This window comes from Phytophthora cinnamomi (assembly GCF_018691715.1).
Source record: "Phytophthora cinnamomi strain GKB4 chromosome Unknown Contig0, whole genome shotgun sequence".
NCBI lineage: Eukaryota > Oomycota > Peronosporomycetes > Peronosporales > Peronosporaceae > Phytophthora > Phytophthora cinnamomi.
This window is the reverse complement of record NW_027150933.1, coordinates 641,895-709,784: the sequence shown is the minus strand read 5'-3', so window position 1 is coordinate 709,784 and position 67,890 is coordinate 641,895. Positions and strand designations below refer to the sequence as shown.

Sequence of the window (67,890 nt, the reverse complement as noted above, 5' to 3'; positions counted from 1 at the left end):
GCTTCCTCATACACGTTGCGCAACGTGTAAGCTAAAGTAGTGAGTCAAGTTAGACCCACTACACCATAACTAAGCTACTTGGAGTCTTTATTTGATTTATATTATGCTTGTGCACTCAAGAATAATTAAGTCGAGTTATTACTGATACCCACGTTTCCTCATACACGTGGCGCACGTGTAATCTAAAGTAGCGAGCCAAAATAGGCCCATTACACTTTGTGAGTGATGCGGCGAATGGAGAGATGATTGCGCTTACGGAAGTGCCGAAGAAATGAATGTGCCGCCCGGTGTCCTTTTCGAAGATTTTTTTGGATCTAAGCGATATAGAAATATAAGCAAATAACGCAGTTAAATACGAAGAAAGCGATTTTTAGCATTTCGATGATTCAGCCAAGCAATCTACTATTTATTTGTACGATAATAAAAGCATACCTTTAACGCCCTATCATAAAATTACTGCTTTCCCAGGTCCAGCTTCTGGACGTACATTAACAGGATCTGCGTAGCTCTTGTTCGGGGCCTCGTTGGCTACGGCAGTGATCGTGGTGACTTGGGCTTTCCACCGATACAGTGTAGAGCGGTGTGCACGAGCGGCAGCTGCTGCAGCCACGACGATAAAGCCTGCCTGCGCATAGAGGGCATTTAGCTTCGTCCTGTTCGTGCTTTTAGGCCGCCTAGTCATGCCGCTCTGCTGGAAGCCCGGAGGCAGCTCGGGAGGGATGTCAGCTCGCAACGTGTGAGGATCGAAAATGGTGCCACACCAATATTTTTTTTACGGCGTAAAGATATTTTGGGATTTGCATTTTTACAATAGAAGATGATATTTTTTACCAGTGTCTCACTCAATCCGAATTTTATGGTAGTGTCCTCCTTTCAGCATAAACACAAATAGTATTATTCAGACTAATTACCGTAGACAGTGTACATGTGCGGTGATCCTATCAATAAATCGGGGTGATTTGTAGAACTTCTAGAAAAATGAAGAGACCATCCACAGTGTGGACGACTTGAACTTCCACACCGTTGCAAAATTAAACACAACTCCAGTTACCTTTTAAAAGTATGACGGTCTGTATTGGAATCACATCTGTATCGCTGACGAGGCAGCTGCAGCAGTGCGGCGTGGTACAGCGGCGAGGAAAGGTCAAAATCATACACGTGATGATACATCACCAATGTGAAGGACCATACGCGCTGTTCAATGTGGCGTCGCTGCTTAACATGATGTCACTGATACTCAATATACGCATAACACAATTACAGGAAATAGAATGGACGATTTCACAACGAGCTTTCAAAGCCGCGCAGCAACAATGCACAAAAGGCAAGAGACAGGACGCGGCACGACGGATGGCGTGAAACTGGATGGGCGGAAAAAAAAAACGGACGGATGGATGGAACGCTGATGACAACATCGGCGGACGGCGGTTGGATGGCGGACGGGCGGATGAGCTCTGCTGGGCGTGGGGCGGTTGGTGGCCGGAATGGTATGACGAACGGGGCGGAACTGGTGGACGGATGGAGCCGTTTGGGCCTCTGGGCGGGGAACTCGGACTGATCATGGTCGGGAACGATGGTGGATGGAACGGAGCTGGAGCTGGAACAACGGGCACTGGCTATCGGGATGAATCGGAACAAACCGGGATGAATAACAAACGAAGGAATGGAACGGGGCGGATGATGCGATGGGATGGTTCAATGAACGCCGACAAATAACCTTTCGAAACGCTAAAACAAAGAATGATGATGGCGAACTGGCAAAATGAACCGGATGTCGATCGGAATATTTGTTTTCGCGGGGATGAATGAAGGAAAATAATTACAATGGCCAATATCCCTTATAATCAATTATCAAGAACAATAATATAGGATTGAAACATTATATGACCTTCAAACAACAAAGTGTTTCTTCTCTCGTTAGTTGGTATAATCTATTATAATTAATGCCAACATTACTCTACATATTCAAAGGTAATCCTAACGGAATTAGCTATAAACCGGCTAATTTTATTTTGCGTTGGTTGTGAGGATGCTCGTAGTGTTCGTCTCCGAATACTCCTGGATCCATCTACCATTGCTAGTTCTGAACAGATTTGTTCTGCCGAGAACTCATGCTAATGCGAGTGCACAGCGCAATGTGGAAGTTCGACGAAGAATAGCGAAATACCCACGCATGGAAATATGCTAGCTTTCCTGCTTGTTTACAGTGGTTGGACTATGCATATACATTTTAGCTTACCTCGCGAGGCTTGTCGCATTCAAAATGTTCTTGTTGTTGCTGTACCGGTACAGAACAATCCAGACTGAATCCCCCGGCGAGTCTAAGCACTGAACTGTGATGTAGTGGCGAGTACGCATCGCGACTCTCCACGCCTCCTCCATCGGCTCGCGGCACTCTTGCTGCAGTGCTTCATTCTCGTGCTCGACGAAGTTCTTGCCCAGCCATAGCCGAGCCTCCGTCTCTGCGTTCTAATCCATGCTGCTGGGAAGGGGTTGCCGGAAAGATGCAGATTCACTTGTGATCGTTGAGCAAGTGAAATCTAGAAGGCGTAGTGTACAATCGAAAGTGACCTGTGAAATGTCAAGAGGCCCCACTTGTAACGGGGTTACACACACAAATGGCTTGTAGCCACTTGTGATTTTAACAGATAAAATATCTGTTAAAAGTTTAGATACTTCCTCACCTTGGTGTAAGTTACACCAATGGCTACACTTTCGGCCACGGCCTGCGAATAACTAATAGTCCTATTGGTAGAAAGCAGCATCTTTCTACCAATCAGAGACGTACATGTCAACACGGCTCTGACAGCCAGCCGCTGTCAACCCCTTTCATAGATGATAAACAGTTTTAGCAGATTTAGGAGGAAGATCAATTTACAAACAATACAGTTCTCATTTCACCATAACTAAGCTACTTGGAGTCGTTATTTGATTTATATTATGCTTGTGCACTCAAGTATAATTAAGTCGGGTTATTACTGATACCTACGCTTCCTCATACACGTGGCGCAACGCGTAAGCTAAAGTAGTGAGTCAAGTTAGACCCACTACACCTGGTAGCACTTTGTAGTCCGTCCAACGACCGACTGCCTGACGTTCGTACGAGGTGTACGAACGCGGAGCCGAGAACCACATGAGCACGGAGGTGCCCATGGAGAGCTCCAATACGCCTGCTACGCATGTTGCACGCGCGGACTGCCCCCACCTGTCTGACCCAGAGTGGGAAGCTCTTCAACGGCTGTCAACAGTCATTGGAGAAGCGGCGATAGCCACGATGCTGCGTACGCTATCGCCGACGGAACAACATGGTGTTGCTCTAGGATTCATCATGAAGGAGAAGCGTGATACTGCATCCTCAGCGATGGCGTCGTCGGGGACGACACCCCGTGCTCAATCATTAAAATTGAGCACGATCAATTACGTGGGAAGAGAGGGCGAGCCTCTCCTCCGATGGCTTGTCGAGCTCGACACAGCCATAGCGGCTCGACGCATCGTCGACCCGCTGTCGAAGGTCGCATTCGCCATGTCCTGTCTTGGCGAAAGCGCAAGGAGTTGGGCGTACGGGCGCCGACTCTCTGATCCTATGCGCTTCGGCACGTACGAAGTATTCAAAGATGAGTTCAGACAAGCTTTTGAGCCCCCGCAAAACGAGTTCCGGTCGAGGGCGGAGTTCCTCGACCTTCAGCAGGGCAAGCATGACGTTCATGCTTACGCGCAGCGCGCACGATACTTGGTCTCAAATATTGTGACCAATCCAATTGACGAGGCGACCAAGGTCGTCACGTTCATGAAGGGGCTTAGAGATGGGCCTGTGAAGACCTATCTCTTCCGAGAGTACCCGAGTACTCTCGAAGCTGCGATTACTCTCGCAATGCAAGAAGAGTTTAGCCTGCGGCAGGCTAAACTGCATGCGAGCGTGCCGAGGTCGCAACCGCGCCTGGTAGTGAGCACGGGAGGTCCGGAACCAATGGACCTCTCGAATGCAACGGCTGCTGGTCACCAGCAGCACGGAAATAATGTGCGATGCTTCCGTTGCGGAAGGATCGGTCACTTTGCACGGGAGTGCACAGCTCCCATGCCCCCTGGAGGAGGCTGTCGTGGCGATGCTAGGCATCGCCGCGAACAACAAAAACGCGAACATCCAGTAGGCGCGGGGCGCCCTACTGGTAATGCAGTCGCGCGTGCCGACATCGGGCACGCGACGCTGAGGACTGCAGCCCCCAGTGAGACCAGCTCTCACTGCAAGAAACAAGATGACAAGCCGAACCTAGTCATCTTGAAGGTTTACTCGAAGAGAGCGAGTGACTCTCTTCGAGCTTTGGTGGATTCAGGCGCGTCGAACAACTTTGTTCGACTACGAAGCCTGTCGAGACTTGACTTCGAGGAGGTAGATACACCTCGAAGTCTTCTGGAGGTACGACTGGCAACAGGTGCCATCGTGAAGACCGAGAAGCGCGTCGTGAACGTGCGCTTCTCGTACAAACAACGAGTGTTTGTCGAACACTTTATCGTCCTGGACCTGGACGATAAGTTCGACGTGGTAATGGGCATGCCGTGGCTTGCACGGCATGATCCGGTGATAGACTGGAAGAAGCGCACGCTCGTGCGCTTCGGACGCGACAGCGGAACAGAGAGCGATGGCCCTGTTACGCAGCGCGCATAACGGTGCGCGCGACTCTCGATCGAGACAGCGCTTAATGCCGCTGTCCCGGGTGCCAAAAGTGCGCGAGGCGCACAAGTGAACCCACGTCGGCAATGCCGACGTCGGGCAAAAGATGTGTTGGTTCCGGGAACCAACACCCACGTTCAAGCGTGTAAGGGACAGTCCCTGACCCGAAGCGGTCAGGTCGACAACGACGCGTCGGCTCCGGGAGCCGACGCACCCTCGGTCATGAGGGGCTCCGCCAATGAATGGCGTCGAGGTGACGAAGGCGTGTCAACTCCGGGAGTTGACGCTGCAAACAGTGCGGACGGTTGCAAACGTACCGCACTGACGCAATACATGCTGTCGTGCAGCCGGGCTGCACGACGAAGCGCCATGCGATCAAGCCGGGCTTGATATCGCGCGCCCGCAGACAGGGTCTGCCGGCGAAGGGACACGTTACCGTGGAGCCGGGCTGCACGAAGGAAAATGCGGTCAAGCCGGGCTTGATACCGCGCGCCCGCGGACAGGGTCCGCCAGCGAACAAAAGGAAGTTGGACTACGAGCTGTAAAGCTTGAAACACTTAAAGACGGCTTCGGGCCGAGATTGCAAAACCAAAAGTAAGATTGATTGAGTGAGTTTTAGCTTCTAGCCTGCCTACTATGCTCTCTTGTTGGCAAAAAGAAAAGCAAACATCTGTGGGAATCGAACCCACGACCTTCGAGTCAAAAACCCGGTACTAACCCACTAAGCAATACAGACTTGTGCAAAGTCATGGACACCCTACTCCTACATATGCAAATACTATGCACCCACCCGCGCATCCACGCAGCTTGAACATCCAGACGCGCTCCCACGCGCTCGTCCTCATGCACACACAGCCTGCGCGTCTCATCTTGAGCATTGGACGCCGCCACAAAGCCTCGCACACGCGCACACACACACGCACACACACGCACGCACACGCACGCACACGCACACGCACGCACACGCACGCACACGCACGCACACACAATGGCGCGCCAAGTGTGAAGCCACGCGCACGCATCACCCTTTAACACACGCATCACCCTTTAACACTCTCCCTTGATGCGCTGTGCCTGGCGTCTTAGTCGTCCATGCCGAGTCCAACGATAAACTGGAGGTGCTTGGGTCGTGCCAGCGCCTTGGTAAACCCGTCCGCGACCATCTCGTCTGTCGGCTTGTACTCAAGCACGATGATCTTGTCTTCCACCTTCTCGCGCAAGAAGTGATACTTCAGGTGGATGTGCTTCGTACGTGAGTGGTAAGCTGGGTTCTTGGCCAGCGCAATGCATCCTTGGTTGTCCTGGAATATTGTAGTAGCACCCACACACTCAGCCCCCACGTCCTTTAGTAGCTGACGCAGCCATACTGCCTCTTGGGTGGCATTGTATAAGGCCATATACTCTGCCTCCGTGCTCGATGTTGCCACTGTCGGTTGCCGCTTCGACTTCCACGAAATCGCACTCCCATTCAGGAAAAACACGTAGCCTGTAGTCGAGCGCCGAGTGTCCAGATCGCTGCCCAGTTCGCATCCGCGTAGTTTCAGACAACTCTCCCTTGGTCCGGCCGTTGAACACAAGCCCCAAGTCTTGAGTCGTCTTCAAATACTTTAAAATCCTTTTGCGGCCACCCAATGAGGCTTGTTGTAGTACTCGCAAAACTTGGCCACTTCACCCACGAAAGCAGGCAATGTCGGACGGGTGCAAGTTGCGAGGTGATAAAGCCCCACCAACTCGCGGTACGGGTACTTAGGCGCGAAAACTTCGTCCTCGAGGGTTTCACCAGTTTCGAGTTGCTATCCGCTGGTGTGTGCACTGCCTTGCAGTTTTCTACACCGAACTTCTCTGCGAGTCGCTGAATATACGCTCGTTGGTTCATGATAATGACCTTGCTCTCACGGTCGCGGTGGATCTCGATGCCGAGACAGTACTTTAGCTCACCGAGCTCCTTAATGCTGAACTCACGCTTCAGCGCCTCCTTGATCCCAGTAATATCTGCTTTCGTCTTGCTGAAGATCATGAGGTCGTCCACATAGACGACAATAATGCTGAACTTTGAGCCAGAACGCCGAACATTACACACACGGATCCGCCGCCGATCGACAAAAGCCTTGGCTTTCCAAGTGCTTATTCAGCTTGCTGTTCCATTGACGCGCCGCTTGCTTCGTGCCGTAAAGTGCTTGCATCAGCAAACACTTCTTAGTCGGGTTGCTTTGGTCCTCGAAACCATCTGGCTGGTCCATATAGAGTTCCTCGTCCACGTCACCGTATAGAAACGCGGTGTCAACATCCACGTTTTCAGCCTCCATGTCTTCCTCTGCAGCAATTGCCACAACCATGTTGATGGACTCCTTGCGTGCTACAGGAGCGAACGTCTCCGTGTAGTCAACTCCTGGGCGTTGTGTGAAGCCCTTTGCCACCAAACGAGCTCAGCAGACTTGATAATTTTCCCGCTCGGGTCTCGCTTGATGCGGAAAACCCACTTGCGCGATTGCCTTTTTGTCTGATGGCATATCCACCAAAGTCCAGGTGCGGTGATCCTCAAGCGACTTCATCTCGCTTTCCATGGCACGCAGCCACTCGTCCTTGTACTTGCTGCGCATAACTTCGTCGTATGAAACAGCACGCCCGCCGTCGTCGTCTTCAGTAAGTAGACAGTAGAGGGAATCGAACTCACCCTCAAAATCGTCCAAGTTGAACTCACCACGTCGGAGTCCCGGGGTACTCGTCCTGGTAGCGCACAACTCCACGCCTTTTGCGTGCCGGACGCACCATCCACTCCTCCTCGCCATCTCTCCCCGGATTATACAGAGCCACGCGTCGGCACAGAGTCAGTCGGCCCGCTGTGATTATCAGGTTCCCGGCGTGGGTGAGTTGGGGGTGTGCGGAAACCTTCCTCAACGCTGGGTTCTTCCGTGCGCTCATCTTCTTCGTCGTTGCCGATGATATCGATCACCTCCTGGCTGCCCTCCTTACGCGCCGTAGCGAGTGGGGCTTCAGCAAACGTCACACTCCTTGAAATCACGATTGATCCGTTAGTTGGATCCAGCAGTCGATATGCTTTGTGCTGTTTGGCGTAGCCGAGGAAAACGCACTTGATACCCGAGTCATCCAGCTTTTGCGTTTTTGCTTGGTCACATGGGTATAGCACTCGGTCCCAAAAACGCGCATGTGCTCCAGACGTGGCTCCCTTTTGTAAACCAGTTGGAACGGACTTGAGTGTGGGTTTGAAGTGTTAGGCAACACGTTCCGAATGTCTGCTGCAGTCATCATAGCCTCACACCAGTACGACTTATCAATCCCGCTCTCTTTCAGCATGCAGCGTGTCATTTCGACCAGAGTACGGTTCATTCGCTCTGCCATACCGTTTTTGCTGCGGGTTGTATGGTACCGTAAACTCCTGCTTGACCATCTTGTCGTCGCAAAGAGTCTCCATTGCTGCGTTGCAATACTCACCACCATTATCACTGCGTAACACCTTAACCTTGATGCCCGCGCTTGTTTCTGCCTCTTTGAGAAATTTCTTGAACGCCTCACACACTTCGCTCTTCTTGCGCAGTGGATAGATCGTCACAAAACGGCTTTTCATCAAAATAAAGCTCACAATATACTTGTAGCCCGACTTGGATGCGGGGTGACAGGCCCCAACACATCAGGAACACGGTGGTGCAAAGTGTCGTGCGTACTCTCCCTGGCTTCGAGCTCCTTCTCGGTTGAACTGAATGGCTTGCGTGCTTGTTTCGCAGTCGCGCATACACCACACACGGTTCCAGGTGCAACTTGCGCACCACTGAGTTTTCCGTCCTTAACCATGGAGTTCAACGTGCTGAAAGACACGTGACCGAGTCGCCGATGCCATAGACCAACGTCGTTTTCAGCCACATGACACTCCTCACCACCATCAGTGTTGAGGTACATCAGCTTGCCTTGCTTCCTACCCGTCGCCACAACTTGGCTGCCGCGTTTCACAACGCACCGCTCGCTGTCCATAGTCACGGTCATACCGCGTGCTGTTGCAGCCGTCAGAGAGAACAGGTTCTTGTTTAAGTCTTCAACATGCAACGTGTTTTCCAGCCGCGCGTTTATCCACGAACTTCCAGTCCAGACACGCAAAACAACTGTTCCAAAACCGAGAATCTTCAAGTTCGCACTGTTCTTTGCGCTCAATATGCTGCGCGCAGTCTTTATAGCCGAGTACTCGTGAAAGGCGTCGCGTGTCTTGCACATGTGTGCCGAAGCACCACTATCCATCACCCAGCTCTCGCTCGCAAAGCGTCGGTCGCGTTAAACGCAACGTTTGACTGGTCTTGGATACTATCATCGGGACTTGCCCTAGAACGGCAATCCCTCGCGTAATGGCCCATCTTGCCACAGTTGAAACACGTTCCGGAGAATCCCTTCTTGCGTCCCCCGCGTGTGTTCTTCTTCTTCTGTTGCTGCTTTCCATTGCCCTTACCGGCAAGAAGCGCGGTCGCCTCTTCGACGCGCGTCGAGTCCTTTTGACGCACTTCTTCCGCAATCAGCTTGCTCACGAGGTCTGCAAGCTTGAAATCGCTCACTGACATGCGAAAATGCTTGAACCAGGCTCTCGTAGCTCGATGGTAGACTCCGCAACATCGTCGCACAGACGTCTTCTTCGCTCGGTTCACACCCCGCGTTCTTCATATCCATCACGAGCTTCTCTAACTCCGTTACGTGATTGCTGACGGAGGATGCTGTAAACTTGAACGCCGAGAACTTCTCTTTGAGCCACAGTCGGTTCGCCATGTCTTGAGTCTTGTGGAACGTTTTCAATGTGTCCCACGCTTCCTTCGCAGTCTTGGACGTCACCACGTGCATCAACTACGAGTCGTTGAGGTTGAGCACAATCGCCGCGTGCGCTTGCTGCTCCTTCGCCGAGGCCACCTCGGCTTCTCCGCTGACCGCATCCCACAATCCCTTGGACATCAGGTACATCTTCATCTTGTAGCTCCACAGCGAGTAGTTCGAGCCGTCGAAAGGCTCGACTTTGAACTTGGTGTCGGTACTTGGGCTCATAACCAAAAGGAAGTTGGACTACGAGCTGTAAAGCTTGAAACACTTAAAGACGGCTTCGGGCCGAGATTGCAAAAACCAAAAGTAAGATTGATTGAGTGAGTTTTAGCTTCTAGCCTGCCTACTATGCTCTCTTGTTGGCAAAAGAAAAGCAAACATCTGTGGGAATCAGAACCCACGACCTTCGGAGTCAAAAACCCGGTACTAACCCACTAAGCAATACAGACTTGTGCAAAGTCATGGACACCCTACTCCTACATATGCAAATACTATGCACCCACCCGCGCATCCACGCAGCTTGAACATCCAGACGCGCTCCCACGCGCTCGTCCTCATGCACACACAGCCTGCGCGTCTCATCTTGAGCATTGGACGCCGCCACAAAGCCTCGCACACGCGCACACACACGCACGCACACGCACACGCACACGCACACGCACGCACACACACGCACACGCACGCACACACAATGGCGCGCCAAGTGTGAAGCCACGCGCACGCATCACCCTTTAACACACGCATCACCCTTTAACACGAACAACTGTCCACGGCCGGGCCTGGACCAGAAGAACAACTGTGCGGAGCCCGGCTCCGCACAACAAGAAGACGGCGCAAGCGGAAAACGCTGCGCAAGTCTCGGTCCGGGACCGAGACGCAACAAAAGCAGTCTGCTGGGCAGACTGCGGCGGTGACGCCGAATTTCAAGACGCTAAGCGTCTTGACGCGCACCGATACTGGATTCCAGTATCGTGACATGGAACTCGTTAGTCCTCCGACGACGGCGTCGGAGTTGACTTCGCTTCCAGCCATGAGCTGGAAGAGCTTCACGCGCGACTTGCACGATGGACGCATCGAGCAAGTCTGCGTTCTTTCGGACAGCGAAAGAACGACGAGTGAGAGTGAAGAGCTGAGGCAGCTCTTCATGGGAAGTACCACTGAGAGTGAAGACACTCTCAGTGCGAAGACGAAGCGAGAGCGCTTCGAGGAACAAGGTTGGGACTCGCTGAAGTCGAGTCCCTATTACGAATTGTTGAGGGAGTACAAAGACGTACTCCCGGAAGAGATTCCTGCGGAGCTTCCGCAGGATAAGGGCATTCAGCACGAGATTGATCTCGTGCCGGGCACGAAGTACTGTGTCACGCGGCAGTGGCCACTGCCGCGAGAGCAAGTGAAAGCGATCGACGACTTCTTTGAAAGTCGTCGTAAAACAGGACAAGTGCGGGAATCAAAGTCCCCGCACAGTGCTCCGACGTTCTGTGTCAAGAAGCCACAGGGCGGATGCCGCATCGTTCATGCCTACAACAAGCTGAACGATGCGACGGTACCGGCGCAGACGCCGATACCACGAAAAGATGTTATCATCGATTCGATGGCCGGGAGCACCGTTTACAGTGCTCTCGACTTGCGATATGGATTTATCAAATCCTAATGCGTGAGAGGGATATCCCTCTCACGGCAGTGAGCACGCCAAGCGGCATGCTTTGGGAATGGCTAGTAATGCCACAGGGGCTTAAGAATGCCCTGCGACCTTCAACAGGTGCGTGACGCACTTGTTGCGCTCGGTGCGCGACTTCGCGCCGAGCTATTTCGATGATGTATTCATCCACAGCCGGGCTGTGGACGAGAAGACCGACGTAGAGATGCACAGGGTGCATCTCCGGAAGCTACTCGAGCTTATGCGAAAGCATAAGCTCTACGCGAACCTGAAGAAGTGTATCTTCGGGGCGAGCGAGATACCCGTCCTCGGGTGTCTCGTAGGGAAGAATGGTGTTCGCCCTGGCCCGGAAAAGGTTAGAGTGATCAATGAATGGCCAACGCCTTCAAGTGTCAAGGAACTGAGGCAGTTCCTTGGCCAGCCACGTACTTGTGCAAGTACGTGGAGGACTATGCGGGCAAGATCCGCCCGCTGTCACAGCTTCTTAAGAAAGAAGCTGTGTGGAATTGGACACCCGATTGCCAAAGGCATTCGATGCAGTCAATCGGGGCTTGACTGAGGCGCCGATCTTGGCAGTGGCTGACCAAGATCGCCCATTTCACGTAGTGTGTGACGCATCCGATTTCGCGATCGGATGCGCGTTGATACAGCACGATCACGAGGGCCGTGATCGTGTCGTCTACCAATCGCGTCAGCTGAAGCCAGCTGAGCGCAACTATCCGGTGCATGACAAGGAACTCCTTGCCATGAAATATGCACTCGCAAAGTTCCGAGTGTATTTGCTTGGGAGTAGACCATTTGTGGTCTACACCGACCATGCTTCACTGCGTACCGCAGTGAAGTCGCCACATATTTCACAAAGAATGGCGAGATGGCTCTCATTCTTTGCGGAGTATAACTTCCGGGTCGAATACAAACCCGGAAGATTGAACGTGGTGGCCGACGCGTTATCACGTCGGCCGGACTATGCAGAAGCTGTTGACGTCACTGCCATTGACGCCATGCGATCGAGCAAACCCACATCATCTCTGTTGGATGATGTGAAGGCCGCGTACGCGCACGACGCGGACGCGAAGCTCTTGCTGGCCTATGGCACAGCGCCTTCTGACAAGTCCCGTCAGAAACTGCCCAAGCACCTTCGAGCGCGTGCACACCGCTTTCGTGTGCACGACGGACTACTGCTTTACAATGCAGTCGACGACAACGCGGATCGCGTTGTCGTGCCAAATGACCATGACCTGCGACTCAGGATCATGTACGAGTATCATGATGCCCCGACTGCGGGACATCTCGGACGTGAGAAGACTTACGTCCTTCTCACGCGCGACTTCTACTGGCACCACCAGTATAGTGGGTGCGCAAGTACATCCGTGCTTGCGAGGTGTACATAACGCGTAAAGCCTGCGCCGTTTGCGCAGGCTCCATTACAATCACTACCGACTCCGTCGGAGTGTTGGAAGTCCATGTCATTGGACTTCATCTTTGGTCTTCCCCCGGACAGCGGAGGGAATACCGGTGTTGTGGTCTTCGTCGACCGCTTCAGCAAGATGGTACATCTTGCTGCGGTGCCGGCAGAGGTGACCGCGAAGCAGACGGCCCGTCTGTTCGTCGACATGGTGTTCAAACACCATGGCATGCCGTCCGACATTGTGTCGGACAGAGACCCGCGCTTCACAGCGCACCTGTGGCAAGAAGTGTTTACACTTCTTGGGAGCCAGCTTTCCATGTCGACTGCGGATCATCCGCAGACAGACGGTCAAACCGAGCGCGTGAATCGCGTGCTCGTCGATATGTTGAAGAGCTACGCCCACTCGTTCCAATACTGGAGCGAGTGTTTGTCAATGGCGGAATTCGCCATCAACAACTCAGTGCATGCCTCGACCGGGCATACACCGTTTTATGTGAATGCCATGCGGCATCCCCGTCTGCCGACTTTACTCGGAGTGATGGCTCCCACTTTAAGTGGGGGAGGATCTACGACTGCAACACAGCAGTCGCAAAAAGCCGCTGACACCAGCACAGTGTCAGCCGCGATAACAAGGAACAAGACAGGAAGACCCCCAGAACAAGGAAAACGAGTCTGTGCAGAGCACAGACTCCACAAGGAACAAGGACCACGGGTCTGCGCAGGGCGCAGACACCGCGAAGAACCACGCAGAGGCCGGGCCTCTTGCGGAGAGCGAGCTGAACGAGTTCAGCTCGGATGCGATTGACTTTATCAATAAAAGACAAGCCGTAATTCGGTTTGTCCAAGACACAATAGCAGCTTCTGTTGATCAACAGAAGCTGAACGCCGATAATATTGGCAGGGGCAACACAAATGAATTCAACGTGAATTCATTGGTTTTGTTGTCTACTCAAAACCTGCCCAAACATGCAGTTTCGGATTTCGGAGCAAGCAAGCTTGCTCCGCGCTTCATCGGGCCATTCACGGTGATGGCACGCCACGGTAACGCATACACGCTAGACATACCGTCTAGCATGCGGCTCCACCCGACATTTTATGTCGGGCGGTTAAAGCCATACCTCCAGCACGAGCCAAGTGGCTCGTCTGACCCGAAGAGACAGACTCGGCAGGTGAAACCCTCCTCTCCAGCGCGTAGTCGCGCTGGAGCAGTTAATACAGTCGGGCCTACAGCCCGACCGGCACGTTCAAGGCGGTCTGGGAGACCGCCAGAGCCGGGACACGAAGGAACAGAGCGGCAACCGCCACGCTCTGAATGTACTCCACGACCGTCACTTGGTCGTGGAGCAACACGAGATGAAGGTCAACACGGCGTTGACCATCGGGGCGTGTTTCCACCACCTCCGCCACCGCTGCGAGACGCACGCGGAGAAATTCGCTGGATCGTCCAGCGAATTGTTGATCATAGGAAAACAATCCGAGGTCCGGATTGTTTTCGCATTCGTTGGAGAGGTTTCCCTCCCCAACACGACACGTGGGAACCACGGAACGTCCTGATGGAAGACGTTCCGGACATGGTGAAGGAGTACGAAACCCAACACGCACTACCAGCAAGAAGGTAGTGCGAGCGCTGTAGTAATCTACAACGCCTGACAACTCGCGTGCTAGATAATTAGCACGGAGATCATTGAAGCTCTCAGGTATACATATAGTATACCTGTTGTGGTCGCGGTTGCTAATATGCACCGCCACCTGGACGGACAGTGCGCACGGCGCACGGACACCAGCCTCCACCGCAACAGCGTGGAGTTGCTAATACTTGCCACTTCGAGAAGGACTCGAAGTGCTTTGTGCTGCTTACCCGATCACGGTAAGCAACAGAAATTCGCTTAGAGATGTCGACGCATAGACGCGGTCGACATCGAAGAATCGTACACAGACACTGTGTTGTCTGTCCCCGTGGTAGCGGCGCACCTCGCGCTACCGCGCATTGTACACAGCAACAGAGAGTTTACACTCTGTTGCAATGGTGGTCTTCAGCTTGATCGTGCTCATTGCGGATGAGCACGGAAACTAACACAAACAATTGACAAGCAGTCAATATTAATTGACGTGTCCAGACCGACACGTCTAAGCTTAACGGAGGGATGGTGTAACGGTTACACACACAAGTGACAACAGTCACTTGTGCACGATAACAGTCACAAGTGACAACTGTCACTTGTGCATGACATTGTCACTTATGGTTTAACAGATAAATATCTGTTAAAGGTTTTAGATACTTCCTCACATTGGTGTAAGACACACCAATGGATACATTGAAGTGGACCACCACAGTGAGTGGTCCACACATACCCAAAAGATCCTATTGGTAGAAAGCAGCATCTTTCTACCAATCAGAGACATGCATATTAGCGGGGCTCTGACAGCCAGCCGCTGCCAACCCTTTCATAGATGATAAACAGTTTTTAGCAGATTTTAGAGGAAGATCAATTCACAAACAATACAGTTCTCATTTTACCTTAAACTACCTACTTGGTGTTTTATTTGATTTATATTATACTTGTGGACTCAAGTATAATTAATTCAAATTATTAATAAACTCCTACGCTTCCTCATACACGTAGCGCAACGTGTAAGCTAAAGTAGTGAGCCAAAGTAGGCCCACCACACCTGGTAGCACTTTGTAGTCCGTCCAACGACCGACTACTTGACGTTCGTACGCGGTGTACGAACGCGGAGCCGAGAACCACATGAGCACGGAGGTGCCCATGGAGAGCTCCAATACGCCTGCAACTCATGTTGCACGCGCGGACTGCCCCCACCTGTCGGATCCAGAGTGGGAAGCCCTCCAACGACTGTCAACAGTCATTGGGGAGGCGGCGATAGCCACAATGTTGCGGACGCTATCGCCGACAGAGCAACATGGTGTTGCTCTGGGATTCATCGTGAAGGAGCAGCGCGATGTTGCTTCCTCAACAACGGCGTCGTCGGGGACGACACCGCGTGCTCAATCATTAAAATTGAGCGTGAGCAATTATGTAGGAAGAGAGGGCGAGCCTCTCCTCCGATGGCTTGTCGAACTCGACACAGCCATTGCGGCTCGACGTATCGTCGACCCGTTGTCAAAGGTTGCGTTCGCCATGTCATGTCTTGGCGGACGAGCGAGGAGTTGGGCGTACGGACGCCGACTCTCAGATCCTACGTGCTTCGGCACGTACGAAGTATTCAAAGAGGAGCTCAAACAAGCGTTTGAGCCCCCGCAAAATGAGTTCCGGTAGAGGGCGGAATTCCTCGACCTGCAGCAGGGTAAGCATGACGTCCATGCTTACGCGCAGCGTGCACGGTACTTGGTCTCGAACATCGTGACCAACCCGATAGACGAGGCGACTAAAGTCGTCACGTTCATGAAGGGACTGAGAGATGGGCCTGTGAAGACCTATCTCTTCCGAGAGTACCCGAGTACTCTCGAAGCTGCGATTACTCTCGCAATGCAAGAAGAGTTTAGCCTGCGGCAGGCTAAACTGCATGCGAGCGTGCCGAGGTCGCAACCGCGCCTGGTAGTGAGCACGGGAGGTCCGGAACCAATGGACCTCTCGAATGCAACGGCTGCTGGTCACCAGCAGCACGGAAATAATGTGCGATGCTTCCGTTGCGGAAGGATCGGTCACTTTGCACGGGAGTGCACAGCTCCCATGCCCCCTGGAGGAGGCTGTCGTGGCGATGCTAGGCATCGCCGCGAACAACAAAAAACGCGAACATCCAGTAGGCGCGGGGCGCCCTACTGGTAATGCAGTCGCGCGTGCCGACATCGGGCACGCGACGCTGAGGACTGCAGCCCCCAGTGAGACCAGCTCTCACTGCAAGAAACAAGATGACAGGCCAAACCTAGTCATCTTGAAGGTTTACTCGAAGAGAGCGAGTGACTCTCTTCGAGCTTTGGTGGATTCAGGCGCGTCGAACAACTTTGTTCGACTACGAAGCCTGTCGAGACTTGACTTCGAGGAGGTTACTACACCTCGAAGTCTTCTGGAGGTACGACTGGCAACAGGTGCCATCGTGAAGACCGAGAAGCGCGTCGTGAACGTGCGCTTCTCGTACAAACAACGAGTGTTTGTCGAACACTTTATCGTCCTGGACCTGGACGATAAGTTCGACGTGGTAATGGGCATGCCGTGGCTTGCACGGCATGATCCGGTGATAGACTGGAAGAAGCGCACGCTCGTGCGCTTCGGTCGCGACTGCGGAACAGAGAGCGATGGCCCTGTTACCGCAGCGCACACACCAGCAGGTGCGCGCGACTCGCCAGTCGAGACAGCGCTTAATGCCGCTGTCCCGGGGTGCCCAAGTGGTGCGCGTGGATGCGCACAAGAGAAATCCACGTCGGCAATGCTGCCGACGTCGGAAGAAAAAGATATGTTGGTTCCGGGAACCAACACCCACGTTCAAGCGTGTAAGGGACAGTCCTGACCCGAAGAGGTCAGGTCGACAGCGACGCGTCGGCTCCGGGAGCCGACGCACCCTCGGTCATGAGGGGCTCCGCCAATGAATGGCGTCGAGGTGACGAAGGCGTGTCAACTCCGGGAGTTGACGCTGCAAACAGTGCGGACGGTTGCAAACGTACCGCACTGACGCAATTTGCATGCTGTCGTGCAGCCGGGCTGCACGACGAAGCGCCATGCGATCAAGCCGGGCTTGATACCGCGCGCCCGCGGACAGGGTCCGCCAGCGAACAACTGTCCACGGCCGGGCCTGGACCAGAAGAACAACTGTGCGGAGCCCGGCTCCGCACAACAAGAAGACGGCGCAAGCGGAAAACGCTGCGCAAGTCTCGGTCCGGGACCGAGACGCAACAAAAGCAGTCTGCTGGGCAGACTGCGGCGGTGACGCCGAATTTCAAGACGCTAAGCGTCTTGACGCGCACCGATACTGGATTCCAGTATCGTGACATGGAACTCGTTAGTCCTCCGACGACGGCGTCGGAGTTGACTTCGCTTCCAGCCATGAGCTGGAAGAGCTTCACGCGCGACTTGCACGATGGACGCATCGAGCAAGTCTGCGTTCTTTCGGACAGCGAAAGAACGACGAGTGAGAGTGAAGAGCTGAGGCAGCTCTTCATGGGAAGTACCACTGAGAGTGAAGACACTCTCAGTGCGAAGACGAAGCGAGAGCGCTTCGAGGAACAAGGTTGGGACTCGCTGAAGTCGAGTCCCTATTACGAATTGTTGAGGGAGTACAAAGACGTACTCCCGGAAGAGATTCCTGCGGAGCTTCCGCAGGATAAGGGCATTCAGCACGAGATTGATCTCGTGCCGGGCACGAAGTACTGTGTCACGCGGCAGTGGCCACTGCCGCGAGAGCAAGTGAAAGCGATCGACGACTTCTTTGAAAGTCGTCGTAAAGCAGGACAAGTGCGGGAATCAAAGTCCCCGCACAGTGCTCCGACGTTCTGTGTCAAGAAGCCACAGGGCGGATGCCGCATCGTTCATGCCTACAACAAGCTGAACGATGCGACGGTACCGGCGCAGACGCCGATACCACGAAAAGATGTTATCATCGATTCGATGGCCGGGAGCACCGTTTACAGTGCTCTCGACTTGCGAGATGGGTTTTATCAAATCCTAATGCGTGAGAGCGATATCCCTCTCACGGCAGTGAGCACGCCAAGCGGCATGCTTTGGGAATGGCTAGTAATGCCACAGGGGCTTAAGAATGCCCTGCGACCTTCAACAGGTGCGTGACGCACTTGTTGCGCTCGGTGCGCGACTTCGCGCCGAGCTATTTCGATGATGTATTCATCCACAGCCGGGCTGTGGACGAGAAGACCGACGTAGAGATGCACAGGGTGCATCTCCGGAAGCTACTCGAGCTTATGCGAAAGCATAAGCTCTACGCGAACCTGAAGAAGTGTATCTTCGGGGCGAGCGAGATACCCGTCCTCGGGTGTCTCGTAGGGAAGAATGGTGTTCGCCCTGGCCCGGAAAAGGTTAGAGTGATCAATGAATGGCCAACGCCTTCAAGTGTCAAGGAACTGAGGCAGTTCCTTGGCTTGGCCACGTACTTGTGCAAGTACGTGGAGGACTATGCGGGCAAGATCCGCCCGCTGTCACAGCTTCTTAAGAAAGAAGCTGTGTGGAATTGGACACCCGATTGCCAAAAGGCATTCGATGCAGTCAATCGGGGCTTGACTGAGGCGCCGATCTTGGCAGTGGCTGACCAAGATCGCCCATTTCACGTAGTGTGTGACGCATCCGATTTCGCGATCGGATGCGCGTTGATGCAGCACGATCACGAGGGCCGTGATCGTGTCGTCTACTACCAATCGCGTCAGCTGAAGCCAGCTGAGCGCAACTATCCGGTGCATGACAAGGAACTCCTTGCCATGAAATATGCACTCGCAAAGTTCCGAGTGTATTTGCTTGGGAGTAGACCATTTGTGGTCTACACCGACCATGCTTCACTGCGTACCGCAGTGAAGTCGCCACATATTTCACAAAGAATGGCGAGATGGCTCTCATTCTTTGCGGAGTATAACTTCCGGGTCGAATACAAACCCGGAAGATTGAACGTGGTGGCCGACGCGTTATCACGTCGGCCGGACTATGCAGAAGCTGTTGACGTCACTGCCATTGACGCCATGCGATCGAGCAAACCCACATCATCTCTGTTGGATGATGTGAAGGCCGCGTACGCGCACGACGCGGACGCGAAGCTCTGCTGGCCTATGGCACAGCGCCTTCTGACAAGTCCCGTCAGAAACTGCCCAAGCACCTTCGAGCGCGTGCACACCGCTTTCGTGTGCACGACGGACTACTGCTTTACAATGCAGTCGACGACAACGCGGATCGCGTTGTCGTGCCAAATGACCATGACCTGCGACTCAGGATCATGTACGAGTATCATGATGCCCCGACTGCGGGACATCTCGGACGTGAGAAGACTTACGTCCTTCTCACGCGCGACTTCTACTGGCACCACCAGTATAAGTGGGTGCGCAAGTACATCCGTGCTTGCGAGGTGTGCCAACGCGTAAAGCCTGCGCCGTTTGCGCAGGCTCCATTAATCACTACCGACTCCGTCGAGTGTTGGAAGTCCATGTCTTTGGACTTCATCTTTGGTCTCCCCCGGACAGCGGAGGGAATACCGGTGTTGTGGTCTTCGTCGACCGCTTCAGCAAGATGGTACATCTTGCTGCGGTGCCGGCAGAGGTGACCGCGAAGCAGACGGCCCGTCTGTTCGTCGACATGGTGTTCAAACACCATGGCATGCCGTCCGACATTGTGTCGGACAGAGACCCGCGCTTCACAGCGCACCTGTGGCAAGAAGTGTTTACACTTCTTGGGAGCCAGCTTTCCATGTCGACTGCGGATCATCCGCAGACAGACGGTCAAACCGAGCGCGTGAATCGCGTGCTCGTCGATATGTTGAAGAGCTACGCCCACTCGTTCCAATACTGGAGCGAGTGTTTGTCAATGGCGGAATTCGCCATCAACAACTCAGTGCATGCCTCGACCGGGCATACACCGTTTTATGTGAATGCCATGCGGCATCCCCGTCTGCCGACTTTACTCGGAGTGATGGCTCCCACTTTAAGTGGGGAGGATCTACGACTGCAACACAGCAGTCGCATAAAAAGCCGCTGACACCAGCACAGTGTCAGCCGCGATAACAAGGAACAAGACAGGAAGACCCCCCAGAACAGGAAAACGAGTCTGTGCAGAGCACAGACTCCACAAGGAATAAGGACCACGGGTCTGCGCAGGGCGCAGACACCGCGAAACCACGCAGAGGCCGGGCCTCTTGCGGAGAGCGAGCTGAACGAGTTCAGCTCGGATGCGATTGACTTTATCAATAAAAAGACAAGCCGTGATTCGGTTTGTCCAAGACACAATAGCAGCTTCTGTTGATCAACAGAAGCTGAACGCCGATAATATTAGCATGGGCAACACAAATGAATTCAAAGTGGATTCATTGGTTTTGTTGTCTACTCAAAACCTGCCCAAACATGCAGTTTCGGATTTCGGAGCAAGCAAGCTTGCTCCGCGCTTCATCGGGCCATTCACGGTGATGGCACGCCACGGTAACGCATACACGCTAGACATACCGTCTAGCATGCGGCTCCACCCGACATTTTATGTCGGGCGGTTAAAGCTCATACCTCCAGCACGAGCCAAGTGGCTCGTCTGACCCGAAGAGACAGACTCGGCAGGTGAAGCCCTCCTCTCCAGCGCGTAGTCGCGCTGGAGCAGTATAGTCGGGCCTACAGCCCGACCGGCACGTTCAAGGCGGTCTGGGAGACCGCCAGAGCCGGGACACGAAGGAACAGAGCGGCAACCGCCACGCTCTGAATGTACTCCACGACCGTCACTTGGTCGTGGAGCAACACGAGATGAAGGTCAACACGGCGTTGACCATCGGGGCGTGTTTCCACCACCTCCGCCACCGCTGCGAGACGCACGCGGAGAAATTCGCTGGATCGTCCAGCGAATTGTTGATCATAGGAAAACAATCCGAGGTCCGGATTGTTTTCGCATTCGTTGGAGAGGTTTCCCTCCCCAACACGACACGTGGGAACCACGGAACGTCCTGATGGAAGACGTTCCGGACATGGTGAAGGAGTACGAAACCCAACACGCACTACCAGCAAGAAGGTAGTGCGAGCGCTGTAGTAATCTACTACGCCTGACAACTCGCGTGCTAGATAATTAGCACGGAGATCATTGAAGCTCTCAGGTATACATATAGTATACCTGTTGTGGTCGCGGTTGCTAATATGCACCGCCACCTGGACGGACAGTGCGCACGGCGCACGGACACCAGCCTCCACCGCAACAGCGTGGAGTTGCTAATACTTGCCACTTCGAGAAGGACTCGAAGTGCTTTGGCGCTTGCTTACCCGATCACGGTAAGCAACAGAAATTCGCTTAGAGATGTCGACGCATAGACGCGGTCGACATCGAAGAATCGTACACAGACACTGTGTTGTCTGTCCCCGTGGTAGCGGCGCACCTCGCGCTACCGCGCATTGTACACAGCAACAGAGAGTTTACACTCTGTTGCAATGGTGGTCTTCAGCTTGATCGTGCTCATTGCGGATGAGCACGGAAACCTCAGCACAAACAATTGACAAGCAGTCAATATTAATTGACGTGTCCAGACCGACACGTCTAAGCTTAACGGAGGGATGGTGTAACGGGGTTACACACACAAGTGACAACAGTCACTTACTTGTGCACGATAACGGTCACAAGTGACAACTGTCACTTGTGCATGACATTTGTCACTTATGGTTTAACAGATAAATATCTGTTAAAGGTTTTAGATACTTCCTCACATTGGTGTAAGACACACCAATGGATACATTGAAGTGGACCACCACAGTGAGTGGTCCACACATACCCAAAAGATCCTATTGGTAGAAAGCAGCATCTTTCTACCAATCAGAGACATGCATATTAGCGGGGCTCTGACAGCCAGCCGCTGCCAACCCTTTCATAGATGATAAACAGTTTTTAGCAGATTTTAGAGGAAGATCAATTCACAAACAATACAGTTCTCATTTTACCTTAAACTACCTACTTGGTGTTTTATTTGATTTATATTATACTTGTGGACTCAAGTATAATTAATTCAAATTATTAATAAACTCCTACGCTTCCTCATACACGTAGCGCAACGTGTAAGCTAAAGTAGTGAGCCAAAGTAGGCCCACCACAGTATTGCGTTACGTCAAGGCCACTCGTGACTACGGACTTGTCATGACAGCGGGGAAAGGAGATGGAGTAGGATTTATTTGCTACTCCGATGCCGACTATGCAAATGTCCCCGTGGATCGGCAGAGCATCAGTGGCTACGTTACGATGTTGGATGGCAATGTTGTATCATATGCATCTCGCAAGCAAGAGATCAATGCCCTGAGCTCGTGTGAAGCCGAGTACGTTGCTATGGCTGAGGCGACCAAGGATTTGCTCTGGCCAGCTGGTCTTTGCAACGAGCTGTCCTGGAAACCCCGTGCCGCTCTTCCTTGGCGACAATCAAGGGGCCATCACATTGACGGCCAAGCCTGGTAAGCATTCGAAGTCAAAGCATATTGACAACACGTATCACATAGTGCGACGAAATGTGGAACTACAACGACTGACTACGCAACGTATTGGCACGGACGCGATGGTTGCTGATGTGGTTACCTAGGCACTGTCGGTTGTCAAGTTTACTCGGTTCCATCAAGCGATGAAGATCTTGCCGATTGTTGCTTTTCCGGACACTGCAGAGTCTACCCGTGATCCTCCTGCTGGATCCGGTACGGCGACGACGATGACTACGCCCCTGTATCACGCACACACTTGATAATTCTGCACCATCTTGCTACTGTCACCTTACCGCGGCTAACGCTCGTGAGAGAGCGTGATCCCGACGATTTGGCACCTGCCGCCGAGATCAAATGGGAGTGCGACCTATTGAAGTCCTGCCGATCCTAGAATAGATCCTGCGCCGGCTGTAGCGCGGGGTTACAAGACCGCTTACTCAGCCACGTGTCTGCTAGTACCTTGGAGATGTATGCAAGCGGCAATTGCTGGTTGTGTGCTTCGGAGATGTAGCTACGCTGGTACTTACACGTTGTATTGACTGACTATTATACTGTATGTAATTAACTCTGCGGTACGGTGACTTGCGGGGATCTCGTGCTCTCAGCCACTTCTGCTTTCGTTGCCTTACGAACGACCGAGAGCACTGAGATCCCCACCACTGTACCTGTCGCGGTCTTAGCCCGGCACACACGTGTTTCACCTACTTCATACTGCTACGTCGTTGCCTGGTATGGCACCTACACTACGTAGTGATCGCTGGCTTAGTGACGCAGTGACGCAACCTGCGTCCTCTCACGACACGCAGACGTCCTCTTGCGGAAATCTCGATGAGTAGCATCCTGATACTCGGCTAAGGCCACAAAAAACTCCTCCCAACTGGCACAATAACGTCGCTCCATAGGCGGCGCACGCACATTAGCAGAAGCAGAAACATGAACCTCGTGGGAGCTCGCCTCAGCTGTCGCAGCGGATGCATTCTCAGCCTCCGAACCGGAAGCCGACGACGCGACGCTCGCCATACGTTCAACTTCGGGGAATCTCAAAATGAAAGGCTGGGAATCCGCGGGAAGGGGAGAGAGGGTGTTTCTCCGTTTTTCGCTGTCGCAAAAATAGGGGATTTACCTTCGACCGGAATTTTATTTTGAAAAATACAAAGCGCTCAGTGTGTGACTTTATCCACATCCATAATATTTTGAGCGACTCGTTGGCAAACAAAAAGTTACTTATCCACCATTTGGAGTCTTCGAGATAATCACGTTTTTAAACTTTAAAAAGTTGACCAACCAAAATTCGTACATAACCGGACACCAAAAATTCAAGAAACAAAAACACTCGTAGAAATTGAAAACGACTCTAATTCGATTGTATTACACGAATTTTCCGACAATATACAATATGTTAAAGTTGAAAAAATATTGAGGTCACACGCCCCAAATAAAATCCGAGATGAACACGCTGATTTCTGGAGCATATGAATTAGTCTTACCGTAGGAGTTGCCGCAAGAAGCTATTCTGGATTCACGCATTTCATTCTGCTCATCGACAACAGTACGTAGTCTAAGGCTGTAGTGTTTTGTACTCCTGTTACAATTCTGTGACGTCTCAAACCGCTCTGGGTCCAGGACTGAGGTTGTTTGTAGAGATGCGAATCGGGCGGCGACCGCATTGGTGGCTGGCCGACTGGCTAGCTCGGCTCGTTGGGAAAGAGCTTAGCCCTCGATATAGCGGGATACAACCATCGTGATGCTGTCGTACGACATGAAGATAACACCCTGGCCAGGGATAACACGACCTAGTCGCGGCACCACGCCAGCGTAAAAGGACCCCACGCCTTCGCGAAGCAACATCTGGCGAAAACAATCGAACGTGCTTCTGTACTTCTGCGCCTGCAAACCTTGCATCCGCGTCTTCACCACGTCAAACGCTGTTGTGGTGCAGAAAAAAAGAGTCAACAGTTAGTAAAGTATTCAATATTATAGCCGCATCATCGCTGGCACGTACGGTTGTTGCCGAAGACGCTAAAGATGCCTGCCGTCATGCCACCGATGAGGCTCAGCGACGCTCGCTGACTGCCCGTCATGGTTTGGGCGTCGTTGATAATTCCGTGGCGTTCGAGAAACTCGGGGCTCACTCGCTTTTGAAACTCGCTGAACCACATGAAACGCAGGCCTTGGTTGGTTGACTGCAATCAATCACAGCAATCGTCAACCTCTAGCCCTAGACATGTTACTGCCACAACGCACGCATACCTGCTTGAGGATCGTAGCCCACAGCCCCTGATAAATACCACGAATGCCCTCCTTGGCGAGGATCATCTTCGTTCCTTCCCACACTCCGGCGTTGGCACCGATAAGCTTGGTCTTCAGCGTCTCAATCTGCACAACAACAGCAACAAAACAACAGGTAAGACTCACGGCCATGATGTTTCCGTCGGGAATATAAGTGTTGCGAGTGCCATACCGGCGTCGTGGTGAATGTGGCCTCGATGGCTCCAGCCATCATGCCGGCCGCAAGGTTACGCACGGCCGACGTCTTGCCGTCCTCGTCCGCTAGCTTCCGCTTAATGAAGTCGAAGGCTCCGAATCGGATACCGGCCTTGGGGATGGAGCCTACAAGCACCGGCGCCAGTCCACGGTACAGTGATCCGACACCGTCCGTCTGGACGTGGTAACGGAACCCGCCGACCATTCCGGTGTATTGCGCACGCATGGTGCCCAATTGCAGGTTGGTTTTGATCATCTCCATGGGCCAAATGGTCAGCGTCTCGATGCCGCCGGCGATGGCGCCCGCCGTCGTGGCCACCATGGGGTTCTTGGACTTGGTCACCATCTTATACACGACACTCGGTGAGATTCAAAATGCCGTGTTGGACGTGACGCAGCTTCAGTTCTGAAGTTGCGCGTGGGATAGCCACAAGAATTCGAGCAGAAACAACGGGTGGCACATCTGGCAGGAATTGCACAAACGGTGCGGTTGAACCGAGCACTGCAACTGAGCTGAGGTGATTTCCATCGCTGGACGCTGGACGTGCGATGGTATCACTGCTGGACAATATTAATAAGAGTGCGGCCAGGATATGCGTGAGTGAAGCTGGAGCGACGTCCAATGTGCTCGCTCGATGCAGGTGCTGTTCGCTACACATGACACGTCCTTGAAGTTTTGTTCTTTACTGATGATGTCATTTGTTTCGGTGGTCTTGCTTTCTGCGCCTAGTCTACCACACGCATTATTTCAGGCCGTCGAGTGCACTCCGCAGCCGCTGGATGCCCATGCGGATCTCTTCTTCGTCGTAGTAGGCGAAGGATATGCGCGCGCAACGCGTCATGGCCTCACTGGATGGCACGCCACCGTCACCGTCACCGTAGAGAGTTCCGAGCGAGCACCGCGTGCCGGGCGTGAAGGCGACGCCGTGGTGGGCCACGGACTCCTTCAGCAGTGCGTCCGCGTTCACGCCGTCAGGCAGGTGCAGCCACACAAAGTATCCGCCACTCGGCTCTGTAAACGCAACCTCGGGGCAGTGCTCGCGTAGTGCATCGCACATGCTGTTCTTGCGGACTCGGAAGACGCTTTTCAAATGGTCGATGTGAGGTAGCAGCAAGTCTAACTCCAGCACTGCTCGTACGGACGAAAGCCACAAGCCATGACACGCAATCCCGCAAAGTTAGGGAGAAGTTGAGTATGAACAGCATTCACTAAGACACGTACCGCTATGAACGAGAGCTGCGGTGACAGGGTTTTGTCCGCCCCCGCTGCGAAGCGCTCCAATCGTAGACAGTGTCTCAATGGTCTCCTTGCTGCTCTGAGCCCAGCCTGCAATTTGAGCAACGTTGTAGACCAGTACGTTGATACATGTAATACTGTTGCTTCGTTTTTTTAGTACTTACCGAGGCGCAGTCCAGGGGCAAGAATTTTCGAGAAGCTGCTCAGTGACACCACCAGACCGGAATCATCATACGACGCGAGAGAAGGCAATGTGCCACCGTCCAGATGCAGCAGGTTGTAAGGCTCGTCCGAGATAATTCGGAACCCGTACTTCTGTGCGAGAGCAACTAGGCGCCTGCAGCGGTCGTGCGACAGAACAGCCCCCGTCGGGTTATGGAAGAACGGAATCGTGTACAGAAAGGCAGGAATATCACCTGCGGCAAGCTTATCCTCCAACACGTCAAGCTACAATCCATGCAGACCAACACTAGTTAACCAGACCATCCCACTAACAACCCCGCTGTCAGAAGAACGTACGTCAATCCCGCCCTCCCCTGCATGAATGCCTTTCAAGTCCAACCCAAGCTCACGAAATATATCATGCGCCAAGAAGTAGGTCGGCTCCTCCACGAACACGCGCTTGTTGGTCTTGGAGAACACCATCGCGGCATGTGAGATGGCTTGCGAGTTGCCCGCAGTCACCATCAGCGTCTCTGAGTCGACAGCACAAGTATCTAGTCACAGCAGTACAGCAAAGCGTTGAGCCACTCGGCTTCCCCGTCGTCTCTGTCACCATTTCGACGATCTATTTTGTTACCTGCCGTGAGCTTGGCGATCTCTTCGCGAAACCTAATAAACCCTTTTGCAGCCCCGTACTGCAGCATCGCCGGGTCTTGAGTGGCCTTAAACCGAGCGACTGCAGCCTCGCGGAAAGCGTCCAGGGGCAGCAACGACGCAGAAGGCTGGCCGAGGCCGAAGTTGATGACTCTGCTGGACGTGTGGGTCTGCGCGTAGGGCGACGATTGCACCGACTTCACGGGAGGCAAGTCCGGACTGGAGTGCAGAGTGCGAGAGGACTCTGCAGCTTGCAATGGGGCGCAGAGGCGTCGTGCCGCAAGAGCATTGCGAGCGCCCCAGCGGCGCAGCAGCGGAGGAGCCATGCTCGATTTTGTGCGGCGGATACCTTCGGACTGAACTTCAGTCTATGTACGGCTGATGTGCGGGTTGTGGTTTTGCAGTGAGGAGCTTCAACTTGGACCTTGGCGGGCGCAACTCGGGAGCTTGCAAGCACCGGTAGATCACTCCCTCGACTTAGCACAGTAGCAGCAACATCTATTTCTCGCATGGAGCTGCTAGTAAAAATATTCCGTCAAACACAGGATGGTCGATGGTAGTTTGCGGCACCATACAGTTGGCCACGACTCACGCATTTGCGCACAGTTTTCTTGGAGGCTTCCACCACAGGTCGTGCTTGGTGCTAGAGTCTCCGAGAGACCATTTGAGAGATCCTCTCTACACGAAACTACAGTACGCTCCATCGGTCTTTGCCTGCTACGCGAGTCGAACGTACGATGCTCACACACGGTGACGAGCTCCACTTCCGTCGGTTGTGCTAGCACAGCAATACGAATATTTCACAATGCCCCTAGAAACAAAACAACGCCCGCAAGCTACTTAGCATCGTAGAACTGCCCGTACTACGGTAGTGTGTGAGTGCAGCGAATGCCGCAACCAAAAGTCTGTGGGCGAGCACGCGTCAACAGTACCTCGAGGACACAACGGGGTGGTGCCTTCAGCACACTGTCGCAACTACTGGTCTCAATATCTCGCTATGCAAGTGTCGCATCAGCTTACCCCACGATATGACTAATTTACATGGTTGGGGAGAACGATATCGAGCTGGCGTGAAGGAGACACCCTCGCTAACGCAAATTTCCGGTTTCAAGTTTTGCACTAGGCACTACCCTAGCCCGTAACCGGACTCTGGACCGCGGGCCGTAACCGCGCTGGCCACTCTACCCAAGTAGTGCGTAAGTGCCGCTTAAGTAAACGCCTTTCAACCAGCCAATTCGCAGCGGCGACGGTGAAGTAACGGCAGCGCGGCGCCGCTCCCTTGTGGGCTTTGGAGCGCGGAAGCCCGTCCAGCGAGTCAATTGGCATAAATTCTCCCGAGAAGACTGAAGCAAAATGGTGATTAAGTAAGTGCGCCACCTTTCTATGGATACATGCATGGCTATGAGAGCCCCCGAGTCAGAAGGGAGCGGAGGCGCAGCAGACACAGGCAATGGCGTGGCCATGGCATGCGCCACACCACATACACAGGCAGGCAATCGCAAGGAGGCACAGATGACACAGCACACCACAGATCAGCGAGAGACCCCACTCAGCAGCGCCTCCCTCTCCGTCTGCCCTCGGGGCCAATAGCGCAGCAGCGATCAAACGAGCGATGACCCTAACGACGTGTGCGGCGTTTTGTCGTGATCAGGACCGAGACGTGCTCGTTCAGCGAGAGCCGCATCTACCCCGGCCACGGCTCGCGCTTCATCCGTCGCGATGGCTCGGCCTACGTGTTCATCAACTCGAAGAGCAAGTCGCTCTTCATGCAGCGCAAGAAGGCCACCAAGATCGTGTGGACCCTGGGTTGGCGCCGCATGAACAAGAAGCTCAAGGTCCGTAGCTGCAGCCTTTTGCAGTCCGTTTTAGGTTGACACAGCGCTTGTTGGAGCTTTCGCTCACTTGTGCGCTGCCGCTTGCTTCGTCGTAACAGGTTGAGGAGGTCGCCCGCCGTCGCGCTCGCAAGACCACCAAGATCCAGCGTGCCATCGTCGGTGTCTCGGCTGAGGACATCCGCAAGAAGCGCAACCAGAAGCCGGAGGTCCGTGCCGCCGCCCGTGCCGCCCTGAAGGAGGCCAAGGAGCGCAGCAAGGCCAAGAAGTCGGTGAACAAGGCCGAGCACGCCAACAAGGGCTCCAAGGGCGGCAACGCCCCCCGCGCCCAGAAGAAGTCGGGCAACCGCGGTGCCATTTAAGTCAGTTGACCAGATCGACTGATCGACGCCGCTACTCGGGAGTCTCGCCACCTCTTGAATGCCAATCATCGACACGGGAAGTTCCCTCTTTGCTGCTTTCGGGCAATGGGCGGGCGCTCTAGTGCCTCGTTTCCCAGTTAGTTTGGACGCAGTCTGCGCTGCCGAGTTAAGTGGAACGAACACAATAGAGGTCAGTCTTGGAGGGGGAATCTCGCTTCCTATGCCAATTTGCCATCTCTTTCTGCTATGCTGTAGTCAATGTGCTCGCGAACGTCATGCAATTATGGCTACATGTACTGTAGACGCAGGTTGATGAACACGCAGGAGACCCGCTATCTTGGTCCGCCTTGCCCACCTCTATTAGCATACGGCGCGACTGTCATTGCATGACCTGCCAGCACATGTACTCGCTCCGTCGCATGGAGCTTGCCGCTTGCAGCTTCATGCTGCATATGCCGAGGCCATGAGCTAATAGGCTCCGTGTACCAATCAAATCCCCATGCGAAGCCAGAAGCTACGCTCCACCAACTCGAGTGCTGACTTTTTGGGTATCCACATAAAGAGGCTCGGCGGCCAACCAGCCCCGTTGGTCAGGTCCGGTCAGTTGCGAATCTCGTTGCCACCATGTCGACGCCCACGCCCCCGCCCGCCCCCGCCGCCGCCCCCAAGGAGCTCACGAGCAAGGACTACTACTTCGACTCGTACTCGCACTTCGGCATCCATGAGGAGATGCTCAAGGACTCGGTGCGCACCAAGGCGTACATGAACGCCATCCTGCAGAGCAAGCACCTGTTCAAGGACAAGATTGTGCTGGACGTGGGCTGCGGCACCGGCATCCTGTCCATGTTCGCCGCCAAGGCTGGCGCCAAGCATGTGTACGGCGTCGACTGCTCGGGCATCCTGACGCAGGCGCGCGAGATCGTCAAGGCCAACGGCTTCGCCGACAAGATCACGCTCATCCAGGGCAAGATGGAGGAGCTGACGCTCCCCGTGGACAAGGTGGACATCATCATCTCCGAGTGGATGGGCTACTTCTTGCTCTACGAGTCCATGTTGGACACGGTGCTGTACGCGCGCGACAAGTACCTGGTGCCCGGCGGCCTCATGTTCCCGGACCACTCGACGCTCTACATCGGCGCCATCGAGGACGGCGAGTACAAGGCCGAGAAGCTCGACTTCTGGGAAAACGTCTACGGCTTCGACATGAGCTGCATCAAGAACATCGCCAAGATCGAGCCGCTCGTGGACACCGTGGGCAGCGACGCGCTGCTGACGGACGTGTGCCCCATCCTGGACATTGACCTGACCAAGGTGACCAAGGAGGAGCTCGCCTTCTCGTCCACGTTCAAGCTCACGGCCTTCCGCCAGGACTTCTGCCACGCGCTCGTGGCCTACTTCGACTGCACCTTCTCGGCCACGCACAAGAAGCTCAGCTTCTCCACGGGCCCCAAGGCCGAGTACACGCACTGGAAGCAGACCGTGTTCTACCTGGAGGGCGAGCTGGCCTGCAGCCCCGGCGAGGTCATTGAGGGCGAGCTCACTTGCAAGCCTAACGCGACCAACCCGCGCGACCTGGACATTGACATCAATGTGCGCTTCGACGGCGCCAGCGCCTCGTACAACCAGCTGCACGAGTTCAAGCTGCGCTAAGCTGCCAGCGAACTCTCCATACACTACCGACCTACGTTACTACCGCATGCATCTGAGTAGACTAGAAACTTAAACGCCATTTGAAAGAAAGATACTCAAACATTTTCATCCTACCCTCCTACTATCTGCAACCGCGCATTCAAATGCGCTTGCACTACTCCCGTGCTCTTCAATCATGTTTTTTTCTCTATAAATACAGTATCTTCTTCTTGCATGTCTTGCTGCCTCGATGTGCTGCTGTCAGTAGACAGCCGGCGGCGTTCTCGGACGTTGGTTTACTGCTCGATGTCCTCCATTTCCATGTCGCCATCGGCGTCCTCCTCCTCGGCCTCTTCGACAGAGTCGGCCTCGTCGTCCTCATCGTCCTCTTCCTCCAGGTCGATGTCCTCCTCCATTCCTTCAGCAGCGTTACCGTCGATGACAATGTCCGTGTAGTTGTGGTCGAGCTGCGCGGCAGCCTTGACGAGCTCCTCGTCGTCCACGAAGTCCATGTCGAGGTCGTTGCCAGCGCCAGGGGCGCCGGGAGCTCCAGGCTGCGCGGCGCCGAAGCCCGTGCCGTTGGTCGCCTGGTTGTTGCCGTCCTCCATGGCGTTGGGGTCCTGCGCGCCCGCGGGCGACCAGTCAATGGGGAAGCGCGTGACGCGCGGCTTGTCCGCCAGGATGTTGCGCTGCAGCTTGCTCACGTCCACGCGCGCGGGCGGGTTCTCCAGCAGGAACGGGTCGGCGTAGTCGTTGTTGACGTAGTAACCCACGCGCACGAACTCGCGGCCGCGGTACGAGCAGGTGACGAGCGCCACGGTCACGCCCACCTTGTCCTCGTCCGGGATCATGTCCGGGTTGGGCGGGTCCGACTGGAACACGAACTTGTTGGTGCCCACGGGCACGGGGCCCACCAGCACCTCCTCCAGCACCTGGTCGCGGCTCTCGTCCTCGGCGCTGCCCACGTACGTGATCTTCCACTCCAGGTCTGCAGCAACAGCAACAGCCGGTTAGCGGATATGCAATCTCTCTCAGTGATTGTTTGTTGTCGACGGACGTACCGGCCTCGAGGGGCTGCGCGCACTCGAAGGTGACCTCGAACTGGAAGGGGTTGGTGAAGGCCGTGGGGTTGTCCAGCACGGTGATGTTGGTGAGCGTGACGTAGGCCATGGCTAGCGGGGCGCGGGGGGCTTGAGGGGTGGCGAGAGGGGGGCAGAGTCCGCGTGGCTGGCACTTGGGGGCACTCGATGAATGAGTTGCGAGCGCGCCAAAACCAAACGCGGCGTACCGTTGAAGCCCGCTCTAAGTACGATCTTACCGCGCCAACTATTTCCCGCCAAAAAAGGGAGTTTTGATACGTAAGAGTAAGACAGTGATGCTATTTTGCGCCGGTGCATGCATGCCTTCTTCTGTTTCATTCACTACAAAGTTAACTTATCTTACCTAGTGTGCCCTCTTTTTGGTCGAGGCTCTATCTGCACAAGAAAGCAATATTCAAAAAGCTGCCAAAACGTCCTATAGCGAGCGACACAACCCAACCGCGTTCGGGTCGCGTCTTCGTACTGTTGTGTGGGGATGGAAAAGATAGCTGCCCACCTCACTTGGAACGAAAAAACCCGTCGAGCGTAAGCTGCCCGACCTTCCTCCGCTTCCGAACGAGTCGAGGTTGGAAGGCTGCCGGGAGGCTTGAAGGCCCCGACGAGAACGACGACGACACGACCGTCATCGTATCCACCGTTGTCGGCATGGATGACGGTACGCTGTTCGAGACCGAAACCTCGCCATCTCGCATGGGAATTTCCTGGACGTCGTCACTAGAATCGAAACACCCGTCCTTGAGCTCAATGACTCTATCCGACGACGCCTCACTAGCCTCACTTGCAGTGGCCGGTGTCGGTGATGCCATGAGCAAAAGCCGTCCGTTCACAGAATAGTTGGAATTGTCTAGGAACGAGCAATCTCGTTTAACCGAGCGCCGTTGTGTCCATAGCGGCTACAAGATCGCAGACAGATTGTCAGTGCTAACGAATTGGGATCGAGGAAATGATACGAGTCGCTCACCTTGGCCGCTTGCTTCGCACTCGTGTCGGCATGATTTTCCTCCACTCTTCTTAACTTACTGGCAAGGTTTGTTGAAACGTCAAATCCATCTGAATATGGAAGATCATCAAAGGATAAACGTCAGATCTCCGATATCTAGCAATTGAAATGTCCGTCCGTGCACATCCTTATAGCTAGATGTGCACGTACCGCTCAACGAATCCTCGCTGTCGTCGGAAGGAGGGCTGCAAACGGCCCTCTTTTCAGGAATAGTTTTGCGAGCAGGCAGGAATGAAGGACGTGCGATCCCGAACTCATTCTTGCCTTGTGGCCGGCAGTAAGTAGAAGCGTTGCTACCAGCAGGCACTGAAGCGGGCCGCGGGGCATAAATAACGTCTGCAGCAAAGCAAGCAGCCATGTGTGATGAGCGTATGCGTCGGCAAGATATGAGCGGATCTAACTCACTGTCAAAAACTTCGGACGCTTCTTCCTGGAACTGGTTCACTGCAACCCACACACAGAAACAAGCACGGTGCTTAGACGCCTCGCCCAGGACCGCTACCACTTTCTTCACATCAGGCGCCAAAACCCACTAAGTTTAAATAATTACCATCCGTGACGTCCTGCCAGCTACACGTCTGCATGTGCTGCGAGGCCTGTGTCACTGATTCCTGTTCCTCGTCGCCTGCAACGCCCAAACGCCGACGATACAATATACACAACACGTCAGTTTCACGAGCGTCCCGAAACCCCTGCGCATGACCAGAGTGGCCCCAACGCACCCCCGTCAAAGTCTTGGCTGGGGTTAATGTCCAAGCTGTCCATATCCGTAGCATTCTGCTCGCCACAGCACCGCCCATCAGTCCACCTATCAACCCACGCTCTCAAGAATCCGAATACGCACGTATTCCACGAAGGCCGTGAGCTGCTCCTCCATGTCGAGGCTGTCCTGCTCGCTGTCTGCCGCGTTGCACTCGCTGCCGTCGCTGTCTGTGCACAGCTTCTTGCCGTTCAGCAGGCGGCGCTGCTCGTCGCGCTTGCGCTTGCGCGCCAGCACCATGGCGGACGCGGACGGCCTTTGCGCCTTGCAGCGCTGCGAGTTTCTGCCCGTCCACTCGCTGGCTGCGAGTCTGAGCGGCTCCGCCTCGTCGCGCTGGATGTGCGAGCGCTGCTGCAGCCACGGGCTGGTCGAGCGGAAGGCGGCGGCGTCCAGCGCGGGCAGCTCGGCGTGCACGGAGGTCATCATGACGGACTCGGAGTCGAACTGGGAGGGGCAGCTCTCGCCCACCACGTCGTCCGGCGGCTCCAGGAGCATGCGGCATGCACGGGCGGAAGAGAAATCACAGCCTCCAGAGCCGCGGCTTGCTCACGCAACGGTCTATTACTTGGCTCAATTCGCGTCTGTGACGGGGAGAAACGAGGCGCGGGCAGCAGAGCCGGCGAGGAAGGGAAAGAGTGACGCATACGAGCAGCGAGTGGAAGTGGCACTCGAGCGGGGAGGCGACTGTGCATTTTCGGCTAAGTACCGGTTGCGGCGCCCACTGAATGCTCACGCTTGCACATCCAATAGAGAGCCGAGTGCGCCCCGAACAGTTCAACCACAGCGCCGTGCTTGTTCCAGAAGGTCGTGTACTTAAGCAGGGGTGTCCTCAGTACATCTTCTCGTCGCTCGGGTCGAAGCCGCTGTTGAGCGCGGCGCGGAACTCGTCGTTCGCGCGCAGCAGCTCGGCGATGCGGTCATAGCGCTCCGGGTCCTTGCGGATCAGAAAGATGAAGCACTCCGTGTCCAGCTTGCCCTTGATCGTCGCCAGCTCCATCGCCTTCTTCGTCTGTTGACAGACACCCAACGTCAATTGTAGCTCAGCGATAGAGCACAAATCGCTAGTACGTGTATAGAGTCGCTGCAGCCTTACCATTGCGTGCACGTACTCGACCACCAGGTCCTCCATGAGCTCGGCAGTTTCGTCCAGCGGCTCGGCTTCATCGCCAAAGCCAAACATCATGTGCTTGACTGCGGTTGACGTATTAAATAAAGTAATACAGTAACGAGGTATTTTAGTCGCCGTGTTCCAGCCCAGCGGCCCTCTCTGTGCTGCATTGGCGGCCACCTACTGCTCTCCACCAGCTCCCCGCGCACGAACGGCTTGAGCTGCGCCGCCTGGACCGCGTGGGTCTCGGCGCCGGAGCCGTTCGCCGCAATCGCCGCCGCGGCGTCTCCCGCCAGCCGCTTGGCCGGCGATCCGCCCGCTCTGGAGGCGGCGCCCACGTCGCTGGTCTTGCGCTTGCGCGACTTGGGCGCCGCCTTCTTCTTGGCGCCGTTGGCGTCCGCTGCAGCCTTGCTCATGGTCGGTCAGGTATAATAATAGGAAATTGGACAGTGGCACTTTAGTGTTGCAGTGCCTCGCTGCTACTGGTCGAAATACGGAGGGTACGAGTGACTTGGACAAAGTAAACGCACGCCACTGATTGGCTCACTAAAGATAACTTCAACGTCAACGTGTGACTTCATCCCTGCATGTACCATTCCCATTGCGCATTTTGCGGCGGAACACGCACGAGACAATGGGGAACAAGCCGTCCGGTCTGAGGAGCTCGTCGCGCGCGGACGAGGCAAATGCTATGCCGCGCGTGGCAGCGAGCGGTCCGTCGACAGCCACGGCCGAGTACCAGCAGCAGGGCGAGCCCAGCGGCCCCGTGGCCAAGCTACTGACGGGCAACATCGCCAGCATTCGCCCCGTGGAGCAGATGCCCCGAGCCCCCACAGCACTGGACCAGAAGTGCGTCGAGGGTTACAGATTAATCGTCTTGGACCTGGTGTAATAATGCTCTGACTTGTTGGTGAAGGATCACCAACGCGCTGAGGGAGCGGTGGGAGGCTCGAGCGCACCACGACAAGGACAAGTACGGACTGTTAGTGGCGCTAGTGGTGCACAGTGCGAGCGCTAAAAGGGGCTGCGTGTGTGTTGCAGCCAATTCACGCGGATTTTACTGAAGCTGCCGCAGGCTGCGGTGGGTTTTGAGGTTTGCAGTGGCTGTGCTTTCGTTGGGGATGCAGCTAACGCAGGCGGTGGGATATGCAGGAAGCATTTAACAGTGCGCGCTCGACATTTCGGACTTTTGATCGCGACAACAAAGGCTACATTGAGTTCGCTGACCTGTCGAGGGTCTTCGAGCAGCTTGGCGCTAACTTCTCGACGGAAGAAATTAGCATGGTTTTCCAGGAGTCCGACATGATGGAGGACGGCAAGCTCAACTTTAAGGAGTTCCTTGTGTGCCTCGCTATCGGCTTTGTCCTACATGTGCGACCCAATATTTAATTCGGTTGACGAGGGGTTGCACTTGAGTTGATTAAACTGTTGTGTGCGTATGCAGAAAATTCCCTCGCTCGAAGCAGAGCGGCTCAGCATTTTCTACGCCCCAATGTAATGGCGTTTACCCTCCCATAAGCTGGTTATTTATTCGTGCAACTAACCCATTTTTTTGCGTGTAAAGGTCTCGAACCGGTAGTAACAGCAACCCAGCTATTGCCACTCAATCCATTCTGTTTGGCGAGGTAAAAAGAAATTCCCTAGTCGCTCTTTGCCGTACTTTCGCTGCCTCGTTCTAACAAACGTGTTGTTAATTACAGGGAAATAAGCTTAGGCTCGCATTCCAGCTTGCGGTGGACGCCTTCCTGTGGTTTGATGTTGATGGCGATGGTATTATTAATCGGTACGTCCACCACTCGTGCATGATGCACAAAATATTGTATCTTGACGATAGTCTTTGTGTAGGTCGGAGATGTCAACAAAACTTCAAAACTCGATGGCTCTTCACTCTCCGACAAAAAGAATGACAGCAGATGATATGAGCAAAGGTAAGCCAATGAAGTAACCGTGATGCTGGCTTACCGTCAAACTTATACCTCTTGTGCACGTCAGACACGAGCGACGACTCGAGCAACCAAGCGATCTGGGAACAGCGTTTCATGGAAATGGATTGGAATGGCGATGGCACCATCCAGTTTAAAGAATTCCTCATGGCGTTCGAATCCTGGGTGGGTCTTGAAGATGATGACAGCATGAGTACAAACAGTTTTCGTTATGCTGGTTAAGTCTCGTCATCCCGACGTGTCTCACTGATAATGGACATTTCATTCGTATAAGAGCCTACATTAGATTGAACGCAGTATGTTGTGGAGGCGTCATTTAGCCTGCTCGTTTGCACTAAATGTCTATCCAACTTTCGGAAAAGTTGAGAAGAAAAGCGGCTCTAGCAAGAATTAGCTGTATGTGAAGCGTGTGGCCTACTTCGCGCTTAGCCATTCTTAGCTTATCATTGGGCGTGGATATTGTGGAGGACGGTAAAGGTCTCACCCGTGGCGCTTATGGACGCGTTTTCAAGGTGACTCCAGTTGGGGACGCTGTCGCTTTGGTCAAGAGAAGGAGGCTTTAGCGAAAGCGCAGGGCACCAGATTTTCGACCCGAGAGATTTCGCACAGCAAAGCAACAATAACAATCAATAGATTGAAGATCAACGAAATCAGCGATCTGTATACTAGAGTCTCAAGCCTAAAAACGCAATTCTCGTAACGGTCGTTGTTGAAGTACGATCCTGAACGGCCACAAGTGCGTATCACTAGCGCGTTCGTTTTGCACTGCCTGCAAGGACGCACTTTAAGAACACCATGGGAACCAAGCACTCGACGCACAGGCTCCACAGCCACGGGCACAAGCACTCGACGGCGTCCCACAATTCTCATGTGGATTCGTCCTACCAGTCCACTGGTGAATCGTGCGCTTCCCCGCGTGATGGCAAAACTAGCACGCACGCGTCATACGGCCCGACTGAGTCGTCGATAGAAACGACTAAGGAGCAGCTCCATCGCCAACCGACGCACGTACACAAGGACAGTCCCCTGGATCGAAAGTAAGTTGCGACTCGCAATTGGGGAAAATGGAAATGAACTCACGGGTATGGTGTCAATTTCAGGGTCACGCTGACACTCCAGAAACTGTGGCGCTCGCACGTCCTCAACGACAAGAAGGAGATGTACGTATCGTAAGGCTTGGACTTTGTTTGCGTTTTTTTCTAACTGTGGACTGAATCCTCGTTTTCGAATCTATAGCCCATTCACCCGCATCCTGTTGAAATTCCCGCAGGCAGCGGTTAGTTTTAGGGGTTTTCCGTTTGATCATAAATGCTCAACGGTAAAGAGCTAACCACCGACTGTGCTGGTATCTGTGATATCAAACTTTCAGAAAGCTTTCAGTGGCGTTCGTACGACGTTCAAGGAATACGATAAGGAGGGCCATGGATATGTTGAGTATGACGACCTCCCAGCAATTTACAAAGAACTTGGTGTCAGCTTTTCGGAAGATGAGATCAACCAAGTGTTTGACGAGTCCGACATGAAAGAGAACGGCAAGCTGAACTTTAAGGAGCTCCTTATTTCTCTTGCCATCGGCTTCTTGCTGCATGTAAGCTGAAACATCTTGCACGTATTTAAGATTGAATTGTGCTGACGGGAGTCACTCTTACAGCGAATTCCTTCACTGGAGAAGAACCGACTGAGCGTCTTCTACACGTACGCTGAAGCTTATAACTCCTGCCAGTTTGATTCATTATCCTTACTCTCTCATGTTGCCAGATCTCGAAGTGGTAGTATCGGTGGCAGTATCAGTGGAAGCGTCGGCAGGAACAACAGCATTGGAGGGAACAGTATGGGTGGATCAAGCACCTCCAGCACTGCCATGGCGATGAATGGAGATGTAAGTATCCATTCATGTTGTGTAATCCTATTTTGTTGACATTGGGTCTTGTCTGCGTTGCAGGACGTCGAGCTCCGAAGGGCTTACCAGTTGGCGATAGATGCATTCCTGTGGTTCGACACTGAAGGCAGCGGGCTTATCAATCGGTTGGTGGCACGACGCCATTATCTATTCATCCATCCATCATAACATGTTTCTCCCTGCCCATTTTTCCGGTAGCAACGACATGGCCGTACAGCTGGAAGCCTCTATGGCACGTCACTCGCCGACGAAAAAACTCAAGAGGCGCTCGGGGGGCTACAGGGGTAAGTGTAGTTGGAGTACCAACCGCACGGGCATCCCTTATGTTTTTGCTGCTAGGTTTTTTATGCAAGACCTGAACAATTTTATTTTCTGTTGGGACAGATTCGGGTGAAGACTCGAAGAACTGGTCGATCTGGGAGCGCCGCTTCGCTGAAATGGACTGGAACCACAATGGCATGATTCATTTCAACGAGTTTCTCATGGCGTTTGAGTCGTGGGTTGGTGTCGACGATGACGACGATGAAGAGGATGATGATGAAACGCGCCACGAGACCGAGAAGGAGACTTCGACTGCCATGGAATCCACCACCCAGTAGTTCGAAAATTAGCAAGGTCGCTTACGCGAGCCTGGCCTTAAGAAGCTGCAAGGCGAAGGAATGCATTCTTTAGCTTTTAAATATGTTCTTTGCTTGCGATCGAATGGGTTTACGTCGTGCCTCTGCCTCCTAGGCACGGAGGCATTTTACATAATGCCATAGGTACACAAGGCAGCGACCACGAGTGCCTATCGCTTGAAGCCGAGGCGACAAGGCGGGCGGTTTTCTGTATAGCGAATTTGCTCTATCCGAAGGACAGATTACACACACCGGAATACTCGCCGCGGCCGCTTTGGGATTTGGGCAGGGAGAGCTGGAACCAGAGCATCGCTAGGTAGCTGGGGCACATGTTCCAGCAAACCCCAGGGATCCACAGGTGCGTATTCCATTTTTTTCTTCTCAGTAGTACCTGCTTGCACTGACGTTGGCGTAGTGCGACCGACAAACACATTCGCTGCGCCGAACATGTTCATAGGTCGTGGTAGCACAGACCAAACACGCCTCTTAAGCTCGTCAGGTAGTTGCAGAGCTTCCACAAGTTCCTGCAAAGCACAGCACCAAGCGTTAGTCAATCAATCACCCAGTGCACAGCGCAATAGGTGTTCAGAGAGTACTTACAAATTGCTTATCGTGCAGCACAGATGCGTTCACGACTGGAATGAGATCCAAAATCCAGCTGAAGAGCGACAACCCTGGACCAGTTGAGACAACTGAAGTTCCTAGCAACGCGAATAAGGTTTTCACGATGCGGTCACGATAACAAATGGTCAACACAGCGTGCTTGCTGGGTCCGATCACGCCAACGAGCTGTAAGCGCACAGCCAACTTGCAACGCAGCCGTCGCTGGAAAAGGTTGTTACGCTGCCCGAGAGTAGTCGACGAGGATTGCTGCTGCTTGTCATAAAGTGTACACCCCTCGTACAGCCATTCGAGCTGAGCGGCCAGCGACATCATGTAGCGGGGTAAAAACGCATTGCCTGGCGGTGTGCACATGATGCCTCCTACAAGATGCACAACTGATGTTGTGTTCAACTGGCGAGCAAATTTGTCGGGAAGCGTGTGCTTGACATCATCTTCAAGTATTTGCAGGATCTTCGCGATTACGGATCCCATTGCACGCCTGGAGATACTACACACAGTAGCAGCATATAGAGACGCGACTGCCGAGTCTTGTGCCTCGCGTGCAGCCTCCAGCATCCGAGTTTCGCATGGAGTCAACGCACTCTGCATTGCGGCAAGAGTCATCGGTAGTGCAGGGGTCGGCGCTCTCTTCTTAAGACCATCGCTTGGACCAGGCGTGCCTCCGCGGAGCTTTCCCTCGTTTCCTTCTCCGTGGTGCACATGGTGAGGTGTACCGTATAGCTTTGGAGTAGCAAGGGGGGACGACGACGAGAGCGTGGTGATCGTTGCAGAAGTAGTTTGGGGCACTGGCACGGTTGACGACGTCGTAGAGGATGATGATAACGAAGTCGATCCTACCCCGGGAGGTGGTCGCGAGCTGCGCTTAAGGGTGCGCAGCACGATCAGGCTTGACAAAATTTCCGTGGCACTACTCGCCTCGTCGAATCCCAACTCGAGCTCAAGATCTTCATCGTCGGCCTCCTCCTCTCCATCAGAAAAGTTGTTACCCAGTAGACTGCCACCAAAAGATACATCCTTATCTTGGGTGCCGAGAGATGCCTTGCCGTCGATGAAGCCATTAACTGAGACTGGCACCATACCCTCGCCATTGTCCACAGCTGCTCGTTTGGTGGAACGGGTCGAGAGCTCTCCTGACGGTGCTTTTCGCTTGTTGGGCCCTGTTTGCTGCTGGGTCTGTGCCTGTTGGCGTTGGTGACGTGAGCGTCGTTTGGAGCGCTTGACCTTTTGCTGTTGTCTGCTCATCTGCAAGTCTAAGTAGATGGACCCGCCACGATGAAGTGTCCAAACGTTCATCTGGTCAATGATCTGGTCGACCTTAAGCAGCTGCACCTGCCCGTTGGCATCTTCAGCCGGAGACGTTGGCGGCCGAAAGAAGTGTGTCAGCAGAACGGCTGTGTGCCACTGCTTTTTGTGATAAACCGGAAGGATATGCTTTTCACGTGCCTCTTTCGTGTCATGGAATATAGTATCCCGAACGATGCCGTCCGAAGTCAAGTTGAACAGTGTGGTACTAGCCAACGTGCCACGCTCCTCACGCTTGCGCAGCAAGAAATTGTCCTCCATCTGGTACGAAATTTGGCACAGCAAGAAGCACAGCGGAAACATCAAGCACGCTGGCACTTGGGTGCGCAGGAAGCGCAGGTGGTATTTTGTCTGCATTGTTGTTGGCAAGGGCCATGAAATGTGGGTCAGAGGAATGTAATGCGGAATCGAATAGCAACGCACAGTCATGGCAACTCACCAGAGGTTCGTCGAACATAACCAACTTTTGGGGCTCAAGTAGCAAATTCTGAGGGGGTTCAGAAAAGAGCTGGAAAACAAGCGCCATAGCCAAGAGTTGCGTCGGCAGGTTTGGCGGTGGGTCACGCGAGGCGCGACGCTAGTAAAGCGAACATACAAAAATAATGTGAGCCACTACTCATAAAGGAGAGGAGAGCAAAATCACCGTACCAGTCGCGGGAAGAGCGGCACAAGCACAAGCCGTAGGACCTGAGAGAGATCCAGCACTTTATGCACAACAAGAGATACGAGGAAGCTCTTGAGGCCGTACTGTAGGCGATCCAGGCGGCCCTTCTGGTTGAGTGCGAACGCCTCTTTGCTGTTGTCGGCATTCAAAAACGGGTTACGCGAGCGCTTGGGTGTGTCACTACCAGCGAAGCCAGGCAAAACTTCCTTCTGCAACCACACAACCAGGGTGTTCGAGAATTTCTCGTTAAACTCCTCACCGTTGTCGGGGTGCTGTTCCACGACTTCACGAATAAGACGCACGCAACGGTGCACGTAATGCGGTGTTGTGATGGGCCGCTTGCAGTTCGATTTGATCCGTGCGGAAATATTGGCCATCCACTTGTCCATGACTTCGGTAAGCACAGCCCGGAAGAAAAACACGTAATTAGGCGTGCGCCGCTCCCGCGTAGCATTCGCGTTAGTAGAGCCCACGGAAGACGATGTCATACTCATGTTGATTGCGGCCACTGCGAAATCAATCGCGCTATCACGGCACTTAGCCTCTGCTGCAGGGGTAGCCTCACTGACGACCTCCTGCCAGGACAAGCTCGCATAAGTGGGTTCAAAGGCTGCCACTGATTCAGTCGATGTCGATGCATCTTGGCTCATGCTGTTAGGGCTTTGCAGCGGAGTACCACTGCCCGCGCCCGGGGTTGCTGGCGTCTGTTTTCCATCAGCACCAGGGCCATCAAAAGCACGGGCCTGCAGCGCTTTAAACGACCTCGCCAGAGCGCTCTTTAATTCTGGGGGAAGAACTTCGCGGGGAGGTGGGATGCGCACGATCGGATTCGTTGCCTCAAGTGATAGCTCCTTATTCTTTTGACCACTCCCGTTCGCGCCATTTCCATTCGCCGCGGTATTTCCGTTCACACCGCCAGCTGCAGCTGCATCTTGATTCTTCCGTGCAGTCTCCGCAATTGGCTTGAGCAGTGCAAATGGCAAGTCTAGCTTGGCGATTTCTTTTTTCTTGATGTGTGCGTAATACATCCTGCAGAAAAATTGGGCCACATTACCAGACTTGTCATCAGCATTTTTCGGAATACGATGGAAGCGGTCCACGAAGGACTGCATCAAAAACGGGATTTGATCAGTGGCGCAGAACGCTAACTCGTGGCGTTCAATCATGGCCAGCACCACATTTTTGACGAGAAAGCACGGCGAACGCCTCAGGAAGTGCACGAGAACTTCGAGCAGTGCCAGGATATCCACAATTTCTAGCACCAGGCACACCAACCGCATCACATGCTCCACACTTCCATAATCAGAAAATCGAAAGAATGTGGCCTCTTCGTATATGTTGTGCAAGAACCAGCGCGTGAACCGACCCTTGTCGTGGCCACACATGGTCTTCACAGCTGAAACTAGCTCGCCCACTTTGCCTTGGTATTCCACTTCCTTCATTACACGACTGGTTTCCCCTGTGCCAGCGCTACCAGTAGCAGGAGTTGGACCTGCAGCACCTGGTGTCCCAACCATCGGTGTGTCATTAGCCTGGCCGTGCGTGTGAAACACATAGATGCACAAGGATTGAGCGCGCTCAAGTGTCTTCGAGTAATTGAAATGCTCGCGACGCAGCTCCATAACCTCCAACCACCGTAGATAATTCAGTTCTCCATCATAACTGTCGTCTGGAAGCATGGGCACACACGTCGGCAACGGAAACGGGCTGCGGGGGAGTTGCCATAGATATAACTTCAGTCGGTCGCTCGACGAAAGAAGATGGATATCGCTTGACTTGTATCCTCGTCCAGGCGAGCACTCGATATTGTACGCTGTGTGAACAACAGGCGCCGATTCCTTCCGCTTGGTAATGCCACTATTGCCGCCAGCTCCTGCAGCCAGAGTTAGCAAAGGACTGTTGCTCATACTGGCCGCTGCTTCATTGCAACAGGACGCAAACTCAACAAAGCTTGCAACACTAAACAGTCGCCGGCGAACCAGCAGGCAGAATAATTCGATGACTTGCGTGACCTCCGTAATGACCTTGGGCTCATAGCGGTGCAAGAAATTCTGTAGCGCACTCTGAAGTACCAACTGGTGATTTTTCGGTCCACAATGAGGAAGTAATCCCTTGCTATAGAGGGCATTTTACGATACACAGCAAGCACGTCAGAAAGTCTAGTTTGCGGATCAACAGCGCTTGTTCTAAGCACGCACCTCTTGCCGTATTCCAGGAGCGTGTTGCTGTGCATCTCGATTAATGCAAGCGCAGACAAATACCGGTACTCCGCGGGTCGCTGGTTTGTCACTGCCCATTCGCACACGAGGAAGAGTGCAGCTACATCAACAGGGAGCTCTCCAAGAGACCCACTGCCACTTGGGTTTACAGTGGGAAGAGGGCTAAATACCTCGCTGTATACGCGGTGCAAATCTGAGGTCGAGTCCACACGATGAAAACGATCTAGAGTCTGCAGGATCTGCGCCTCATTGCGCATCGTTGCTGCAAGAACCTGACCTCCACCGACGGCACTCAGCGACGGGCATGCCTGCTGTAGTCGTAGAATACGACCCGCAACCTCTCTATTTTTTCGCTGGCAACGTTCGATGCATGCCTGTATTGCGGAAGTTCCATACGCGTCCCGACTGAAAAATCGGTCGGTGAACACGAATCCTGGCCATAATGGAGGTGCTTCGCGTAAGAGAAAGGAAATGATTAGTACATTAGCATGCCCTCATCAGTAAAAGTTCCATCATGCGATAACGTACCATTATCTTCAAGACGGACAAGCACATCATTCCCATTTAGCAATATGTCGCGTAGCAGCTGACACAAAGCAACTAGAATCTCTTCCTGTAGTGCGCTGCCTGTAGTTTCTGCGGGCACAGGTCGGCCAGGCGGCAGCAGGTAACGAAGATGCTGTAACACTGTTTTGACCAGCAACAGCACGGCATCCGCGGAGAGCAGTATTTCAGGCAGCAACTTTTGCATCACCGATATTAATTCCATGATGCCGTTCACCCCGAGGGCCAATACAGCCGAGCATCGGGTACCATTCGATCGCGATCGTGGGGTTAAGGACTTTTGTAGCAGAGACAACAGACCGTCGAAATAGTGCACGCGGTCCAGTAGCCCCATCTTGAACTGGTACTCCGATAACTTCAGCACGTACGACCACTTTTCATGCCACGACAGTGGTGGTGACGTATCCACCCCACCACCACCAGGAGCGGCGGGAACACTTGAGACAGCAGAGTTTGCTGCTGCCGGCGTTTCACCATGTCGTAGCCTAGGAGTCATTTGCGCGCGTTGTGAAAACCCGCCACTAGCCGCAGTCGGGGGCAACGCAGCCCTACTGTTGTTTCCAGCTGCCTGGGAACCATTTGCCACTAGTCTGGAATTTTGTAGCCCATCCTGCGACCTGTTTTCTGTTCCTGTTCCACTTTCCAGCGCCGCCTGGCGTGCAATTGAGTGCAAATAATCGATCAGCTTGTCGGTCCACCCCTGATTTCGCCGTTGGTTGCGCCGCGGGCTGAAAAACCAGTCGCCTGTCCGGAGAGCGCTGTCCCGTTCAAGCTCCCGCATTTCTGTGTATACTACATTAATTCGCACAAACCACGTCGCCTCGGCGTACCCAGGGCGATACTTCACCACAAACTCCAGCAAAGGGCATTTGGACACGCCCGGAACTGCACGCCACTGCTTGAAAGGTACTCCATACGCCTGCGTAAGCTCCGCAGCACTACGAACACCGCTCGCCAGCTCGCTCATCCAGATGTGACTCGTGCGCTCATCTATCCGTCGCACGTGGCGCATCAAATAATTCGTAAACGCGCGCTGAACAGCCGCCGCAGTTGCAGTCGCCGCGCCATCGTCAGCACCTGCAGCAGCAGGTGTAGCCGCATCCCCACCGCCATTTCTACTGTCCTCTGCGTCCTCCCGCAGCTGGAGAATCGCGCGCGTGGCCCTCGTCAGATCATCAAAAATGGCCAGCTTCTTGTCCGTGAACGCCGAGTACTGCAGGTGCCACTGTTGGTTGAAGCCGCGCGGCAACGGGCTCACGAACGCCGCGTTGCGCAGCGCGTGGAGGCGGAACTTCTCCTCTGGGAAATTGGCGTTCGTCGGGAAGACACTGGGGAACATGGCGAGCTTGTCGGTGATGTACGGGTGCTCCGGGTCCTGCAGCAAGAAGAAGAAGCGGAAGACTTGGTCAGCCACTAAAACCCTAGACCCTAGACGTCTCCAACCCCTAATAAGGGCCCATCTACCTTCATGTACTTGACGTCCATGCCCACCACGCGCGTGGCCGCGTCCGCGGGCGTCAGGTCGTTGCGGCGCGCGCCCGTGCGGTGCATCAGCAGCAGGTTCTTGCGCTCGCGCAGCCGCACGGCCGGGCTGCTGGCCGCGGCGAAGGAGCTGCGGCTGCCGCCGCTGTTGCGCCGCTCGCGCGAGCTGCCGCCAGCGTCCCTGGAGCGCGAGCGCGGGCGGCTGCGGCCGTCTCGGTCGCGCTCCCTGTCCCGCTCCCGCTCGCGCTCCCGATCCCGGTCCCTGTCCCGCTCCCGCTCGCGGTCCCGCGAGGACGTGCCGCCCACCGAGTTGGACGAGCCGCGGCGCGGCAGCCCGCGCCCCGACGAGGAGCCCGAGGACTGGTAGCTGCCGCCGCTGCGCCCGCCGTGGGACGACGACCCGCGCTCCTTGTAGGCGCCACTGCTGCTGCTGCCGCCGCCGCTGCCGGAGCGCCCGCCGGGCTTGCCGTCGCTCGCGTGGTAACTCTCCATGGCCCACGCTCGGAGCGTCTCCGCAACAGTCCAAATGTCCTCTTTTATTTATCGGCCCCCCTCCGCGCCACACCAGTGGCACATCATGTTGGCTTGCGAGCGTGTGATTGGCGGGAGTTTTGGAACGCAGAGTTTTGAGGGTGAACTTGTATTGGACCGCCATGGATTTGGACAGTATTGCAGGAGGTATGTGGAGTACTAGTACTCGTGGACGATGCTTGTAGCTCGACCGACAAGGGAAGTCGAAAAGCGCTTGATACAGTACATGTTCCAGCCAAGGGAGCAGCCCAGAGGTCTGCATGCAACACTTTACAGCACAACCGCAATATTTGCGGCGTGTTACCTTGTTCTGCCGTCGGCGACAACTCCAGGCCTTGACAATGTTTGCCAGGCAGTGCCGTCGACTTCGTACGATGCGGCCGTGCTTCCTTGGCACTGAACATTAGTGCTCGGCACATGCTGCCTCCCTCCTGTCCGTTGGCGCCATGTGCCCCGTCGTGTTTTTTGGCGAAGTTTCAGCTGCGCCCGTTCTGTCGTGCACCGAAATTTCATTGAAATATTCTGGCAGAGGCGACTCAGAGCTCATTGACAAAAAGTATCCGCGATGGCAACGGCGCGAGGCGAGCAGCAGCGGCTGCTGCCCCGCGAGGACGACGAGCTGGACGTGGAGCTGTCCGTGCGAGACGCGCGCGTCGTGGCCATGTCGACGCCCAAGCGCCGGGCCTCGCTGCGCGCCGACGTCTGGACGCTGCTGCACTACCGCACGTCGCTCAAGACGCGCTCGGGGCTGCAGCGCGCGTCCTACGTGTTCGAGGTGTGCGTGCTGGTGCTCATCACGCTCAACGTGGTGCTGGCCATGTACGTGTCGGCCTCGCCCGTTGGCGCCGCGCGTACGTTGCAGCTGCAATCGCAATGACACAAATGCCGGGAGAGTGCTGACTGGTTGTTTTGGGGGCAGCGGTGACGACGTCCGATTGGTACGAAGTGTTCCTGTACGTGTCGACGGCGCTGTTCACGGTGGAGTACCTCCTTCGGCTCTGGTCGTGCGTTGAGGATGATAGATTCCCCCATCCAATCTGCGGAAGGTGGGGTAGTCGCTGGAATGGGTTGGATACCTTGGCGAGAGAATAACGCTGTTCTTGTTGCGGTGACGATTGCCAGGTTGAAGTGGATGTTCCGACCCATGTCGGTGATCGACCTCGTGGTGCTACTCCCGTTCTACTTGGAGATATTGCTGGAGAAGCAGTACGTGGCTCATTGAGGGTGGGAAATAAGTGAATGGGTACGACGTCTAACTCACGCGATGGATATTTTGTGCAGAGTGGCCGTGTCGTCTCGTGGTGTCTTAACGCTGAGAGGGTTTCGGCTATTGCGGATCATGTCATTTCTGCATTTGGAACATTCGTACCAAGCTATGAAGAATCTGCGTGAGATTTTCGCGGCGAAGAAGGAGGAGCTCGGCGTTGTCAGCTACATGACTATTGTCATTGTGCTTACTTCCTCTACAACGATGTAAGGGGCACTCCACGTTATTTTCGTACTGCGTATGGCTGACTCCAGTTTTTGTCCGCTTAGTTTCTTCCTGGAAAACCCAGCTCAGCCTGAAGTATTTTCGAGCATCGGTACATGCTCCTGGTGGGCAATCGAGACCATTACGTCTCTAGGATACGGGGACATCGTCCCTATTACAGCGGCAGGTCGGGCTTTCTCGTCTTTGCTGGCGCTCTGGTGCGTGAACACCAAGAAAATGTGGCTCCTCGGATGCTCGCGCTAACATTGCAGTCTTTTATGTTGTGCGCTGTGCAACTGGCAGGGGGATCATTCTGTTCACGATTCCTGGTATGTGCGCTGATCTTACTTTGGCGGAGCGATAGACAACGCTTACTCGACTTGTGCTATATTGCAGGCGCCGTACTGGGGAGTGGTTTTGTCGAGGTTATGCTAAGAAAGCAGGAACTAAATAGCGAGCAAGCGATGGAGGAGTCAATCCGCATTTCGCTGACGCGGGAACTGCGATCACTCAGCTCGAGCACTATTGCCTTTACAGGTATGTTCACTAAAGTGCTTTTGTAGCCCGTGAATGCTTGCTTATACATGTGTGTGCTGTCAACGCAGGAAACCTCGACTCGCCGAAGACAGACCTGGATTCACCGTCAGCAACGCCGTCGTTCTCAATGCCGCCGTCATCCTTCTCCACTCCGCACAACTACCCGGCGTTCGCCGCCCCAGCACCTCCGATCGTACGACTTCAAGAGCAAGTCGACAGGCTCACCGCAACTCAAGTCCAGCTCCAAGCGCAGTTGAGTCGTCAAGAGACCCAATTGCAGACAATCATGACACTTCTGGAGCAGTCTCTAGCTAAAGACCGGCCGGCTGGAAAGGCCGTGCCACCTTTCAGCGCCATCGTGCCGCCCGAGTAGACAGACAGACGGTCAGCAATACCAATAATGCCGCACACATTCGAAACTGTAGCCATCTGCCGTGTTTCATCCAATGAGGTCGCTTAATTGAACCATTTCCTGGTCATTGCTGAACTCGCCTGCCAATATGCAGAGTACGCACTCGCTCGTGTGCCTTGTTGGGCCTGCTGCACGTCTAACCACCGTTTTATCGGACCCGTGTAGACCCTCACGAAGAGAAGCAGAAGGCGCTGCTGCAGCGCATCACAGGCTCCGTGGCTCGGCTGCACGAAGTGCTCAAGGAGATCAACACGCAAATCGAGGTGCGGTCGGTCGCCGTTATTATTTTCAATTCTTCCGACTGATTCGTACTTATTGGTGCGTGGCGACTGCAGAAGAGCGACTCGTTCCGGGAGGAGCTGGCGTTCACGTGCCAGGTGTGGAAGGGCTACGAGAGCCGCGTGCAGTCGCACTGCGACGCAGCCATCGCTGCGGCGACTCAGCAGCAGCAGCAACGGTAGTCAGTGCAGGAACTCCATCGGTAGTGGCTGGAAGCCCAGTGCATTGCAAAAATATTTTTTCATGTCATTTCACTGACGATGTTGGCGTACTATTAAGCAGTAGTTGTTTATTTTCGAGTGGTGGGGGCTCCATTCGCTGATTTTGTTGACGCCCCGCTTCCTGCTTCGGAGACTTTGCTTGCTGCCTCCAGGTCTCGTTGGCCGACGAGCTCGGCAGCGCGTTCTAACGCTTGCCAACGCCCACTGAAGCGATTGCGGATGCTGCTCTCTTCGATGTCCAGCTTCTTCTGTGTGTAGCTCCTGACGACTTTATCGGCGGACTAATGTGGGGGCAAAAAGTTAGTGATAGGAACGCGGATCAATACTGGCAAGTACACTATGTCAACCTTTTTGCCTGTCTGCTTGTGAAGAGTCTTCGTGGAGATGCTTTTCACCAGTGTTTTTACGACGTCGTGGCGCTCTGCAATTAGCGAGGATTGCTCCTGCTCCCACAGCTCCTCCAGCGCACTTTTAGCCTCATCGCGCCCTGGTCATTCAACATGAGCATTCCAAAGGCCACCAGTGTTTAACAACACAAAATTGTAGCAAACACGTACTCTTGGAGGAGACTGCCACGGTATAGCGCAAGTCGAGCAAAAGTTGGTCTTGGCCAGGACCGGTTGATGCTTTCTGTGACTGCTCTTTTAAGTGACACTCAGCGACATACGCCTGGCTGAATGCCGTCAAGTACGCTTGAACCAGAGGCTCTTTTGTAGCTTCTGCTTGGACCCACGCATCCAAAGACTTGTTATCCACCGGGTTAGCCTTGGGGGGGTTATCTTCCGGTACTTTAGGCGAGCTTGGGTCTGTTGCAATTAGAGAGGATACCGAGCTCGAGGACAGCTTGCGAACGGGACCTCCTGATAAAATGTTAGTTCGAGACGACGCACTACTTGGTTGACCTCGCGAAGCCTGAAGCCGGCTGGCTGCAATGTCGAATACGTCCTTATCTCCGCTGAGTATTTTCACTCTCTTCTTGCTGGCGTTTGACCAGTAACCAACTCCCAGGCTCTACACGGCATAGGATTCAGTAAGCAATGTATATGGGGCTTCTTGGACAAACCATTATGACCGCCTCGACCTTTGTGCGTGCTCTCGTTTGCAGGTCAATGATCGGTTTGAACAAATTTGCTTTGCTCGAGCACATGACCAGAAAAGCGTCTACCACGGAGGGGCAAGCGGCGTTAGCAGTAATTCGTATTTTCTGTGCCCATTCACTAACACGAACCAAGCGTTATGGCCCCACTATCGTTTGAAGTCATCGACTTCAGTTGGTTCTTCACTATACTGGGAAGATTATCCGTGTGATATAGGAGACGGAAGAGGCTTTCGCACTCCGCAGCATCAAGGGTTCCGTTGTGATCATCATCTGGTGTGAAGCACAGGAAACTTGTGGTTAATACGGCCACCTTATTTAAATCCGCGGCAAAATGAATACCGTAGAGTCGGAAGACGTGAGTGTAAATGTCTTGCGGAGACATGGTACAGAAGTTCCACAGATTTAACACGAAATCTAGAGGCAAGGATCAGTATCCAGCGGCACCAACTGACAATATACGCCTTACCATCAAATGTAACACCACGAGCTGGAGTTTGCTTCCCCAAGTTGCTAAATACAAGGTCAGAGAACGCTGTGTGCGACAGCTCGAAAAACTGATGGAACTCTTCTAAGTCGATAGATTTGCTTCCACTGGTCAATGTAGAGAGCGAAGTCAGCGGATTGACTTGGCACTGAATTCATATTTTCGTACTCTTTATCCATCGCAGCGAAAAGCTGGTAAAACTTGAGCCCCGTGATGGGTTTGTCGACTACAGCGAAATCGCAAGCTCTTGATAATCAGAACGGCAGGACACAATCAAAGTCGACGTGCTTACTTTCAAGCGCTTCTATGGCTGCGACTACAGCTGGATTCTTCATTTGATGGGCATACTGCTCTTCTTGCTGTGCCTGCGCTTGGGCACTGAGCTTGCTGTCGCTGCTTCCCATCCGCCAGCCGTATATTCCTTTGAGTGAACCCCCAAACTTCCATATCCGTCATGCTTCACTTGTGCTGCAAACCTATTTTTCGGATGAACCGTAAGCTGCCACTATATCTGGAAGTCCGCCTAGAACCGTTATATTGAGAAGCACACCGCTGTTGAACAACCCGTGTTGAGCCAGCCGCATGTGCTCAGTTCGGCTATCTTCTTGGCTTCCTCCAACATCGGAGGAGAACTCATTACAACATCAGCTTGAACATTTGAGAACACCTCGACGCTTCGAATTACTGGAAGGTGAAGCTATGTCTTCGAATTCGTTCGTGAGCAGCATCAGCCATATAGTCATCTCTTCAAAGCCCAATGCCAAGGACCCCGACGACCCGGATGCTTTCCGCTCTGTCCAACTCGGTACTAGCGAGCAGTCACAACTGTTCCCGTCGAATGCTGTCAAGACGGCTATCTACACCCCGTACAATTTTCTTCCGAAGAACTTGTTCAAACAGTTCACTCGGTTTTCCAATATCTACTTCCTCGTGATCACGGTTTTGCAGTTGCTACCCCAAGTAACGTCTTCAAATGGGGTACCTACGATGGTTGTCCCGCTCATGTTTATCATCGTAGTCAGCGGCGTAAGAGATATCATGGAGGACATTCAACGACATCAAGCGGATGCTGAGCAGAACAGAGCTCAAGTGCGAAAGTTTACCTTCTCTGTTGGGAATTTCCATCCTGCTACCTGCGAAGAGTTGAAAGTAGGGGAATTGGTTCGAGTTGGAGAGAATGAGGAGGTACCTGCTGATATTGCTTTGGTCTCGTCGGGCTCTCCGAATGGCCAATGCTACGTAATGACGGCAAACCTAGACGGCGAGTCCTCGCTAAAACCTCGCTTCGTGCAGCCAGAACTCTGTCGCTCTCCCTATCGAGACTGTTTCTCGAGCGATGGCCAGCAATTGACAGCCCAGGCTACGACGCTCTTGCCCAACGTTTTCATCGAGTGTGAGCCACCAAACAGATCAATCGACAAGTTCAAAGGAAGTCTGGTGCTTTCGGAGGCACGCTCTTTAAGCTTGGACATCACGCATGTGCTGCTACGTGGTACTCACCTAAAAGACACGCCTTGGGTCATTGGGGTGGTCATTTACACTGGTGACGATACTCGTGTGCGCCAGAATGCGTCTGAAACACCTATTAAGGCCAGTTGGTTAAGTCATTTTGTCAACCAAATCACGGTTTGGATCGTGGTCGTGCAGGTTGTCATCCTAATTGTTGCGGTTGTCGTTGAAGCACAGCTTGTGGGATCTTCAAGCGTGCAGCGAAACCCGTATATTCCTGATGACATCAAGAACAGCACTTTTGTGGACTTCGTATGGCTCTTCCTGGCGTACATGCTGCTATTCTCCAATTTTGTCCCCATTTCGCTGCAAGTCACGATTGATTTTACCCGCTACTTTCAAGCACGAGCAATAACGAATGACCCTGGTATGCGATTGCCTCCCAGTAGTCCATCTTTCGTTGCAGCGCACAACACAGCAGATAAGAAGCACGTCGTTTGTGTCCAGTCTTCCGAGCTGAACGAAGAGCTTGGACTTGTCGAACATATTTTCACCGACAAGACAGGGACGCTTACCTGCAATCGGATGACTTTCCGCTCATGCCACGTTGACGGGGAAACATTCGACTTTGATGAGAAAGATGGTTCGTTGTTGATCTTAGAGAAGGCTGTTCATGACGCCATCGTAGGCTCCTCAAATGAAGAAGTGCCTGAAAAACCGTCTCGTCGAAGGAACACGATAGCGCTTTCATCCTTTCCATTGAAGAGCACACCCATGCAGAGATTTCTTATTAATCTTGCTGTAAACAACTCGATCTGGCCAAGCACATCTCCAGCTTCGGCTAAGTCGTCGAAGCCTGTAGGAAAGGAATATGCCGGTCCATCTCCAGATGAACGTGCATTGGTGGTTGCAGCAGCACAAGCCGGCGTAGAGCTTTGTGCTCGCAATAACACGCGAGTTGTGGTGCGAGTTTACGGGAAGGATGCAGAGCTGGAGATACTTCACTCTTTCGAGTTCACGAGCGACCGCAAGAAAAGTTCAATTTTGTGCCGAGAACCGTCAGGGAGGATCATACTGATGACAAAAGGAGCGGATTCGGTGATCATGGAGGCGCTAAGCGAGTCTGGAAATAAAGCAGCTGCAGTATTGCAAGCGAAGGATCAAATGAAGCTGTACTCCGCTAACGGGTTGCGGGTACTTTGCATTGCCGAACGCGAGGTGAGCGCAGATGAATATCGTTCTTGGAATGCTCGCTACTCGGCGCTCAAAAACAACACAACTCGAGGAGCATCGGAGGAGGAGATAGCAAAAGCCATTTCAGAACTGGAATGCCGCCTTACCTTTGTCGGAGTTTCTGCCATCGAGGACAAGATTCAAGAGGGTGCCCCAGAAGCACTAGAAAAATTCCGAGCTGCCGGCATTAAGGTCTGGATGCTCACCGGTGATCGTGCCGACACAGCTACAAACGTTGCTCACGCGGTACGGTTAGTTTCCCCTGAGATGCGACTACTTCGGCTATGTGAAAACTCGAGCTCGTGGATGGAAGGATCAAAGCAGGACGCAGTTGATTTTCTTCGAAGAGAACTCCGAAAAGCTCGAGAAGAAAGTGAGTTGGGAGGCAGCGACAGCAACTCGAGCTCGATAATGCTGAAGAGCGGGGTGGTACCGCCGAAAGCAAGACCTGGACTCGCCCTCTTGATTGACGATATGGTGGTTGAAGCTGTCACGGGCTTTGGTATCGAAAAAGAGTTTCTCGAGCTCTGCATGGAGTGTGATTCAGTGCTCTGCGCTCGCATCAGCCCAAAGCAGAAGGAGTTGATCGTAGGAATGGTGCGCAGCTTCTGCCCAGACAAGGTGACTTTGTCGATAGGTGATGGCGCTAACGACGTACCGATGATCCAAGGCGCACACATTGGTGTTGGCATTGCTGGTGAAGAAGGGCACCAAGCGTCAGATGCTAGTGATTACTCATTGCCAGCTTTCAGATTTCTACAACGACTTGTATTGGTACATGGTCGTGCCATGAATCGCCGAATCGCGGTGTTGACCTTGTACGTGTTCTACAAGAATGTACTGTTGGTGCTTCCTCAGTTCGTGTATGGAGCTTATTGCCTTTACTCAGGACAGAGCACGTATTTCGATACGCTGCTGCAACTCTTCAACATCGGCTTTACAGCGCTCCCTATCCTCGTGTTCTCGATCAAAGATGACGATATCTCGGCCCGCACAGTGCTCTTCTACCCACGGCTCTACCAAGACGGGTACCACCACGTATTCCTTAACCGCAATCGCTTCGCTTACTGGATGTTCGAGGCCATGGTCGGTTCTGCTCTGATCGTCTTGGTCCCAGCTGAGCTACTACCCCTCGCACCGTGGTCCGGAACTGGAAGAGACAACGATTTGTGGGCGCTAGGCATGGCCCAAAACCTCGCGGTCGTTGTCCTCGCTAGCGCGCGCCTACTCATCGAAGCGACTAGCAGTTCCCGAATTCTGATGATACTCGCTACAGCCTCCGTGCTCTTTTGGTGGGTCGTGACGTTTGCCATCTCCTCCATGATCGCGTTCGGGCGAGAGTTTTACGGCATCCTGTACGTCGGTGCCATCCCGAACGCACTACTCCTCACCCTCTTCTGCTGCATCACGGGGCTGGCTCCAGCGTTCATGCCGAAGGTGTGGCTAGTTTTCTTCGCGCCAGACCCTCGCACGATTTGTCGTGAGCGTGACCAGTTGTTGGTCGACTTCTCCAAGAAGAAGAGCCTCGAGACCATCTTTCCCATTGACCAAGAGGATACGGGTACGTAGGCTCGAACGGCAAACACACGTAGAGCCTAGAAAAAGATAGGTATTGTGAATTCCTGAGTCAATAACCACGAAACAAACAAGACAGGAATATCCTCTTCCCAATGCAGAGACACGAAACGACTCAAGTCGGCGAAACGGATGACGGATGCTTTGAGCCCCGTCCTAGCTCCGTCCAAGGTAGGCGTGCAAACAACGACCTCGGCTGAAGTAGAGCAAGACTTGACCGACGACTCGTCTAGTGTGGCGGCAAGTTGAAGCTTCCGGTTGGGCACTGGATGGCGTAGCGGAGCGGAGCATCATGAATCAAAGCGGACAAACACAAGTCCCGACTTCCGAGACCACCGGACCTCAAAGTTCACTCGCCCAGAACGCGAGACCGATTTTTCTACACGCACACACATTCAGCAAGAGCGGATCCCGCAAGGCATCGCGAGTCGCCCCAGTATCCGATAGTGAAAGGCTCCGACGAGGATCACAGTTAGAAGAGCGTCGCGGCTCTACTAATTCCCCACTTGCTCCACTAGCTGCCATGGATAGAGCATCAACCCGGCGAGGATCGTTCACGGGCACCATTCCAGTATCCAGCCACGTGCCACCCCGATTAGGATCCGTTGGGCGAATGTCTTCGACATCTTCGATGATGAATAACCGAGGATCAGCAGGCCGAATTTCCCAAGAGGGAAAGACCCTCCCTACGTTACGGAAGCAGCGTTCAGCATTAGCCTCGCGACCAGGACCTCCGGGGCCCCGCCTACGGTTTGTCATTTGGCTTTCACAGGTCTACCACAACTACAAGCGGCCTCTGAGCTTTGTACTTGATCCACCCATTCTAGACCCACGAAGCAATGAAAAGCTCGCGTGGGACTCACTGATCATGCTAATTGTGCTCTACAGTGCAGTGATGGTGCCATTCCAAATGGGATTCCCAGAGGTACAATTAGGTGTTGCAGTGCGGGCAGTGGGGGTTTTCTCGGACGTATTGTTCTTCCTCGATGTGGTTCAGAATTTCTTGGTTGGATATTACCCAGACGACGATGAAAACATGGTTCGTGATCGTCGACTTATTGCAAAGCGTTATCTGGCTTCTTGGTTTCTCCCAGACGTATTCGCCTCCCTTCCCCTCGACTATTTTCTCGTTCAGTCGGATACTACCCCCGGTGTTGGAACTGGCAGTGGGGGAGGCGACAGTATTTCAAACGCTCAGGTTCTCTCGTTGCGACTTGCGCGACTAACTCGACTTCTACGCATTACGAAGCTAACTCGGTTGATCAAGCTGCGCCACTTTGCCGCAAAAGTTGAAGATGCGTTTGATTTGGACGCTGTTTTGGCTAGACTTACACGTCTTATTGGACAAGTCCTTCTGGTGACACATATTTTCTCCTGCTTCTGGCACCTAATAGGCTACACCACCGAAGATGAAGGACATACGTGGATGGAAGACGCGCAGATCAGAAACGACAGTGTTGGTGATCAATACATTTACAGTTTTTACTGGGTCGTCGCGACAGTGTGTGGAGTAGGCTACGGGGACATACATGCAACAAATAAAACGGAGAGGCTCTTCTCCATGGCGGTATCGATCGTCGGTGCAAGCGGTTTTGGTCTGATAATTGGCAGTCTCACCAAGATTCTTGAGAATTGGCATCGTGAAACCACAACCCGTGCACGCAAACTGAGTATGATACAGGCGTTTATACACAAAAAACGCCTTCCTCGAGCTCTTAAGGTCCGCCTCATGCGCTACTTCCGCCACTACATTGCCAAGACGAGTGCATTTGACGAGCGTGAACTGCTTTGTGAGTTTTCACTATCCCTTCGCGGTGAGATTCTCCACGAAACGTACAAAAACACATTTTTTCGGATCCCAGCTTTCAAGCGACTAAGCACTCAGTTTGTGCTGGATATGGCGATGTTTATTAAACCGCTCATCGTTGTGAAAGGGGATGTACTCGCCAGGGAAGGTTGTGTAGGAACCGAAATGTTCATTCTCAACACGGGCATCATTGAAGTTAGGCGCACGCCTCCTGAAAACCCAGACTGGATTGTGGTGCTTGAGATTCTCACGGAAAGAGGGGTATTTGGCGAAGCATCGCTTCTTCAATATGCTCCTCACTCCAATTCCTACACAGCGAAAGCCACGAGCGACCTATTTACGCTACCCAAAGAAGATTTCGATCACCTCATTGAGGAGTTTCCAGACGCTGAACACGCAATGATTGATTACCACGGTGAGAGAAGTGCAATGTATGATCTTGTTTTCGAGCAAACATTGGCTCGGTACCGCATGTTCATCGTCTCTCAAAACAACGACCCTGTGTCAGGAGTTGCCGGTCTCGAGAACTTGTATCCGACTTTGACCGTGTTACTCGACGGTGTCTTGCGAAGCTATCGCTCGCTACCACTACCGATACTTCAATCTCTAGAGCTCCAACTATCCATGGGAATTTCAGTTTTCAACTCGGCTACGGAGAAAATGAACATGATTTGGCTTCTCTCTCAAGATGCCAAGTCCGCTAACGCTATGTCGAACTGGCAGCTCATCAAGTGGAAGCTGCTTACACCTATCAATCCTTTCCATTGGCATAAGCTAACATGGGATATATTCACTAGCATACTTCTCGCGTATTGCGCGATTGCTATCCCGTACGAAGCTTCTTTCCTTGGGGATGAAGGCACCACACTGAGCCCAGGCATGGACATTGTAACCGAAATCGCGTTCACCGTTGACATTATCATCAACTTGCGCACAGCTGTGGTAGTCGACCTTCCTGGTGAGGGACAGACCGCCATTATTGAGCGACACACAAAATGGCGCGAATATATACGGGGTTGGTTTTGGATGGACTTGCTTTCAGCACTACCCGTCTCGGTAATCGTTGCGGCTTCAGACCAATCGATTGAACACTCTATGAGCTCTCAGTCATGGGTCCTGAGTCTGGTGCACTCTCTCCGCTTACTGAAGCTGGCACGCATTTTTAAGTTCATTCACACCCTTCAGCGGGAGGAAAGCTCAACAGCATTAGGTGCGACGTTAGCTACGCACCATAACGTCGCTCGAGTGATGCGCCTGATGTGTCGTGTAAGTTTCATCGCACACGTACTAGCATGCGGTTACTTTTTTGTTGCACGCTTGGCACGTGAAGCTAGCGAAGGACGGAGTATCAGATCATATTTTCCAGACGACCAAAACTCAAACGGCGAAATGTACATTTACTTCCTTTACTGGGCTGTGACAACCATGACAACAGTGGGTTATGGTGATACCCCACCGCTTACCGTCGCTGAAGTGGCATACGTGTCCATCGGAGTTCTCATTGGGGCTTCAACCTTCACCTATGTCGTGGGCACCCTATCCAGCGTAGTTGAAGAGCTGAATGAGGCTTCGGACACGTTTCGAACACGAATTGATCACCTGAAAGCCTATCTTCGCGAGAGAGGAATTTATGGACCGTTGGCAGACCGTCTTCGCCGCTACTATGAGTACTATTTACTACAGCGCGATGATGAAAACGAAGAAACTATTTTATCCGCTCTCTCAGACGACCTTCGAAGTCAACTGGTGTTGCATTTGAACCGCGATGTTGTGAGTAAAATTGGCTTCTTTGCCACACAAGACGATACTTGTGTGAGTTGCCTCATGGGAATCCTGGACCCGGAGTTCTGTACTCCAGGGGAGTATGTGTTCAAGGAAGGCCAGGTAGGTCGTCATATGTACTTCCTTGTCAAAGGTGTCGCCGAAGTTGTTTTCAAGGCAGATTCGAGTGAGGAGCAGGTAGTTGCGACTCTGCTCGAGGGGAGCTACTTTGGGGAGATCGCTATGCTCACGCGTTCCAAGAGAGCTGCAAGTATTCGTGCGAAGACGTATATGAGTCTTTTTGTGCTCAGCTTGCATGGGCTTGATCGAATTTCACTGCATTACCCGGAAATGGCTCACAGCATCATCCAAGAATTCCGCAACAAGATCACTCACATCAAGCGGACGTCCGTGAAACAACTGGGCTCGCTTGTCCAGGAGGATGTCAAGCAAGCACGAGAGCGTAGCGGGCTACTTGCTGCCCCAGGTTTCAGTGGTTCCGGTAATGTCAATAGTGGAGGAAACAGAAGTGAAACCGAGTTACGGGGTACGCTTGGGGAGTTCGAAACCATCTTGGGCCGCATTGTAGAGATTTACGGCGGTGGTGACAGGGGCAAACGTAAGGCTCTCACTTGCGTCATGCAACACTTGCACAAATACGAATTTTCCATCGATGACTTCCTCCAAGCCGCCGAAGAGCTCAATTATTCACCGATACAGCCTGCTATCCCAAAAATCAATGGCTATTCTGCTTCAGCCGGCGCAATGCTCAACAGTCTTCAGCTACGAATGCGCCGTCGATCGTCTTTTTCCTAGCGGAGTGCAGGTGCTCACCAACCGTTAACAACACCACCCAAATTTTGGTTTCTATTGTTTTTAGTCCTGTCTCTCCCTGATTTTTGAGAACCTCTATCTACCTCTTTATGTTTCTCTAGCTTCAGCGACGAGCGCTACGACGCAGATCAGATGAGACCCAGGCCACTAAAGCGTGGAGAAGATCAGCGTCATGCTGTCTAAGTTGCAGGGCTGCTTCCGACAGCGGCTTCGCACCACCTGACTGCTGAGCATTAGCATGCAGACGGTCCAGGTGTCGGATGAACGTAGCGTGCAGGCGTTCTCGGAACAGCGCAATCCAACGTGCTTCACCCACACTGCCTAGCTCGAATACTATCCAGTCGTCTAACACAAGAAGCCACTTACGCGGCCCTGCGGAACCATCGTTACTGGCATCCACGTCAGAATCTTGCTCTTCAACGGTCTGAGACTCAACAGAACCCATAAGCAGCGCTTGCAACAAAAGCGATGGGAGTTTGCTGCCGTACTTCGCGACACGCGTACGCTCCGACTGCATCATTTCATGATACACGAGCCACTCGTCGGGGGGGCCAATATCATCCTGTTCCGATGCATGATTTCTCTTGTGCTTCTGGGGATTAGTGGCAGTCCACGTAACCATAGACGACCCGTCCATCTTCACTTTCACCTTCTCTTTAGAGGTCCAGTTGCGGCTCACACCACCAGATCGAGTGAACAACGCGTTCGGATACATACCGATACTAAGAGCCATCAGGTAAGGCGCGACACTTTCTACACTAGCAGGCATCCTTGACATTGGAGTCGGTACTAGTTGAGTCGCAGGCGAAAGACCCATAGAATCCATATCTTGGTGCAACTGTTTGTAGATGGCTACAAGTTGCTCTAAAGTCTGCCGATGCAACTTGTTCCGAGCACAGAATACATCCTTTGCCTTGAACGAAGAGCGCGCCCGTGCATCTAGATAAGCCTCAAATGCCTTCCACAACACAAAATGATCGCTTTGTAGAGTGAGCGATGGCGGTGACCCATTTCGAGCAAAGGCCTTCTTGGAAGCGTCCACCTGGCGTTGCTCTTCAGGCGACATCCCAAGGAAGCTAATGAAAGGATCTCGATATCCGCTCAGCGTACACGTGGTCTGCAGGATCGCGTCAAAGCAGCCGAATGTGTGCCCCCACAGGAGAAGTTTCGCCATTTGCACAGCTACTCCACCCGCACAAATATGACCAAGGTGCCAACCAAGCAACGTCAGTGCTTGATGGCCATTTCCGGTGTTTGCAAGGGCGCGCATGTCTTCCAGTCGCTGCAATGAGGCATCAATCGCGGTCTCGCTAGGAGCATCCATAGCCTCCAGCAAAAAATCCTTCGCATCGCGAATATGGAGTTTCTTCTCAAGCTGAAGAAGCTTGATTTGCAATAGCAGCTCCTCCAACGGCGTGGTAAGCAACTCTGGAAGCATAAATTCTTTCATGGCGTTTTCGTATCGAGTCTTGGAGAAAAGACGGAAACAAATACCAGCACGTACACGACCAGCACGTCCTGTGCGCTGCACGCAGTTTGCACGCGCCACCCACGTAGTTTGCAACCCCATGACGAATGATGAGCTCGAAGTCGCGGCTAATGCATGTACTTGCTTGGACTTGCCACAGTCCACGACAAACACTACATCCTCGATCGTGAGACTCGTTTCAGCGATATTGGTAGCCAAAACTAGTTTTCTCTTCCCATGCGGCGGCGTCATGAATGCACGGCGCTGTTCCTGAGCCGACAAGCGCGAGTGAAGAAGAGCGATCTCGTACGTTGCTGACGTTGCCGGTGAGTTGAGTAAAGCCCTCTCCATGAAGGATATTTCTTCCCACCCCGGCAGGAACACAAGAATGGCCCCTTTCCCATCCGTGTCCAGCGGGAACGTACGGTTTACGAGAAAGAGTAACTGCAGCAAGAGATCGTAGTCCACTGCCTGATCTTGACGCAGAGCATCTTGTTGCTTCATGTAGGTTGAAAGCAACCCCTCCTTGGCGGATTCGTTGACATCGCTCAATGCGGCTTGTAATACGTCTCCCATGGCAGCAACAGGGACCGCTGTTGGAGCAATCTCAGGCTCAGAGGCAGACGCTACTCCAAAGTCTGCACTTGGCTCGCCGAAACAGGTCGCTACATGCATACCGAACGCCTCTTCGTCAGCAAAACCTGAACCGCCACACAGCGGACATTCAAGCCCGTTATTCGCAGTTGTTCCTCCACCTATACTGCTGGAATCGCCTCCAATACGACCAACTCGCGAGTCGTCCATAATCGGCAGCGGTGAACTTCGGTCGCTCTCCAACAACGCCAACACATCTTCTAGAAAAAGCGTGGTCACAGGGAAATTGGTGCCGCCCACCATCTGCAAAACGGGCGCTGGGAAATCTGGTTGAAAGTACTGGGAGAACTTCTCCACCTGAATGGTAGCACTCATGAGAATCACCTTCAGGTCTGGCCTTTGCTTGAGAATCGACGTCTTGATCAGAATCAGCAGGAAATCCGTGAACTGGTCACGCTCATGCACTTCGTCCAGAATGATGTGCGAAAATCCGCGTGCAAGCGGGTCGTTATTGAGCCACTTCAGCAGCGTTCCCGTCGTACAGAAAATCAGCTTGGATCGCTTGGCGTCAAAGGACGAGTCGAAGCGAATCGCATGTCCCACCTCTTTATTATCCTCACCACGCGGACCAGATCGTTCACGCGCAACGCGCTCCGCCAACGAAATAGCACTAATTCTTCGCGGTTGTGTGCAAATGATCCTCGTTTCCTCCCCACGCCCTCGAGCTAATGCGTCATCCAGCAGAAACTGCGGGATCTGCGTGGACTTGCCACATCCGGTGTCTCCCGACAGCACGACGAGCTGGTTCCTGTCCACGAGCTCCAAGATCTGTTCCCGGTATCCACACACCGGCAGCCTCGTGGCTTCAACGGGCGGCGTCCTGACCGTCTTCACACCTGTTTGGCCCTTGGTCCGAGCCGCCAGTGGCTTGAACAGCGGCGCACCGCCACGTCCTTGGTGTCTTTTAGGCACGGAGGCCAAAGGACTCAAGTCCCGCGCGCTCCAAGGGTCCAGGCCGGCGCTGGGGGCCGGATACCTGGCCATGTAGTCCCTCACGACTGGGGGGAACCACTCCACCGTCGAGGCGTTGAGCGGCGCGGCCGGCAGCCGCAGCGAGACCTCCTGCATGGCCGCGTTCTTCTTGACCTTGGCCACGTGGATGAAGCGGCCGGCGCCCTTCTTGCCCGAGCTCTTGGAGAAGAGCCCGTACTTCTGCGCCATCGAGTGGATGTAGCGCCGCTGCGTGTTGTCGTAGCTGGGCGGGAAGCTCAGCTCCGACCGCTCGCCGTCCTCCACCAGCGCCTGCAGCGCCGCGTGGATCTCCATGCAGAAGCTCTCGTCCAGGCTGATGGCGGGCTCCGACGACGACCCGCCGCGGCCGCTGGAGCCAGGCGCGCTGGACCCGTTGGGCGGAGGACCGCGCCCTTGGCCACGACCTCGCCCCCCGCCTCCTCCTCGCCCCCGTCCGCGGCCTCGAGGGCCGCTGCGGCCCCGGCCGGAGCCGGAGCTCCCACGAGCTCCGTGGCGCTGCATGTTTGGATAATTGCAGCCAAAACGCAAATTTGTTCAGAGAATTCGCAACATTCTGTGCTATTGTTATAAATAGCAAAGCGCCCCCAATATTTATATTGGCGTTCGAGCAACCTTCGGCCAACACTTGTGGAGCAAGTGGTTGTGGCAGCTACCCCCAGCCGCTTCAACATGTACTTGACCAAGATGGAGTGCCCTGCACTGCTAACAGCACAAACGAGCGCCGTGGTGTTTGCAAATATGCCTGGAATTCGGAGCGAGCACCTCGACTGGTGTTGCAATGGAGAGTACAGGTCGATAGATTAGCGCAAATTGCAAAAAGCAAACGGTCGCATTTTTATTCAAGGAGTTATCACTGTTTCTCGACACACGCCATACTTTTTTTTTACCCAGTTTCCTGAATCAAAGGACGTCCATTTCCAAACGTATTCCTTGCGAGTTCACGTGGTTTCACTTGACTCGGCTTTAAGTATCGAAATAATAATCACTTTTCTCCTGTTACCCGAACAAGGTCACATTTGGACCAGGGCCTTGCTATTTGTGTGGTCTTTTCGTGAATATGCTTAGCAGAGATCGGCCCAATACATCCAAAAGAAGATTTCAATAAGTGTAGTCAGTCCGCGAAGCGCTTTGTGATAGCTGCAGCCTGAATTTCCTTCACAGAAATGAAAGTGGTATAGCCGGAGTTGAGCCGAAAACAAAAAGAAGAGTCACTATGGTTCCCTGCTAGGGAGGAGAGGCCTGCTTCGTGGTGAATGTACAAGACCCCAACAAGCCGTCTTTGTACGTGTCGTATAAGCCATTGTGGTGGAGTGGCTGAAATTCTCAGCAGTCGCGTTGACTTTACCGAGCGTATTCGCGCTCACGAATACATCCAGCACTGGATCAAGTGCTTGTACACCTGCACAGGTGATGAGAGCGTGAAACGTCATCCTCTACATCATTTCACGTAGCATTAGCATCTGAAACTAGTTGAGCGTGGCGAAGTCGTTTAAGCTCATATTGAATCGGAGATGTCGGAGCTTGCGTGTTATTCGAGAGATATGCAAGTGACTTGCAATCTGTTGAGGGATATCAATAACGCCAGTGCCCCCCCCCCCAATCAACTTGGTACGCCGGATCGGTGGCCACCATGTGCCTAGGAATCAATGAAGCCTCTATTGGCTGAGTTTATGCGAGTCGAGCCGTTTCATCGACTGAAATGACCATTTTTGCTGGTACATTTATTTTATTGGTGGAAACTACCAATAGTTAACTCAAGTGTAGTCGGAGACTTGACGATGTTGATCCATATCATCACGTCTCCGACCGTGAATGCAACTCCGACCAGAATCCGACCATATCACAGAACTTTATATCGAACTAATTTGGGAAGGTTTTCGTAAATAGGGTGACAGCAGGTAATTACGCGCGTAAATAACCTAACAAATGAGTGGTGCACGCGTAAGTTTGACTGCACCGTTTGCCCTGCGCACTCAGTGCTCGATTGACCACCCGGGAGGGTGAATTGAGGGGGTTGTGCCGCGCATCGGTGCACCTAAGAGGGTTGTCGCTTCCACGAAGAACTGTGGTCGTTAATTCCCCGTCGAGCACTCCAGTGTAAAGTATCCTGCGATGTTGTTGTCTAACCCCCACCGATGTAGCTCAATGGAAGAGCCCCCGAAAGGGATGAAGGTGGTTCGATTCCACCCATCGGTAAAATTTCTATGATTGAATGAACGATGCAGACCTCCACGCAAGCGGCATCAACGGAAGCAAGAACAACAAACACGAGGAACAATGACTGTGCTATTGTGTTGGACTATGGGACTTGTTTGAGTGTGTTTTGATGGTGTGCTGGTGCAGGATCTACAACTCTTCCGATGGCAAGGCGCTTCCGATAGTCTCCGATGAGAACGTTCAGGCTTCCTTCGCGATGCAGCTGCCGAAGCGCTTTCAACACAGCGCAGGATCCTGATGAGGGTACGTTTCGCAACCGCAAGAACGCCATGACCTTGCCTGATGCTAACTCCCCAAGCTGACGAACATCGTCCTTGTAGCTGGGTGACGATTCGTCGAGCACGTATCCATCTTCGATAAAGAGCTTCAAGAAGGCCACAAGCTGCTTGGCGTCTGATTTTTTGTGCTTGTCGTTGCATCTCCAGCCGCGCGGATCTCCTGCATACCACGCAAACCAGGTGTCGGTTAGCGGTTGCAGCTTCGAACGGCGTCTGCGCTTCTGGGGTACGTTTGATTCTTCTTCTCTCAGTCGCTTCGATCCTTGCTCACCTCGTCGTGCGATTATATCGTCTTTTTTACTGTCGTTTGCAGATTCTAACGAGTTTACGCGTGCTTCCAGTTGTCGATTCAGCTCGATTAATCGTTCAATCAAGGCCGTTTGATGATCGAATGCAGCTTTCGCTCCTTTACTTCCTTCGGTCATGTCTTCAGTGACTCCGTTTGCTTGGTTTGATGATCTTGCGAGCTGCTGTGACCAAGTGAGCAGGTTGGTCGTCGTCACTCCGGATTCCTCGGCGCAGTGCTCAATCTTCGCGACTTCTTTACCGCGTGGGTTAATCTTCAACAGCGACGGATAGTGAAGGATCAGCGTCGCAGTCAGCACTTCTCGCACAGCAGCGCTGATGTTGAAGGCCGGATTTCCCAGTGAGTGGCTTGCACTGAATATTTTATGGCTGACTTCATGGATCTGATCTTGCGTAGTCGAGTCGAAGGCTTCCAGTGACGGCAGCACAGAGGTTTGCTTTGGTGCCATACCACTGAGCACCTTCGCAACTTGGTGGTCCTCCTTCGGTGTATTGAAGACGTATGCAAATGCCTTGTTTGTCGTAGTCATGTTCCAGGCTCTGCGGTCGAAGATCCACTGCGCCGTCAAGTCCGAGCAAGCGTTTGCATGCTGAGCACCTCCTCGGCGAAAGGAGTGCGAGCTCAGCGGTTCTTCCACTCCAGCTGGACCCGCAACTCGATCGAGGAGACGATTAACTTGAGCGTGGATCCCAAGAGGTGATGGTGCCCTGGATGAATTCGACTGAGCTGGTGCACTTGAAGGAGTTTGGTCGTCGCAGCCCTCGAGCATCTCCAGGAGGGGGACATAGGCAGTCAGCTCAACTGGCACGTGGGCCGTTAGCGCTGGAAGATGGCTCAACAGCGCAGTCGATGGAGCTTCCTGAGATGCCAGCGCAAGCGCAAGAGCCAGCAACGGACACGACCGGAAGTCAGCGTCGGGGAAAAGCGACAGCGCTTGCTCATCAGACGTCTTCATCCGAATGAAGCGAATGAAGAAAACCCCTCCAGCACCGATGGAGAGCTGCTGTTTGCGGACGAAGGTCAAGTCCGAAGCGCGGCCAAACAGGTACCAGAGCAAGCATAGCAATGCAGCATCTTGGTAGTCCTCTGCGCAGCTAGCTGTTGAATACAGGTATCCCACCATCTTTTGCAAGTCGGTCTTGGTGCATGCCACCGCCTTCTTCACGAAACCACCGCTTTCGCGCTTAATACAGTGCTGCTCCAGAGTGCGACCCATACTTAGCAGCTGCCTTGCAACAGCACCACCTGGGACGGGATATTCATCGAGCAGCCAGCACTTCACCTGTCGGTAGTACTGTGCCACGGAGTGCCGTGACAGATACTGCCCCTTCGAGCCAGCGTGGAAAGCAAGATAAACGCCAAACTTGTCCATTATCGTCAGGATGATGGCGCTTGCGCGGCTCGGTTCGGCAAAGATCATGGCGCCAACGTGCTCGAGGCTGGTCCCTTCGCTCGAGAGGAAGCGCTCGAACGCCTTTAGAGCGGTCGAGCGCGCGCGCTTGGTGTTGGCGGGCTTGAGATCGTTGAGGCTCATCGTAATGGGTCGGAGAGGGAGGTAATATCTAAATGATATGTGGCTGGGCGGCCTTCTCTATACAGATATACATATCTGAGGCTTGCTTCCGACCAGATACGTCGGAGTTAAGGTGGTTCCGACCTCTGACTGATACTGAGCTTTTATTGGTAAAAAATACGAGCTATGTCTCGAGTGGATTTGTAACGGGGTTACACGTACAAGTGGCTGCAAGCCGCTTGTGAATTTAACAGATAGGTTATCTGTTAAACGTTTTGGATACTTCCTCACATTGGTGTAAGACACACCAATGGATACATTGAAGTGGACCACCACAGTGAGTGGTCCACACATACTCAAAAGATCCTATTGGTAGAAAGCAGCATCTTTCTACCAATCAGAGACATGCATATTAGCGGGGCTCTGACAGCCAGCCGCTGCCAACCCTTTCATAGATGATAGACAGTTTTAGCAGCTTTTTAGAGGAAGATCAATTTACAAACAATACAGTTCTCATT

At 53.4% G+C, this 67,890-nt stretch overlaps 17 protein-coding genes across 18 annotated transcripts; 7 read left to right on the top strand and 10 right to left on the bottom strand.

Moving 5' to 3' along the window:
• Positions 1-24,337: 24,337 nt before the first annotated feature.
• IUM83_01846 (Tricarboxylate transporter) lies at positions 24,338-25,457 on the bottom strand (the record flags this gene model as incomplete). The annotated part of the gene is made up of 4 exons (XM_067925729.1): positions 24,338-24,552; positions 24,630-24,810; positions 24,878-25,003; positions 25,089-25,457. The coding sequence occupies 4 exons, from the start codon at positions 25,455-25,457 to the stop codon at positions 24,338-24,340; spliced, it is 891 nt and encodes a 296-aa protein (XP_067800817.1).
• Positions 25,458-25,854: 397 nt separating this feature from the next.
• IUM83_01845 (PLP-dependent aminotransferase family protein) lies at positions 25,855-26,600 on the bottom strand (the record flags this gene model as incomplete). The annotated part of the gene is made up of 3 exons (XM_067925728.1): positions 25,855-26,240; positions 26,334-26,438; positions 26,513-26,600. 3 exons carry the CDS (start codon positions 26,598-26,600, stop codon positions 25,855-25,857), a joined length of 579 nt encoding a protein of 192 aa, XP_067800857.1.
• A 77-nt stretch (positions 26,601-26,677) lies between these two features.
• IUM83_01844 (putative aminotransferase) lies at positions 26,678-27,490 on the bottom strand (the record flags this gene model as incomplete). The annotated part of the gene is made up of 4 exons (XM_067925727.1): positions 26,678-26,685; positions 26,765-26,795; positions 26,868-27,064; positions 27,148-27,490. The coding sequence occupies 4 exons, from the start codon at positions 27,488-27,490 to the stop codon at positions 26,678-26,680; spliced, it is 579 nt and encodes a 192-aa protein (XP_067800815.1).
• A 1,027-nt stretch (positions 27,491-28,517) lies between these two features.
• IUM83_01843 (60S ribosomal protein L24) lies at positions 28,518-29,358 on the top strand (the record flags this gene model as incomplete). Its single annotated transcript, XM_067925726.1, has 3 exons — positions 28,518-28,528; positions 28,816-28,999; positions 29,098-29,358. 3 exons carry the CDS (start codon positions 28,518-28,520, stop codon positions 29,356-29,358), a joined length of 456 nt encoding a protein of 151 aa, XP_067800836.1.
• Positions 29,359-29,982: 624 nt separating this feature from the next.
• Positions 29,983-31,008, top strand: IUM83_01842 (protein arginine N-methyltransferase 1; the record flags this gene model as incomplete). Of its 2 annotated transcripts, none has more annotated exons than XM_067925725.1 (1): positions 29,983-31,008. In XM_067925725.1, the coding sequence occupies one exon, from the start codon at positions 29,983-29,985 to the stop codon at positions 31,006-31,008; it is 1,026 nt and encodes a 341-aa protein (XP_067800856.1). The 2 variants fall into 2 exon arrangements, with proteins under 2 accessions (XP_067800856.1, XP_067800855.1); XM_067925724.1 differs by having other exon boundaries at positions 30,562-31,008.
• Positions 31,009-31,283: 275 nt separating this feature from the next.
• On the bottom strand, positions 31,284-32,157 carry IUM83_01841 (histone chaperone ASF1-like protein; the record flags this gene model as incomplete). The annotated part of the gene is made up of 2 exons (XM_067925723.1): positions 31,284-31,975; positions 32,049-32,157. 2 exons carry the CDS (start codon positions 32,155-32,157, stop codon positions 31,284-31,286), a joined length of 801 nt encoding a protein of 266 aa, XP_067800854.1.
• A 427-nt stretch (positions 32,158-32,584) lies between these two features.
• On the bottom strand, positions 32,585-34,342 carry IUM83_01840 (uncharacterized protein; the record flags this gene model as incomplete). The annotated part of the gene is made up of 7 exons (XM_067925722.1): positions 32,585-32,980; positions 33,049-33,137; positions 33,238-33,423; positions 33,493-33,531; positions 33,638-33,712; positions 33,810-33,864; positions 33,932-34,342. 7 exons carry the CDS (start codon positions 34,340-34,342, stop codon positions 32,585-32,587), a joined length of 1,251 nt encoding a protein of 416 aa, XP_067800889.1.
• A 334-nt stretch (positions 34,343-34,676) lies between these two features.
• IUM83_01839 (transcription initiation factor tfiid subunit) lies at positions 34,677-35,371 on the bottom strand (the record flags this gene model as incomplete). The annotated part of the gene is made up of 3 exons (XM_067925721.1): positions 34,677-34,856; positions 34,941-35,038; positions 35,140-35,371. 3 exons carry the CDS (start codon positions 35,369-35,371, stop codon positions 34,677-34,679), a joined length of 510 nt encoding a protein of 169 aa, XP_067801044.1.
• A 218-nt stretch (positions 35,372-35,589) lies between these two features.
• IUM83_01838 (putative calcium-binding protein CML21) lies at positions 35,590-37,120 on the top strand (the record flags this gene model as incomplete). Its single annotated transcript, XM_067925720.1, has 9 exons — positions 35,590-35,804; positions 35,872-35,928; positions 35,997-36,036; positions 36,108-36,326; positions 36,400-36,449; positions 36,520-36,580; positions 36,656-36,738; positions 36,801-36,883; positions 36,948-37,120. The coding sequence occupies 9 exons, from the start codon at positions 35,590-35,592 to the stop codon at positions 37,118-37,120; spliced, it is 981 nt and encodes a 326-aa protein (XP_067801043.1).
• Positions 37,121-37,693: 573 nt separating this feature from the next.
• Positions 37,694-39,397, top strand: IUM83_01837 (putative calcium-binding protein CML21; the record flags this gene model as incomplete). Its single annotated transcript, XM_067925719.1, has 9 exons — positions 37,694-37,935; positions 37,999-38,058; positions 38,135-38,174; positions 38,268-38,486; positions 38,550-38,593; positions 38,657-38,777; positions 38,841-38,923; positions 38,997-39,082; positions 39,183-39,397. 9 exons carry the CDS (start codon positions 37,694-37,696, stop codon positions 39,395-39,397), a joined length of 1,110 nt encoding a protein of 369 aa, XP_067801050.1.
• Positions 39,398-39,641: 244 nt separating this feature from the next.
• Positions 39,642-43,447, bottom strand: IUM83_01836 (uncharacterized protein; the record flags this gene model as incomplete). The annotated part of the gene is made up of 6 exons (XM_067925718.1): positions 39,642-39,735; positions 39,821-39,939; positions 40,016-41,692; positions 41,781-41,918; positions 41,990-43,260; positions 43,372-43,447. 6 exons carry the CDS (start codon positions 43,445-43,447, stop codon positions 39,642-39,644), a joined length of 3,375 nt encoding a protein of 1,124 aa, XP_067801049.1.
• Positions 43,448-45,373: 1,926 nt separating this feature from the next.
• IUM83_01835 (uncharacterized protein) lies at positions 45,374-46,762 on the bottom strand (the record flags this gene model as incomplete). Its single annotated transcript, XM_067925717.1, has 3 exons — positions 45,374-45,440; positions 45,601-46,163; positions 46,253-46,762. The coding sequence occupies 3 exons, from the start codon at positions 46,760-46,762 to the stop codon at positions 45,374-45,376; spliced, it is 1,140 nt and encodes a 379-aa protein (XP_067800732.1).
• Positions 46,763-47,366: 604 nt separating this feature from the next.
• IUM83_01834 (Voltage-gated Ion Channel (VIC) Superfamily) lies at positions 47,367-49,182 on the top strand (the record flags this gene model as incomplete). Its single annotated transcript, XM_067925716.1, has 8 exons — positions 47,367-47,652; positions 47,721-47,847; positions 47,924-48,007; positions 48,083-48,274; positions 48,338-48,490; positions 48,576-48,601; positions 48,669-48,809; positions 48,878-49,182. The coding sequence occupies 8 exons, from the start codon at positions 47,367-47,369 to the stop codon at positions 49,180-49,182; spliced, it is 1,314 nt and encodes a 437-aa protein (XP_067801048.1).
• Positions 49,183-49,309: 127 nt separating this feature from the next.
• Positions 49,310-49,682, top strand: IUM83_01833 (DASH complex subunit Dad4; the record flags this gene model as incomplete). The annotated part of the gene is made up of 3 exons (XM_067925715.1): positions 49,310-49,316; positions 49,387-49,484; positions 49,557-49,682. The coding sequence occupies 3 exons, from the start codon at positions 49,310-49,312 to the stop codon at positions 49,680-49,682; spliced, it is 231 nt and encodes a 76-aa protein (XP_067801031.1).
• Positions 49,683-49,789: 107 nt separating this feature from the next.
• On the bottom strand, positions 49,790-51,202 carry IUM83_01832 (uncharacterized protein; the record flags this gene model as incomplete). The annotated part of the gene is made up of 6 exons (XM_067925714.1): positions 49,790-50,002; positions 50,069-50,208; positions 50,279-50,732; positions 50,803-50,882; positions 50,950-51,090; positions 51,160-51,202. The coding sequence occupies 6 exons, from the start codon at positions 51,200-51,202 to the stop codon at positions 49,790-49,792; spliced, it is 1,071 nt and encodes a 356-aa protein (XP_067801047.1).
• Positions 51,203-53,917: 2,715 nt separating this feature from the next.
• Positions 53,918-55,555, top strand: IUM83_01831 (phospholipid-translocating P-type ATPase, flippase subfamily protein; the record flags this gene model as incomplete). Its single annotated transcript, XM_067925713.1, has 1 exon — positions 53,918-55,555. The coding sequence occupies one exon, from the start codon at positions 53,918-53,920 to the stop codon at positions 55,553-55,555; it is 1,638 nt and encodes a 545-aa protein (XP_067801046.1).
• Positions 55,556-60,066: 4,511 nt separating this feature from the next.
• On the bottom strand, positions 60,067-63,351 carry IUM83_01830 (putative DEAD/DEAH box RNA helicase; the record flags this gene model as incomplete). Its single annotated transcript, XM_067925712.1, has 1 exon — positions 60,067-63,351. The coding sequence occupies one exon, from the start codon at positions 63,349-63,351 to the stop codon at positions 60,067-60,069; it is 3,285 nt and encodes a 1,094-aa protein (XP_067801045.1).
• Positions 63,352-67,890: the final 4,539 nt, after the last annotated feature.